Source organism: Trichosurus vulpecula, chromosome 2 (assembly GCF_011100635.1).
Source record: "Trichosurus vulpecula isolate mTriVul1 chromosome 2, mTriVul1.pri, whole genome shotgun sequence".
Lineage (NCBI taxonomy): Eukaryota > Metazoa > Chordata > Mammalia > Diprotodontia > Phalangeridae > Trichosurus > Trichosurus vulpecula.
Window position 1 is genome coordinate 81,603,816 of NC_050574.1, and position 67,835 is coordinate 81,671,650.

At 39.6% G+C, this 67,835-nt stretch overlaps 2 protein-coding genes across 2 annotated transcripts; one reads left to right on the forward strand and one right to left on the reverse strand.

Annotated features, from left to right (window-relative positions):
- The first annotated feature begins 10,194 nt into the window (after positions 1 to 10,194).
- Positions 10,195 to 10,548, forward strand: LOC118839406 (60S ribosomal protein L34-like). Its single transcript, XM_036746862.1, has one exon. It carries the CDS (start codon positions 10,195 to 10,197, stop codon positions 10,546 to 10,548), a length of 354 nt encoding a protein of 117 aa, XP_036602757.1.
- A 28,728-nt stretch (positions 10,549 to 39,276) lies between these two features.
- LOC118840212 (interferon-induced very large GTPase 1-like) lies at positions 39,277 to 46,931 on the reverse strand. The gene has a single exon (XM_036747708.1). The coding sequence runs from the start codon at positions 46,929 to 46,931 to the stop codon at positions 39,642 to 39,644; it is 7,290 nt and encodes a 2,429-aa protein (XP_036603603.1). The 3' UTR covers positions 39,277 to 39,641.
- Between the last annotated feature and the right edge of the window lie 20,904 nt (positions 46,932 to 67,835).

Here is a 67,835-nt window from a genome sequence, read left to right on the forward strand (position 1 = left end):
GTGTGTGTGTGTGTGTGTGTGTGTGTGTGTGTGTGTGAAATGATGGCCTTCTCCAGTACAGAGTGAGGAGGAAGGGAAAGAGACAGTTCAGAATTTTAAATACAACCAAAAAAATTTAATTTAATTAAAAAAAAATAATGTGCACTCCTTGAGAACAGGGATTGGCTTACTTTTCACTTTGTATCTCAAGCTCTATGAGCTGTGCCCATAGTAAGTGATTATTACATGCATTATTTGTTCACTCATTTGATGGTGTTTGCACCTTGCATATATGTGTATATACACATGCACATACACACACATACACACACACACACACACACACACACACACACACACACACACACACGGTGCCCAAAAAAGTCTTAATGCAGTTTTAAGTTTAATAGTTTATGTGTCTGAGAGGATTTGGGGAAGATGGCAGAATAGGTCAGAAAATTTCAAGCTGTCAGGATTTTGCTCCACAAAAGAGATAAAATAGTGCCTCTGGGTGAAAATAGAGCCATGAAAACAAATAAGAGTAGGGGAAGAACAGGGATTCTCTTGGGACAATTGGAGTAGACATGAAGAAAAATCTCATGACTAGATTTCCTCCCTGTGAAGAGTAAGCGTCTCCAGACTAGGGTCATTTAACAACAAGCCCCAAGCTCCTTAAACAACAAGCAGCAAGGCCTAGAGTTAGATGGGTTTGGAGGCTGCCTCAGTCCCCACAGGAACTTTTACCCCCCAGGACAGTGAAGGAAGTTGGGCATCTGACTTGGGGAAGATCTAGGGAACCTCTGCTGAAAAGGAACACCAGACCCAGCTGTGCTGTGGAGAGCAGCAGGGGCAAGAAAGAACCAGCACATGCCCAGTGAGTGTAGAAGCAGTGGGGCAGGGACGCTGCTGACTATGGGCACTTACAGGAGGCTGGAGGTCTTGATTTGAGTTCAAGGTCAGGAGAGAGAACTGAAGAAGATCAGAAGCCAGAGGCACCATCCCTCATACCTCAGGACTAGAAATGATTATAAAAACTAAATCATTACCCAAAAAAATGCATAGGCAAAGGAGAAAGAATCCAACCACATATATTAGGAAGGCAGAATTTATGATTTCAAAGAGAATCTCATATGTGCCTAAAAGGTCTGGAACCACAGGGTTCCAGGAATTCTCTAGGCAGAAAGCAGGAGAACTAAAGCATGTATTTACACTCCACAGTAACAAGCCCACAAACCAGCGTCCCCATTTTGATATTTTCATCAAAAGCTCCCCGGTCCAATAAGTCCGCCTCACAAGGGTAACCAGGATGCCACAGAGAAGTGAGATAGTATAAGGCAAAATCGTATACATGCTTCCCCTCTACGGTAAGAAGATTACCCACTGGCCTCCAGTCAGCTCTGCTACCGGCAGCTCAGCTTTGGCTGTAGGCATCTCTGGCTCCAACCAGAAAAGGAAAAGGAGGTCTTCAAGCTGTCCTCTCCCCTCTTATAGAGTTTTTGACATCATCAAGCACCGCCTGAATGACCAGGGCCGATTGGTTCTTGACTTAGCCCTTCCCCCTAGCGTAGACCAGGTTAACACACCTCCCCTTACCCAGCCCCATGACTCATCACACAGGAAGTTCTCTGATTCCTGGCATGGTCGCTGGGCTTCCTGCCCCGGAAGAGCAAGCCCCAGTGTCCAGGGAAGCTCAATGAGGTAAGCTGAGTCATTCAAAGAAAACAAAGTCCATTCTGGTTACACTCCACCCCTCACAATGTTTTAGGATGCACAATCCAATTATAATTTAAATTAAATTATATATCCTAGAACATTGAGATCCAATTACGCAGGAAACTAAAACATATCATTCACAATAAAGCAAAACATATCATTCAGTGACATTCCCAAATATTGGTTTATGATTCAAATGTGATCCACCCTTAGATCCCAGCCAGATAATCTCTTCAATCAATCATCCCAAAATAATTATTAATTCAAATGTCTACCCCTAGATCTTTGTATCCATTACATAGGATCAATAATATCATAACAATAAAACAATATAGCAAGGATAACACAAAATAAGTACACAGAACACTATCATCATTCCCCCCCCAAACAATTGGGGCTCAAAATCTTGGGGTAAGGGGTGAAGGTCTCATTTTCCATAGCTTCTCCTTGCTGAAATTCAATGTAGAGGTGTCCCTGCCCCAAAGAGTCCCATTCCACAGTGCAGTTCTTTAGCGAGCTGGCAGGAATTCCAAGAATGCTACGTCCTTAGGCAGTCACCAGAAACTGCAGGGTGCTTAAGCCTGCAGGAGACAGAACTAGCGACAAGGTTAACTAAAACAGAGAACAAAAAGAGTAGGCAAGTATGGGCTATTATCCTTCAAATAAAATCATCTCCAGTTTAGTTGAAATTTCAGTTATGCAGAGATCCAATATCAGAGCCAAACTCAGATGGGAGATGTTTCTTTTTAAATGGAACACAATGAGGAAACTAAGCCAAGAGGATCCCACCCTAGATGGAGACTAGGATTGTCCTCCCAGCCTTTCCCCAGATGTACAAGCTTTCATCCGTTAATCACACAAAGTCACCTTCCCTCTGAGTGGCTTGTGTCAATTACCAGCATCGGCCATACCTGTGGCGTCCGTGAATCTAATATTATAGCCCTATTCACGGTAAAATATATGGTTCAGGGGTACGATTTGGTAATTATCTTACCCTGAATAGACAACTGTTACAGTGTTGTTCTTCCCATGGGCTATGACTTCTGCAGCCTTTGGAATATCATCTGGCTTCTGTTTTACCCATACCTTAGCTCCCAACTTTATTCTATCAATGGAGCAAACCCCTTTTGCCCCTCTAGTAATTATTTTGGGAGGAGGGTCAGTTTTCACAAAGGGCATTTTTTCACAGGGGATAATAATCACTTGAACTATCCTATCATTCCTACCAAATTGTACAGGTTTTTCACCCAAATACTGGAGTGTCACAACAATTTCTTTTTGATAATTTTTTTTAATTTATTTATTTGTTTTTAGTTTCCCACACACGGTTCTACATAGTTTGAGTTCCAGATTTTCTCCCCTCCCTCCCCAAGACAGCATGGAATCTCATATAACTATCATGTATACTTCGCATTGAATTAATTTATGTACTAGTCAAGTTGTGGAGAAGAATTATGATCAATGGAATGAATCATGAGAAAGAAGAAACAGAACCAAAAAAAAAAAGAACAACCCAAAAACAAAAACAAAAGAGAAGCAAAAAAGGCAAGCATGTAGTGCACCTCGATCTGTATTCTAACTTCACAGTTCTTTCTCTGGATGAAGATAGCATTCTCCTTCATGAGTCCCCTGGAGTTGTCCTTGCACCTTAGGTTGCTGAGAAGAGCACAGTATGTCAGGGTTGGTCCTCACAGAATCCATATATCTGTGGCTGTGCACAACGTTCTCCTGGCTCTGCTCCGCTCACTCAGCATTATGTCGTGTAGATTTTTCCAGGTTGTTACGAAGTCTGCATCATCCCCGTTTCTTATGGCACAATAGTATTCCATCACCTTCATATACCACAGCTTGTTCAGCCATTCGCCAATTGATGGGCATCCCTTTGATTTCCAATTCTTGGCTACCACAAAAAGAGCTGCTATAAATATCCTTCTACATATGGGTCCTTTTCCCACTTGTGTGATCTCTTTGGGATACAACCCTAGAAGTGGTATTGCTGGGTCAAAGGGTATGAACATATCTATAGCCCTTTGGGCATAGTTCCAAACTGCTCTCCAAAATGGCTGGATCAGCTCACAACTCCACCAGCAATGCAACAATGTTCCAATTTCCCCACATCCTTTCCAGCATTTATCATTTTCCTGTTTTGTTATTTTAGCCAATCTGACAGGAGAGATGTGGTATCTAAGAGTTGTTTTGATTTGCATTTCTCTAATCAATAGTGATCCAGAGCATTTTTTCATATGCCTATATATAGCTTTAATTTCTTCCTCTGAAAACTGCCTGTTCATATCCTTTGACCATTTCTCAATTGGGGAATGGCTTGTATTCCTATATATTTGGCTCAGTTCCCTGTATACTTTAGAAATGAGGCCTTTATCAGAGATACTAGTTGCAAAGATTTTCTCCCAATTTTCTGCTTCCCTCCTAATTCTTGTTGCATTGGCTTTTTTTGTACAAAAACATTTCAATTTGACATAATCAAAATTACCTATTTTGCATTCTGTAATGCTCTCTATCTCTTGTTGGGTCATGAATTCTTTACTTTTCCATAAATCTGATAAGTAAACTATTCCTTGCTTTCCCAAATTACTTATAGTATCAGCTTTTACTCCTAAATCATGAACCCATTTTGACTTTATTTTGGTATATGGTGTAAGATATTGGTCTATGCCCAGTCTTTGCACTACCATTTTCCAATTTTCCCAACAGTTTTTGTGAAATAGTGAATTATTAGCCCAGAAGCTGGCCTCTTTGGGTTTATCAAAGAGCAGATTGCTAAACTTGTTGATTTCTCCTACTTGTGTACCTATCCTATTCCACTGATCCACACCCCTGTTTCTTAACCAGTACCAGGCAGTTTTGATGACTGCTGCTGTGTAGTACAGTTTAATATCTGGTGTGGCTAAGCTACCTTCTCTAGCATGTCTTTTCATTAATACCCTAGATACTCTAGACCTCTTGTTTTTCCAAATGAATTTTTTTTTAAAATGCAATTTATTTATTTAACATATTTGGTTTTCAGCATTGATTTTCACAACAGTTTGAATTACAAATTTTCTCCCCATTTCTACCCTCCCCCCCCCACTCCAAGATGGCTTATATTCTGGTTGCACTGTTCCCCAGTCAGCCCTCCCCTCTAACATCCCCCTCTCCTCTCATCCCCTTTTCCCTTCCTTTCTTGTAGGGCAAGATAAATTTCTACGCCCCATTGCCTGTGTATCTTATTTTTAGTTGCATGCAAAAACTTTTTTTGTTTTTGAACATCTGATTTTAAAACTTTGAGTTCCAAATTCCCTTCCTTCTTCCCTTCCCACCCACCCTCCCTAAGAAGTTGAGCAATTCAACCTAGGCCACACGTGTATTATTATGTATAACCCTTCCACAATACTCATGTTGTGAAAGGCTAACTACATTTTGGTCCTTCCCAACCCATCCCGCTTTATTGAATTTTCTCCCTTGACCCTGTCCCCATTCCAAAGTGTTTGTTTTGATTACCTCCACCCCCATCTGCCCTCCACACCATCATCCCCCCGCCTATTATTTTTTTTTTTTATCTTCCTCCCTCTTCTTTCCTGTGGGGTAAGATACCCAACTGAGTATGTATGGTATTCCCCCTCAGGCCAAATCTGATGAGAGCAAGGTTCACTCATTCCCCCCTCACCTGCCCTCTCCCCTCCTCCCATAGAACTGCTTCCTCTTGCCACCTTTATTCGAGATAATCCACACCATTCTATCTCTCCCTATCTCCCTCTCTCAGTATGTTACTCTCTCATCCCTTAATTTCATTTTATTTCTTTTAGCTATCTTCCCTTCATCCTCAACTCACCCTGTGTCTGCTCTCTCTCTTTTACATATATATATATATATATATATATATATATATAAACACATATATATACACATACATACACATACATACATATACACATAGATATATACATACATACACATTCACTTATATATATACATAAACATATATATATATATACATATATATATATATACATATATCCATGCATATTCCCTTCAACTACCCTAATACTGAGGTCTCATGAATCATACTCATCATCTTTCCATGTAGGAATGTAAACAAAACAGTTCAACTTTAGTAAGTCCCTTGCAATTTCCGTTTCTTGATTACCTTTTCATGCTTCTCTTGATTCTTTTGTTTGAAAGTCAAATTTTCTATTCAGTTCTGGTCTTTTCACTGAGAAAGCTTGAAAGTCCTCTATTTTATTGAAAATTCATATTTTGCCTTGGAACATGATACTCAGTTTTGCTGGGTAGGTGATTCGAGGTTTTAATCCTAGCTCCATTGACCTCCGGAATATCGCATTCCAAGCCCTTCGATCTCTTAATGTAGAAGCTGTCAGATCTTGGATTATTCTGATTCGGTTTCCACAATACTCAAATTGTTTCTTTCTGGCTGCTTGCAGTATTTTCTCCTTGATCTGAGAGCTCTGGAATTTGGCAACAATATTCCTAGGAGATTTCTTTTTGGGATCTATTTGAGGAGGCGATTGATGGATTCTTTCAATTTCTATTTTGCCCTGTGGCTCTAGAATATCAGGGCAGTTCTCCTTGATAATTTCCTGAAAGATGGTATCTAGGCTCTTTTTTTGATCATGGCTTTCAGGTAGTCCAATAATTTTTAAATTATCTCTCCTGGATCTATTTTCCAGGTCAGTGGTTTTTCCAAGGAGATATTTCACATTGTCTTCCATTTTTTCATTCCTCTGGTTCTGTTTTATAATATCCTGATTTCTCATAAAGTCACTAGCTTCCACTTGCTCCAATCTCATTTTTAAAGTAGTATTTTCTTCAGTGGTCTTTTGGACCTCCTTTTCCATTTGGGTAATTCTGCCTTTCAAGGCATTCTTCTCCTCATTGGCTTTTTGGAGCTCTTTTGCCATTTGAGTTAGTCTATTTTTTAAGGTGTTGTTTTCTTCAGTGTATTTTTCAGTATTTTTTTTGGTCTCCTTTAGCAAGTCATTGACTTGTTTTTCATGGTTTTCTCACATCCTTCTCATTTCTCTTCCCAATTTTTCCTCTACTTCTCTAACTTGCTTTTCCAAATCCTTTTTGAGCTCTTCTATGGCCTGGGGCCAGTTCATGTTTTTCTTGGAGGCTTTTGTTGTAGGCTCTATGACTTTGTTGTCTTCTTTAGGCTGTATGTTTTGGTCTTCTTTGTCACCAAAGAAAGAATCCAAAGTCTGAGACTGAATCTGGGCGCGTTTTCGCTGCCTGGCCATATTCCCAACAAACTAACTTGACCCTTGAGTTTTTCAGTGGGGTATGACTGCTTGTAGACTAACGAGTTCTATGTTCTACGTTTGGGGGGGAGGTGCCAGCTCTGTCAGAGCCGCACTCCTCCTTCCCCAAGGACCCCCAGTCCAGACTGGGCTTAGATCTTCAGCAGGCTGTTGCACTCCTGCTCTGATCCGCCACTTAATTCCTCCCACCAGGTGGGCCTGGAGCCGGAAGTAACAACAGCTGTAGCTGCCCCACCTCCGCTGCCCCGGGGGCTGGAAGCGGAACCACAAACTCCTTCCACTCCCGCAGCTTTTCCCACTAACCTTCTCCGCAGTCTTTGGTGTTTGTGGGTCGAGGGGTCTGGTAACTGCCGCAGCTCACATATTCAGGGCGCTAGGGCCCCCTCCGCCTGGCTTCTGGTCTGGATCCTCCACGCCGCTCAGGCTGGGCTCTGCTCCACTCCGTTCCCAGCTCCCAGCTCCCAGCTCCCAGCTCCCAGCTCCCAGCTCCGTGTGGAATAGACCTCACCCAGAGACCATCCAGGCTGTCCTGGGCTGGAGCCCTGCTTCCCTCTGCTGTTCTATGGGTTCTGCCGTTCTAGAATTGGTTCAGAGCCATTTTTATAGGTTTTTGGAGGGACTCGGGTACGGAGCTCACTCTAGTCCGTGCTTACCAGCCGCCATCTTGGCTCCGCCCTCTTTCCAAATGAATTTTGTTATTATTTTGTCCAGCTCAGTAAAATAATTTTTTGGTAGTTCAATTGGTATGGCACTGAATAGATAGATTAATTTAGGTAGAATTGTCATTTTTATTATATTAGCTCGGCCTAACCATGAGCAACTGATATTTCTCCATTTATTTAGATCTGATTTTATTCACGTGAAAGTGTTTCATAGTTATGTTCACATAGGCCCTGGGTTTGTCTTGGCAAATAGACTCCCAAATATTTTATAGTGCCTTCAGTAACTTTGTACGGAATTTCTCTTTCTATCTCTTGCTGTTGGGCTTTGACAGTAATGTATAGGAATGCTGAGGATTTGTGTGGGTTTATTTTATATCCTGCCACTTTGCTAAAGTTGTTTATTATTTCAAGTAGTTTTTTACTTGATTCTCTAGGATTCTCTAGATAAATCATCATATCATCTGCAAAAAGTGATAATTTAGTTTCTTCTTTTCCTATTCTAATTCCTTCAATTTATTTTTCTTCTCTTATTGCTATAGCTAATGTTTCTAGTACCAAATTGAATAATAAGGGTGATAATGGACATCCTTGTTTCACCCCTGATCTTATTGGGAACGCATCTAGTTTATCCCCATTACAAGTAATGCTTGTCGATGGTTTTAGGTAGATGCTATTTATAATTTTGAGGAAGGTTCCACTTATTCCTATGCTTTCTAGTGTTTTTAATAGGAATGGGTGTTGTACTTTGTCAAAGGCTTTTTCTGCGTCTATTGAGATGATCATATGGTTTCTGCTAGTTTTGTTGTTGATATGGTCAATTATGTGAATAGTTTTCCTAATATTGAACCAGCCTTGCATTCCTGGAATAAATCCTACATGGTCATAGTGCCCATAAATTTGACAACCTTAGAGATATGGATGAATATCTACAAAAACATAAACTGCCCAGGCTAACAGAGAAGGAAGTGAAATTTCTTAATAACCCCATATCAGAAAAAGAAATTGAGCATGCCATCAATGAACTCCCTAGGAAAAAATCTCCAGGGCCAGATGGTTTTACATGTGAATTCTATCAAACATTTAAAGAACAACTAATTCCAATACTTTGTAGACTATTTGGGAAAATAGGTGAAGAAGGAGTCCTACCAAATTCTTTTTATGACACAAATATGGTACTAATACCCAAACCAGGTAGAGTCAAAACAGGTAAAGAAAATTATAGACCAATTTCTCTAATGAATATTGATGCAAAAATTTTAAGTAAAGTATTAGCGAAAAGATTGCAGCAACTCATCACAAGAATAATACACTATGATTGTGGGATTGTGAAGAGCAGCAGGGGCAAGAAAGAACCAGCACATGCCCAGTGAGTGTAGAAGCAGTGGGGCAGGGACGCTGCTGACTATGGGCACTTACAGGAGGCTGGAGGTCTTGATTTGAGTTCAAGGTCAGGAGAGAGAACTGAAGAGGATCAGAAGCCAGAGGCACCATCCCTCATACCTCAGGACTAGAAATGATTACAAAAACTAAATCATTACCCAAAAAAATGCACAGGCAAAGGAGAAAGAATCCAACCACAGAGAGCCACTATGGGAATAGAGAACACTGGGGTTCACCTTCAGAGGAGGATACTGAAACAAAGAAACTCTCTTCTACCCCAAAGAGTAATATCAAATGGTCACCTGCCCGGAAAGGATTCATTGAAGAACCTAAAAAAGACATTAAAAATTAAATGAGAGAAATTGAGGAAAATTAAAAAGAAAAATAATAATCCAAGAAAAACAAGATTATGACACTAAATTGAACCAATTAGAAAAGGAGATCCAGAATCTCAAGGAGGAAAATGACTCCTTGAAAATCAGAATTGGGCAAGGGGAATCCAGTGAAGTTATAATAGATGAAGAAATAAAAAAAACTAAATATAAAGAATGAAAAATAGAAGAGAATGTGAAACATCTCATAAGACAAACAATGGATCTAGAGAATATTATTGATCAAGAAGAGAAAATATAATAATCAGATTACCTAAAAGTTCTGATCAAAAAAAAGAATCTTGATACAATAATACAAGAAATAATTAAAGAAAATTGTCCTGAAGCATTAGAACGAGAAAGGAAAGAAGAAATACAAAAAATCCACCAATCACCACCTAAAAGAGATCCTACAAAAAAAACTCACAGAAATATTGTTCTTAAATTCTGAAACTCCCAGATCAAGGACAAAATATTACGTGCAATAAGGGGAAAAAGTTACATATGATGGTACAATAATTAGAATCACACAAGGCTTACTGTTTGAGACACTAAAAGATCACAGGTCTTGGAACACTGTATATTGAAGAGCAAAAGAACTGGGCCTCCAGCCAAAAATATCATACCCAGCAAAGCTAAGCATAATTTTGAATGGAAAAAAATGGACATTTAATCAACTGTCAGACTTTCAGGATTCTGTTAAAAACAAAAACAACCCTGAACTCAGTAGAAGATTTGACATATGATTTGAACTCTGAACTCGGACGCATTTTCTTTTCCCTCTTCCGGTGACGGACCTGACAGAAATTAAAAATGGTTCAGCATCTGACATATCACCATAGGCTGTCCTACAATACAGCTTCCAACAAAACTCTGCTGTCACGAACCCCGCGTAACAGAATTGTTTACCTTTATACCAAGAAAGTTGGAAAAGCACCAAAATCAGCCTGTGGTGTATGCCCAGGAAGACTTCGAGGTGTTCGTGCAGTGAGACCTAAAGTTCTTATGAGGCTATCGAAGACAAAAAAGCATGTCAGCAGGGCTTATGGTGGCTCCATGTGTGCTAAGTGTGTCTGTGACAGGATCAAGTGTGCTTTCCTGATTGAGGAGCGGAAAATTGTTGTGAAGGTATTGAAGGCACAAGCACAGAGTCAAAAAAGTAAATAAAAAGGATATGTTTTTTGAATAATAAAGAAAATTAAAATTTAAAAAAAAAAGAAGATTTGACATATGAGAGCCAAGAGAAATATAAGGTACATATCAAAGACAAACTACAAGGGAGTAAATCAGGATAGAATGTTTACCTTTTATGGATGGAAAATGTAAAACCTGTGTCTAAGATTGTTACTAGTAATTAGGTAGCATATAAGAAATATTGGGGTAGACCTGAGAATGATATGACTTTAAAAAGTAAAACCATTCAAGAACAGCTTAAAGAGTAATTAGATTATACAAATGAGGTACAAGAGGAAGAACCAATACAGAGGGATTAGATGGGGGGGGGCTGTTAATTCTGGAAACCTACATTCATGGGGAATGAGCTTAAGAGGGGGAAATATATATACATCTAGAAGAGTATAAAAGTCTTCTAAATTTGGAAAGAAATAAACTAAGGAGATAGGGAGAGAGGAGAGGATAAAGGAGAGATCATTAGAGGGGAGGGTGAGGGAATAGGTTAAAAGGAGGGTATAGAAGGGTGTTTAGATTTAGGGGAATGGGAGGATAAGGGAAGGAGCATTAGAAGGGAGGTGGGAAGGGATAGATCAAAGGGGAGTACAAAAGGGAGTGTAGATATAGGAGATTGGGAGGATAAGGGAGGGATTGCTGGAGTAAGGGTAGGTTAAGTAATAGGAGGGCAAGGTAGCAGGTAGAAGTAAAGTAGAGGAGTTAGGAGAGATAGGAAAAAAGAGATAAGCATTAACATAAAAACAAGATTAGGAGTAGAATCTCTTAAGGAAAGTATATGTTTATATATGGATGTACATACATATGTGTATGTATATGCATATACATGTATGCATATATTAATACCTATATATAAATATATCCATGCTTAATTGTAGCCTTGGGGTGGCAGGTAGTGAGGAAGAAGGGGGAAAAAGAACAAAGTAAAAAGTGTACAGCAGAGAACAAAAGAAAACCTACAAGGAAGCAAAGATAGACAGCTTTCAACTTAACATACAGTATTTAATGTATAGGCTTTCTTGAAATGATAGCTTATTGCTATATATTTTGAATCCTCTCCTATGTTCTGCTATGCACATGGCATGTTTTTCTTCCTTTTCTTACTTTATATTTAATTTTAATATTTAAGTTTACAATGTTTCTTTTTCTTTTCTTATGCATTTAAGTTTTAGTATTTGGCTAAAATAAAGAAAAATTTAGAAAAATAGTTTATATGTGTACGAATATATGTGCGTACATGTACATAGATCATCAGCATTTCCACAGCACTTTGAAGTTTGCAAAGTGTTTTCCATATGTTAACTCATGGGATCCTTACAACAACCCTGTGAGGAAGCTCTTTTACTATCCATATTTTGTATCTGAGGGAGACAAAAAGGAATTAAATATGACTTGACCGGGGTCACAGACATAGGAAGAGTCTGAAGCAGGACTTGAACTCATGTCTTCCTGACTCTGTGGCCATCAGCCTCTCCCCTTGGTCACCTTTCTGCCTCCCTTTCTGCATCTCTTACTGGCTCTGTGTCTCTCTATCTTTTATTGCTCTCTGTCTCTGTTCCTCTCTCATGCTCACTAACTCTGTGTCTCTCTATTTCCCTGTGTATGTGAGTGGGGCTCTATCTTGCTCTTTGTCTCTTGTCATCTCTGTCTCTCTATAAGTCCTGGCTCCACCAACACCTCATTTTGTGAGAGAGACAAGTCACTTTCCCTCTCAGGGACCCTGGACCATCTGGAGGTTGAAGTAGATCGACTGTCTGCACCCTCTTTGCCTTTTAACATGCCAGGGAGTTATTGCCGCGGCTCCTTCTCAAATCAGATGAAAGAGTATTTACCACACTGCAGAATTTAAAGCTCTACATCACTGTCAGGCTTGTTATTCTTGTTACTCTCTCAATAAATGACTCAGTCTAACAGATAAACATACAAGTCTTCTGTAGCCCAAATAATGGTAAACAACTGTATTACTATTTGTCAAAGATATGTCAATGCTGTTCTCATCAGTAAAATTCAAGTTCATTTGGCAGTACCACTGAATTCATTGTAGCCTTTTGCCATCGTGCATTTTCTTAATCACTGGATATTCAAAACACAGCTACTATTGTGGGGCTTGATGATGTTTTCTGAAACCAAATGGGAGTCTTCATTCTTGAAAAGGATGGGAAACCACCAAAATAGAAGGAAGGGGGAGGAATGGGGAACATCTGTGATGATCTACCCCACCCTTTCCCCTCCTGTAATATGATGCACTTCCATAACAAAAAATATAAATCCTGGTTTGGAGATAAGAATATATACAGGCAATCTCCAAATATACAGAGATTTTATTCCTTTTCTCAGACTCCCTCTCTTTCCCAGAAGGGGCAGAAGAGCACATGGCATCAGAGGGAACAAATGAACCCGCTCTGAAAAGCCCAATCAAGCAAGAAAGCACCACAAATAACTTTCCTGGATGAAGGGGAGCACAGCAAAGACCTGATGAGCCACCCATAAGTGAATCTCCCATAGAAAGACTTTAAAAGTGTAGGTCTGGGTGAGGGAAAGATAGGAAAATAGAAGAGAGAATGCACTTGTGTGGGACAATAATCCCCCAAAATGAAATAACATTCAGAGTTTTCTCAAGCTAAAGACAGAGGCTTTATTTGCAAGTCTCACGCAAGGATTGGGCATCACCTACTCCAGAATGGTCTGGGTTGGGGAGAAAAGTTTCAGAAGGCAGTCAGTTTACATACCCCTTAAAGGGCCCTCCGCCCCAAAACCCTTTTACAAAAACAATTCTAAAAAGCTCCAAAAACCCCCTTACAAAAACAATTAAAAGAAGCCCCAAAAACCCCCTGGACCTCTATCCCCATCCGTTGGCGGGGAGGGGGTAGTTGGCCTCACATTCTTGAAACAAGAAAAGATTCTTAATCTAACATCTTAATCTCAAACTAACAGGCAGCCGTTATAGGCATGCTCATCCTATGTGCATGCAGGATATGGATATATGTGGCGTATGTGCAAGTTTAAGCAGGGGGAGGAGGGGGTTAATTCTTAAACTTAAAGATACAGTTCAGGTAATATGGAAGCTAAAATATTAAGTATCCTTTTCCTTAAATGAGAAACTTTCATTCATTCCACTCGCACTGATACTCTACCTGGGGGTCAGCTAGATGCCCCAGTGGCCCTTGAAGCATATGCATGCCTGAAAGTCTTAAAATCCTTGACCCAATATCCCCAAAGCACCTGATCTCCCCAAACCTTCTGATCTCCTTCATTCCCTGATTAATCTGTCTCCAACAAAACTTCACTGTCTGTCTCTGTCTTTTTTCTGCCTTTTTCTCTGCCTTTTGCTACCGGCTCATCTTCCTCTTTGCCTTCTTTCTTTGTTTCATTTCTTTCTGTTTCCGCTAATCTTCTTTCTCTCTGTCTGTCTCTCTCATTCTCTCTCCCCGCCTCATTTGCCAAACCCCCCCACACTGCCTTCTCCAAACCCCATTTTTGTCTCTTTCTGTTTACATATCCATCATGCCAGGCTCACAATCTACGTGTCTCTCCCCTCGGTTCTATCTTCTTGTCTCTTTATCTCACTTTCTCCCTCAAGCAAGGACTCTTTCACTATTGCCTGTGTCTCCCTAGCACACAGCACAGTGCCTGGCACATAGCAGGTACCTAAGAAATGCTTAATGATTGATTAACTGTGCCTCCTTTGGTCTCTTCCTCTTTCTTTGTCTCTCTTGCTCTGAATCCTGGATCCACTATTAATGCAACATAAGTCCTTTTTCTTCTCTGACACTTACTTTCCCCTTTTCCACAACGGACAAATTGGCCTAGATTGTCCCTAAGGTCTCTTTCACTCCTCCTGTGGCTCACTTAGTCTCAGCTCCATCCTCTCTCTCTGTTTCTCCCCTCCCTCGGGATGTCTACAGCCCTTCACTCCCCACCAACCTTGCTCTCCAGGCCACGTGTTGTCTGCTCTTCCTCTGAGATGCGGGGGCTTATCCAAGCCCCTCTGTCTTCAGAGATGCTGGCTGCAGCTAGCCTTGCACAGGACTGAAGCTTCCTCTTCTTGGAGTCTGAAGTCCACCACACTGAGGAGACCATCTAAAAGTGAGGCAGGGCACCTGAGAAACAGAAAGTGAAAGAATTTTCACACAAATAGAAGTGACTATTAAGAGAAATTTACAGGAGAAGAAAAACAAGGAGGAAAGTGGACTTGTCCTACCACCACTGAAATTATAGCCTAAAGTTTTAATTAGCCAGTCTTTGGGACACCATAAAAACATTTTTTAAAAGATCAAAAAGAGGTAGTCCAGATTTAGAGTCAAGGGCATACAGGTATAATAATAATAATAATAATAATATTTTTATTTTTCCCAGACCTGTGAGTCATTTATTATAGAGCTCCCTCCACCAATAAAGAGCTACCTCTAATCTGCAACTTTTATTCATGCAAAGTTGCCCTGAGAAACTGAGAGGTTAAGGGACTTGCCTAAGGTAATACAGATAGTTTGTATCTGAGGCAGGACTCGAACTCTGATCTTCTGGGTTCTTCAGCTGGCTCTCTTTCTACTATATTTCAATAGTTCCCGTATGTTTAATGATTCTGTCCAAGCTGACAACTATCAAATCTATATTTCCAGCCTTAGTCTCTCTCACTTTCAACCCCACATCATGAACTGCCAAATTGAGAATTTGATGTCCCATATACCTTTCATACTCAATATTTTAAAAACTGCCCTCATCGTCCTACCCCCAAAACCAGCTCCTCTTCTGATCTTCCATTTTTTCTGTTGAGGATACCACCATCATGCCAGTTACCCAAGTTCACCACCCCAGTGTTGAGAAAGGAATTTATAATTTTCATATTAATCGACATGATGTGTAAGTAATATATTAATAATTTAGTTTTTCAGCAGCTGCCTTTCCCAGTTTGTGAGTCAAACTCACAATGCAGGTTGAATTGATCACTCAAAACTTTACACAGCTTACAATCACTGGCATCCTTCTGCCTACCTGCCTGAAGTGAAGCAAATCAAAGATTGCAGAACCTGTTCCTGTCACAGACCTCTGGTTCTGTACTTCAGGGTACAGAAGTCCCCAAAGACCTGACTCCAGAATTGTTGTATTGTGGGACTTATGGGTTTCCCCTGGGAAACCACTAAATGATTGTTTGTAATCCACCCTCCACCCTCCTTCCCCAGTTGTGATTTAACTATATGACCTGTACTTTTGCTTCAGCTAAAAGAACATTCCTCACTCTGAAACTGATTAATGAAACTACTTGACTACTGGCACTCTGGTCTCTGGGCCCGCTGTGTGAGGTTCTGAGCATTTACAGGTTGGAGGCTGGCTCAGTAAAAATCCTCTTAACAGTGTCATCCTCAACTCCTCCCTCTTGATCCCCCCATGTGCCCACTCAGTTGCCAGGTCTAGTGGCTTCCTCCTTCCCAATATCTCTTATATGAATTCCCTTCTCCCCCCTAGAACATCTACTGCTCTAGTTCATTGCCTACTGTCTGGACTATTAGAGTATCATCCTACTTGGTCTCACAGAATCATCTCTCCCCACTCCCACCCATTAGCCAGACAACTACCAAAGTGATTATTTTGAGGTTCAAGGCTGACTGTGCCACTCTCCTACTCAATAAACTGTACTACATTCTTAATACCTAAAGGTTCAAATATACATCTATGCCAAACCATACAATACTTGTTTGTCCTGTTTCTCTGAGGATGGATAACATTTTCCTTCATAAGGACAAGTCTTTCCATATTTTTCTAAGTCCACCAACTCATTGTTTCCTATACCACAACAATATTCGAACCTTATACTGTCTAGTTGTTTTAAATAGTCTAAAATAATATTGATTAATAAGGCTGAAATATAGTGTAGTTTCCCCATTTTTCTCTTTCAATTATCTTTTTTTAAAAACTGACAAATGTAAATTGGTAAATCTTTCCACCCAGAAATAATTTCATTGTTCTAATTCTTGTAAATCATTCCAGCATATCATTTAATTAAGGCTTTAGAATTGTCAACAATGATTTTTCTGAGCAATCATTATTTTGGAGACTCAGAGCTTGGTGCTAAGCCCTAGGCCCAAACCCCTATCTATTAGGTGTTAAGACTATGTGGGTGTGAATCAGTTTACTGATAATGAGATTGCATTAAGTCTCCTTATCCTAGTCCACCCCCAACCCAAGACTGAAATGATATAATGAAAGGTACAGAAGCTCCATTGTGTTCTGCTCAAACTTGAGTGAAGACACATTCTTCTGTCTAGATAGCCCAAGGCTGGGAGTGGTCTGGTATGATTGGGGAGTCATCTGATGAAAGAGGTATTTCCTCTGTCTGGAGGTGAAACAAAAATTGGAGTATAATCAGCCCCTGTTGAAAAGGCATATAAACTGGGTACCCTGTTGACCTGAAAGTTTGGTTAAAGAAGGCGAACAAGCTAAGTGAATATATATTTATATTATATTATATTATATTTTATATTATATATTATATATATAATATATATATATATATATATATATATAATATAATATAATATATTATATTATACCTTTAAAGCTAGCAGACACATGATCATGGAGTCGAAAGGAAACTTCTGATTGACTGACAAAAGAATGAGAATGTTTAAATACACTCTAGAATACTCCCAACTCCAATTTATGGTTTCCATGTCATGACAAAGGATGTTTCTTAGTTGAATAAGTAAGACAAGACAATTTACAAAGTAGTGTCAGTTAGAAATTACGATCCCAAGATGTCTGTGTTTCCCCTGCGTAAGTAAATGCCCCTAGGGTGTCAAGATAAGAGAAGTCCCACTATTCTGGCTAATCATTTAATGGTTACAAATAGGAAGAATACTCCTTGTCAGTCTTATCTGGTCTTTGAGGTTGCTGACACAGGAAAGGTCATTTTTAGAGCGAAGTAAAGCAGTGTGGTTGATTAGTTCAGGGTTTGGCTCTTACTGGCCTTCAAATCCCAACCTCCAAATCAAGCCAGATCTGGACTGGCTCCCTTAGGGGAGCTCAGTTCTGGACTGCAACTCCCATGCAATTGTAGTAACAATCCAGCTAGCAGCTGCTGTAGGGGTGTAAAACCAACAACAACCAGCTCACAGAATGCTGCAAGCCAAGGTTCTTTTGATCTGCTTTACTAAGGAAAGCAACGTTAAGGGCTTAACAATCTTACTTTAATCCAGCACACAAATTTCATTCACATAGTTTGGGGTGTGGGGGCGGGGGGAGCCAGCACCCTGAACTTCAGAGCAAATACAAACAAATTACAGACATCAACAAACCTTGTCTGATTCAAATCTCAAGGCATAGTTACCAGAGTTTAACGAAGTCTGAACATCTGGGTATACAAGCTGGAGGGCTCTTAACTACAGCTGCCTGGAGTCTCCACATCAGCTCACCACTGAGAGCCCTAAGCAAATAGCTCTATCCTCCCTTTTTATGCACTCTTTAGCCATCATCAAACATCGTCTGATCAACCAGAACTTAAGCTCTTACTATTGGCCCTGGTCTTAGCATCTCCCTTCATTGGCCCCACCTGGAGGACACCTTAGTTACCAATTCACATCCATGTAGTCTTAGCACCTAATAGATAGGGGTTTGGGCCTAGGGCTTAGCACCTAGTAAGACTCATTCAAAGACACTGAATCAATCAAAGGAAACAAAGGCCAAACTCTTCAAGGGTACTTGGTTGAATAAGTGCTAAGAGCCCATCTTGATCCCCAATACACCAATGCATATATGTCAGCAGCTTGGTAGAAATTAAAATGAGGACACAACCTAATTTCATTTGTCTTTCTTAGAACAAACTCTGTGGAGGTTGACATTTAATGGTGCCAGGTGTGATGATGATGTGGTTGAAGATCTTTCCTCACCCATTCAATAGGCCTCAGGTAGGACCAGTTACTACAGACCTGATTAGAGGCATGCCCACAGCTTTGTGATGCCAATCAGTGATTAAAGATCCCCAAAAATCCTACCAAATTCTTTTTATGACACAAATATGGTACTAACACCCAAACCAGGTAGAGTCAAAACAGAGAAAGAAAATTATAAACCAATTTCCCTAATAAATATTGATGCAAAAACTTTAAATAAAATATTAGGAAAAAGATTGCAGCAACTTATCACGAGAATAATACACTATGACCAGGTAGGATTTATTCCAGGAATGCAAGGCTGGTTCAATATTAGGAAAACTATTAGCATAATTGACCATATCAACAACAAAACTAGCAGAAACCATACGATCATCTCAATAGACGAAGAAAAAGCCTTTGACAAAATACAACACCCATTCCTATTAAAAACACTAGAAAGCATAGGAATAAAAGGAGCCTTCCTTAAAATTATAAATAGCAACTACCTAAAACCATCAGCAAGCATTATTTGTAATAGAATGCTAGATGCATTCCCAATAAGATCAGGGGTGAAACAAGGATGTCCATTATCACCCCTACTATTCAATTTGGTACTAGAAACGTTAGCTGTAGCAATAAGAGAAGAAAAAGAAATTGAAGGAATTAGAATAGGCAAGGAAGAAGCTAAATTATCACTTTTTGCAGATGATATGATGATTTGCTTAGAGAATCCTAGAGAATCAAGTAAAAAACTACTTGAAATAATAAACAACTTTAGCAAAGTGGCAGGATATAAAATAAACCCATATAAATCCTCAGCATTCCTATACATTACTAACAAAGCCCAACAGCAAGAGATAGAAAGAGAAATTCCATTCAAAGTTACTGTAGACACTATAAAATATTTGGGAGTCCATCTGCCAAGACAAACCCAGGGCCTATATGAACATAATTATGAAACACTTTTCACGTGAATAAAGTCAGATCTAAATAAATGGAAAAATATCAGTTGCTCATGGTTAGGCCGAGCTAATATAATAAAAATGACAATTTTACCTCAATTAATCTATCTATTCAGTGCCATACCAACTGAACTACCAAAATATTATTTTACAAACCTGGATAAAATAATAATAAAATTCATCTGGAAGAGTGAGAGGTCTAGAATATCTAGGGTATTAATGAAAAGAAATGCTAGAGAAGGTGGCCTAGCCATACCAGATATTAAACTGTACTATAGAGCAGCAGTCATCAAAACTACCTGATATTGTGGATCAGTGGAATAGGATAGGTACACAAGATGGAGAAGTCAATGTCTATAGCAATCTACTCTTTGATAAACCCAAACAGGCCAGGTTCTGGACTAAGAATTCACTATTACACAAAAACTTCTGGGAAAATTGGGAAATGGTAGGGCAGAAACTGGGCATAGACCAATATCTTACACCATATACCAAAATAAAGTCAAAGTGGGTTCATGATTTAGGAGTAAAGGCTGATACTATAAGCAAGTTGGGAGAGCAAGGAATAGTTTACCTATCAGATTTATGGAAAAGAAAAGAATTCATGACCCAACAAGAGACAGAGAGCATTACAAAATGCAAAATGGATAATTTTGATTATGTTAACTTGAAATGTTTTTGTACAAAAAAGCCAATGCAACAAAAATTAGGAGGGAAGCATAAAACTGGGAGAAAATCTTTACAACTAGTGTCACTGATAAAGGCCTCATTTCTAAAATATACAGGGAACTGAGCCAAATATGTAGGAATACAAGTCATTCCCCAATTGAGAAATGGTCAAAGGACATGAACAGGCAGTTTTCAGTGGAAGAAATTAAAGATATCTATAGGTATATGAAAAAATGCTTGAAATCACTACTGATTAGAGAAATTCAAGTAAAACAACTCTTAGGTACCACATCTCTCCTGTCAGATTGGCTAAAATAACAAAACAGGAAAATGATAAATGCTGGAGAGGATGTGGGAAAATTGGAACATTGTTACATTGCTGGTGGAGTTGTGAACTGATCCAGCCATTTTGGAGAGCAGTTTGGAACTATGCCCAAAGGGCTATAAAAATGTTCATACCCTTTGGCCCAGCAATACCACTTCTAGGGTTGTATCCCAAAGAGATCACACAAGTGGGAAAAGGACCCATATTTTCAAAAATGTTTATAGCAGCACTTTTTGTAGTAGCTAAGAATTGGAAATCAAAGGGATGCCCATCAACTGGGGAATGGCTGAACAAGCTGTGGTATATGAAGGTAATGGAATACTATTGTGCCATAAGAACTGGGGATGATATGGACTTCGTAACAACCTGGAAAAATCTACATGACATAATGCTGAGGGAGCAGAGCAGAGCCAGGAGAACATTGTACACAACCACAGATGTATGGATTCTGTGAGGACCAACCCTGACAGACTTTGATCTTCTCAGTAACACAAGGTGCAAGGACAACTCCAAGGGACTCACGATGGAGAATGCTATCTACATCCGGAGAAAGAACTGTGAAGTTTGAATGCAGATTGAGGCACACTACATGCTCGCCTTTTTTCTTCCCTTTTGTTTTTGTTTTTGGGTTTTTTTTTTTGGTTCTGTTTCTTCTTTCTCATGATTCATTCCATTGGTCATAATTCTTCTCTGCAACTTGACTAGTGTATAAATTAATTCAATGTGAAGTTATATGTGGTAGTTATATGAGATTCCATGCCATCTTGGGGAGGGAGGGGGGAAGGAGGGGGGAGGGAGGGGAGAAAATCTGGAACTCAAAATTACGTAGAACCGTCTGTTGTAAACTAAAAATAAAAAAAAAATTTTTTAAAAAGAATTCACTATTTCATAAAAACTGCTGGGAAAATTGGAAAATAGTGTGGCAGAAACTTGGCATAAACCCATATCTTACACCACATACCAAAATAAAGTCAAAATGGGTACATGATTTAGGAATAAAAGTTGATACTCTAAGCAATTTGGGAGAGCAAGGAATAGTTTACCTGTCATATTTATGGGAAAAGCAAGAATTCATGACCCAACAAGAAATAGAGAGCATTATAAAATGCAAAATTGATAATTTTGATTATACTAAACTGAAAAGGTTTTGTATAAACAAAGCCAATGCAACTAAGATTAGGAGGGAAGCAGAAAATTGGCAGAAAATCTTTACAACCAATGTCTCTGATAAAGACCTCCTATCTAAAATATACAGGGAAGTGAGCCAAATTTACAGGAATACAAGTCATTTCCCAATTGAGCAATGGTCAAAGGATATGAACAGGCAGTTTTCAGAGGGAGAAATTAAAGATTTCTATAGGCATATGAAAAAATGCTCTAAATCACTATTGATTAGAGAAATGCAAATCAAAACAGCTCTTAGGTACTACATATCTCCTGCCAGATTGGCTAACATAACAAAACAGGAAAATGATAAATGCTGGGGAGAATTAGGAAAATTGGAACATTAATATATTATTGGTGGAGTTGTGAAATGATCCAGCCATTTCGGAGAGCAATTCGGAACTATGGCCAAAGGGCTATAAAAATGTGCATACCCTTTGACCCAGCAATACCATTCCTATTGGTATATCCCAAAAAGATCACACAAGTCGGAAAGGGATCCATATGTACAAAAATATTTATAGTTTCTCTTTTTGTGGTGGCAAAGATTGGGAAATCAAGGGAATGCCCATCAATTAGGGAATGGCTGAATAAGTTATGGTATATGAATGTAATGGAATACTGTTGTGCTATAAGAAATGGGGAAGATACAGAATTCATAATAACCTGGAAAGACCTACATGATCTGATGCTGAGTGAGAGGAGCAGAACCAGGAGAACATTATACAGAACCACAGACATATTGATTCTGGATGACTAACTTTGATAGACTTGACTCTCCTCAGCAATGTAAGGTTCAAAGACAACTCCAAAGGATTCATTATGAAAAAAGCTACCTACGTCCAGACAAAGGATTGTGGAATCTGAATGCAGATTGAAGGAAACTATTTCCTCTCTCTCTCTATTCATTTCTTCTTTTTTTGTTGTTTTTGTTTCTTATTTCTTACGACACAGTCCACTGGTCATAAATCTTCTTTGCAACTTGACTATTGCGTAAATAAGTTCAATGGTAAGGTTTATGTAGAATCTATATCTGACTGCATGCCATCTTGGGAAGGAGGGGGGAGGGAGGGAAGGGAAGAAAATTTGAAACTCAAGAACATGTAAAGCTAAATGTTGCAAAATAAAAGTAAAAAATCTTATTAAAAAAAGAATTTGAATGCTATACCACTTGGTGCATATATGTTTAGTAATGATATCACTTTGTTGTCTATGGTGCCTTTTAGCAGGATATAGTTTCTTTCTTCATCTCTTTTAATTAGATCTATTTTTGCTATTACTTTGTCTGAGATTGGGACTGCTGCCCCTGCTTTATTTTTTTTTTTTTACTTCAGCTGAAGCATAACATATTCTGCTCCAGTCTTTTACCTTTAATCTGTGTGTATCCCTCTTTGTGTTTCTTGTAAACAACATATTGTAGGATTATGGTTTTTAATCCATTCTGCTATTCTCTTCCTTTTTATAGGCGACTTCATCCCATTCACATTCATAGTTATGATTACTATCTGTGTCTTTCTGTCTATCCTATTTCTCCCATCCTGTTTATGCTTTTCTTTCTCCTTTCTCCCTCTCCCTCCTCACTAGAGTCTTGATTTTGACCACCTCCCTCAATCTGCCCTCTTTTCTATCAGCTCCCTCCCTTTCCTTTCCCTTTTCCCTTACTACTTCTTCCCTCCCTTCTATCTCTGTAGGGAGTTAGTGCCAATCCCAGGGCTGCTCGGACCCTAGTGCTTGGCCTGTTTCCTGGGTAAAACCAGACAGGCTTAGTAGGAGTTGGAACGGTAGGCGCCTGGAGGAAAGACTTCCGTCTCTAGCCATCCCCCTAACAGCACCCCCTCTTGCTCTGATAGCCTTCCTTTCTTATGCAGGCAGAGTCCATTCACCAAGGACTCACAAGCCCAGTAGGAGGAACCCAGCTGGCCATTACCGAATGCTCTTGAACCAGTGCCTAATACAAACATGCTTTAATTAATGGAAACTTCTTGGATACTTTACAGGGGCATCGTGCCCCGTGCCTCACATAGCTCATGCAGTTTTGATACCAGTTTGTATCCTGCCTGAGCCTTCCCATGTCTTTAGATACTGTAGAATAGCACTCCCCTCCTGTTTCCATATTCCTATGGAAACCACCTTACCGCAGCCCTAGTTTTTCCCATATGCTTGCAGGCAACATATTTTTTTTGTTTGTTTCTTTTTTTTACTTTTTTTTTAATTTAAATTTATTTATTTAACATATTTAGTTTTAAGCATTGATTTTCACAACAGTTTGAATTACAAATTTTCTCCCCATTTCTACCCGCCCCCACTCCAAGATGGCATATATTCTGGTTGCCCTGTTCCCCAGTCAACCCTCCCCTCCATTATCCCACTCCCCTCCCATCCCCTTTTCCCTTCCTTTCTTGTAGGGCAAGATAAATTTCTACACCCCATTGCCTGCATATCTTATTTTCTAGTTGCATGCAAAAAGTTTTTTTTTTTGTTTTTGAACATCTGTTTTTAAAACGTTGAGTTCCAAATTCTCTCCCCTCTTCCTTTCGCACCCACCCTCCCTAAGAAGTCAAGCAATTCAGCATAGGCCACATATGTATCATTATGTATAACCCTTCCACAATACTCATGTTGTGAAAGACTAACTACATTTTGCTCCTTCCCAACCCATCCCGCTTTATTGAATTTTCTCCCTTGACCCTGTCCCCTTTTGAAAGTGCTTGTTTTGGATTACCTCCACCCCCATCTGCCCTCCCCTCCATCATCCCCCCTCCCCTTTTTTTATCTTCCTCCCTCTTCTTTCCTGTGGGGTAAGACCCAATTGGGTATGTATGGTATTCCCTCCTCAGGCCAAATCTGATGAGAGCAAGGTTCACTCATTCCCCCCTCACCTGCCCTCTCCCCTCCTCCCACAGAACTGCTTCCTCTTGCCACCTCTATGCGAGATAATCCACCCCATTCTATCTCTCCCTATCTCCCTCTCTCAGTATGTTGCTCTCTCATCCCTTAATTTGATTTTATTTCTTTTAGATATCTTCCCTTCATCTTCGACTCACCCTGTGTCTGCTCTCTCTCTTTTATATATATATATATATGTACACACACACACACATATATATATACACACACACATATATATATACATACATATACACATACACATATAGATATATACATACACATTCACTTATATATATACATAAACATCTATATATATATGCATATTCCCTTCAGGTACCCTAATACTGAAGTCTCATGAATCATACATGTCATCTTTCCATGTAGGAATGTAAACAAAACAGTTCAACTTTAGTAAGTCCCTTGCAATTTCTGTTTCTTGATTACCTTTTCATGCTTTTCTTGATTCTTGTGTTTGAAAGTCAAATTTCCTATTCAGCTGTGGTCTTTTCACTGAGAAAGCTTGAAAGTCCTCTATTTTATTGAAAGTCCATACTTTGCCTTGGAGCATGATACTCAGTTTTGCTGCGTAGGTGATTCTAGGTTTTAATCCTAGCTCCATTGACCTCCGGAATATCTTATTCCAAGCTGTAGCCAGAATGGACTTTGTTTTCTTTGAATGACTCAGCTCGCCTCATTGAGCTTCCCTGGACGCTGGGGCTTGCTCTTCCGGGGCAGGACCAGAGCTTCCTGTGTGATGAGTCGTGGCGCTGGCTGAGAGGAGGTGTGTTAACGTGGTCTACGCTGGGGGAGGGGCCAAGTCAAGAACCAATCGGCCCTGGTCGTTCAGGCGGCACTTGATGATGTCAAAAACTCTATAAGAGGGGAGAGGACAGCTTGAAGATCCTCCTTTCCTTTTCCGGTTGGAGCCAGAGACACCTACAGCCCAAGCTGAGCTGCCGGTAGCAGAGATGACTAGAGGCTAGTGGGTAATCTTCTTACAGTAGAGGGGAAGCATGTATACAATTTTGCCTTATACCATCTCGCTTCTCTGTGGCCTTCTGATTACCCTTGTAAGGCGGACTTATTGGGCCTGGAAGCTTTTGATGAAAATATCAAAATGGGGACGCTGGTTTGTGGGCTTGTTATTGTGGAGTGTAAATACATGCTTTAGTTCTCCTGCCTTCTGCCTAGAGAATTCCTTATATCCTGCGGTTCCGGACCTTTTAGGCACATATGAGATTCTCTTAGAAATCATAAATTCTGCCTTCGTAATATATAAGCCCTTCGATCTCTTAATGTAGAAGCTGCCAGATCTTGGATTATTCTGACTATGTTTCCACAATACTCAAATTGTTTCTTTCTGGCTGCTTGCAGTATTTTCTCCTTGATCTGGGAGCTCTGGAATTTGGCGACAATATTCCTAGGAGATTTCTTTTAGGGATCTATTTGAGGAGGCAATCGATGGATTCTTTCAATTTCTATTTTGCCCTGTGGCTCTAGAATATCAGGGCAGTTCTCTTTGATAATTTCTTGAAAGATGATATCTAGGCTCTTTTTTTGATCACAGCTTTCAGGTAGTCCAATAATTTTTAAATTATTTCTGCTGGATCTATTTTCCAGGTCAGTGGTTTTTCCAAGGAGATATTTCACATTGTCTTCCATTATTTCATTCCTTTGGTTCTGTTTTATAATATCTTGATTTCTCATAAAGTCGCTAGCTTCCACTTGCTCCAATCTAATTTTTAAAGTAGTACTTTCTTCAGTGGTCTTTTGGACCTCCTTTTCCATTTGGCTAATTCTGCCTTTCAAGGCATTCTTCTCCTCATTGGCTTTTTGGAGCTCTTTTGCCATTTGAGTTAGTCTATTTTTTAAGGTGTTGTTTTCTTCAGTGTATTTTTCAGTATTTTTTTGGGTCTCCTTTAGCAAGTCATTGACTTGTTTTTCATGGTTTTCTCGCATCCTTCTCATTTCTATTCCCAATTTTTCCTCTACTTCTCTAAATTGCTTTTCCAAATCCTTTTTGAGCTCTTCCATGGCCTGGGACCAGTTCATGTTTTTCTTGGAGGTTTCTGTTGTAGGCTCTTTGACTTTGTTAACTTCTGTCTGTATGTTTTGGTCTTCTTTGTCACCAAAGAAAGAATCCAAAGTCTGAGACTGAATCTGGGCGCGTTTTCGCTGCCTGGCCATATTCCCAACCAACTAACTTGACTCTTGAGTTTTTCATTGGGGTATGACTGCTTGTAGACTAAAGAGTTCTATGTTCCACGTTTGGGGGGGAGGTGCCAGCTCTGTCACACCAGCACTACTCCTTCCCCAAGAACCCCCAACCCGGACTGGGCTTAGATCTTCGGCAGGCTGTGCACTCCTGCTCTGATCCGCCACTTAATTCCTCCCACCAGGTGGGCCTGGGGCCAGAAGCAGCAGCCGCTGTAGCTGCCCCACCTCCGCTGCCCCCGGGGCTGGAAGCCGAACTGCGAACTCCTTCCACTCCCGCAGCTTTTCCCACTCACCTTCTCCGCTGTCTTTGGTGTTTGTGGGTTGAGGAGTCTGGTAACTGCCGCAGCTCACTGATTCAGGGTGGTAGGGCACATTCCGCCCGGCTCCTGGTCTGGTTGGTCTGCACTGCTCACACTGGGCTCTGCTCCGCTCTGCTCCCAGCTCCCAGTTCCCAGCTCCGTGTGGGATAGACCTCACCCAGAGACCATCCAGGCTGTCCTGGGCTGGAGCCCTGCTTCCCTCTGCTGTTTTGTGGGTTCTGCATTTCTAGAATTGGTTCAGAGCCATTTTCTATAGGTTTTTGGAGGGACTCGGCAGGGAGCTCACGCTGGTCCCTGCTTTTCAGCTGCCATCTTGGCTTTGTCCCCTACTTTCTCAGGCAGCATAGTTTACAATAATCAAGATTCTTCTCACCAAATATCGCTACTTACATCTAATCTAAGTGCAACAATACATTACTGAAGCACATCTCTTTTTTCCCATGCTCTCATCTCCTTGAACACCTGCTTCTGCTTATGTAATGCAAAACCCTATAAAACTGAATAATGTCTGCCAATAAATCGGGGTTATATCCATCCTTGGCTCCTGCCTCATCATTGCTTACTGAGATAGGGCAACTTGCTGGTCAAAGACCCCTAACATATCTCCTCTCCCTTTTCTTTTTCCTTCCCCCTCCTACTGCCTTTAGGGCAAGTTAGAGTTCTATAACTAACTGAGTATGTTGTTCCCTCCTTGAGCCAATTCCAATAAGATTAAGGTTCAAACAATGTTCATCTCCCTCCCTTCTTTCCTTCTGCTGTAATATGTCTTTGTGCTTCTTCATGTGATATAATTTACCCTTTTCTGCTTCCTCCTTTCCTCTTCTCCCATTACAATCACTTTTCACCACTTGATTAGGTTGTTTATCATCACATCAAAGTCAACTTATACTCACACTTTCTGTCTATGTATATCCCTTCTAAATGTATATCTTATGTATGTCTATCCCTTCTTATAAAGATACAGTTCTCAAGACTTAAAACTATCATCTTTCTTTGTAGAGATATAAACTGTTTTCCCTTATTGAATAATGATTTTTTTCTTTGTTGTTTACTTTTTATGCCTCTATTGAGAAGATCAAATTTTCCATTGAGCTCTGGCCTATTCATCAGGAAAGTCTGGATGTCCCCTATTTCATTGAATATCCATTTCCTCCCCTGAAAGATCATACTTAATTTTGCTGGGTAGTTGATCTTTGGTTGTAATCCAAGCACCTTTGCCTTAACGAATATCTTATTCTAAGCCCTCTGATCTTTTAATGTAGAAGCTGCAAGGTCCTGCATGATCCTGATTGTGGTTCCATGATATTTGAACTGTTTCTTTTTGGCTGTTTGCAGTTTTTCTCCTTGTCCTGATAACTCTGGAAATGGGCTACAATGTTCCTTGGCATTTTCAATTTCGGATCTCTTTCAGGAGGTGATTAGTGGATTCCTTCAATGACTATTTAACTTTCTGGTTCTAGGACCTCAGGGCAGTTTTCCTTGTGTTTTCTTGAAAGTTGCTGTCCAGAATCTTTTTTTCATCATGGCTTTCATGTAGACCAATAATTTTTAAATTATCTCTCTTGGATCTATTTTCCAGGTCAGTTGCTTTTCTAATGAGGTATTTTCTTCTTTTTGTTTATTCTTTTGATTTTGTTTAACTGATTCTTGATGTCTCATAGAGATATTAGCTTCCACTTGCACAATTCTAATTTTTAATGAATTGTTTTCTTCAGTTAGTTTTCATACCTCCTTTTCCATTTGGCCAGTTCTACTTGTTAAGGAGTTGTTTTCTTCAGTGTATATTTTTTTCCATTTTGTCAATTGTATTTTTAAAGAAATTGTTCAATTTTTCTTCTACCTCTCTTATTTGACTTTTGAAATACTTCTTGAGTTTTTCCAGGAAGGCTTTTGGGGCTTAAGACCAGTTCATGTTACCGTTTGAGGTTTCAGATGTGAGTATATTAACAATGTTGTCCTCTCCTGAATTTGTGTTTCAATCTTCCCTGTCACTATAATATTTCTCTATGATCATTGTTTTACTTTGTTACATTTGTTTATGGTGTTTGGCTTTTTTCTGACTTTTAAAGTTGATCTCTACTTCTGGGGGACATGGGGCACTGACCCACACTTCTTGTGCTAGGGGTTAGGGGCCTGGTAACTGGCTTTGTGTGCTGGGGCCTCAGGTGCTGGCAACTGGAGGCCATAGGTGTCTGGTAGCTTACCTGGTACTGAGCTGGAGCTGGTAGTGGTAGCTGTTGTGTGTCTGCTGTTGGTGTTTGCCTATTACACCACCCTGGGGTTCAGGATCTCCCCCCTGGTTTGCTGAGATGTAGCTTGCCACTAATTTGCTGGGATGCCTCCCACCCTGTACTGGTCCCCGTCATCCACAGCAGGACGGATCTTTCCTGCTAATTCACCCAGCCTACTGAGTTAACAGACTGCTGCAACCCATCTTTCTGCTGGCTCCACTGTTCCAAAATTTTCTCTGAGGTGATATTCTCTCAGTTTTTCTTTTTCTTTTTTTTTTTAATATAATTTATTTATTTATTTATTATCTTTTTAACATTCACTTCCATGAGATTTTGAGTTTTGAATTTTCTCCCCCACTCTCTCCTCCCCCCTCCCTAAGATTGCATGCAATCTGATATAGGCTCTACTTACACATTCATATTAAACATATTTTTACATTAGTCATGATGTAAAGAAGAATTAGAATTAATGGGAAGAACCACAAGAAAGAAGAAACAAAACAACAAAAGAAGAGGAAAGCGAATAATATGCTTCCATTTGCATTCAGACTCCAAAATTCATTCTATGGATGTAGATTTCTCTGGGTTTTTCAAGGTCAATAAGGGAAGGTGAAAGGGACTTACCCTTTACTCCAGCTGACCTTCTAAGTTGTTTTTGGCATCTGTGGGTTGAGAAGTCTGGAAACTGCCACTGCTGCCAGTGATTCAGTCCCCTGAGGCCTCCTCCAAATTTGCTGGGGCTGGGTCTGCACTGGCATGGCCTGTGCTGGACTGCACTCCTCTCTCTACCTGGTACAACAGACCTTTACTGTCAACTTTCCAGGTTGTGTTTGGTTAAAAATCTGTCTCACTCTGTCTCTTTGCGAGCTCTGCCATTCTAGAATTTGTTCAGTCACTTTTTAACGATATTTGAAGTGGTTAGATGGAGAGTTCAGGCAAGTCCCAGCTTTCATTCTGTCATATCCTTATCATTATTCTTGTTGATGCCTGAAGACAGTGGAATTTATTTAAATCTTCCACAAATATTTCCACTTTTTAAAAAATAGATGTAAGATTTCATTTGGTGTGGTGTAACAACAACAATTTGGCTAGCAGCAGCTGTTGTGGTATAAGACCCAAAAAGACCAGCAACAAGAGCTGCCAGCACAGGTTCTTTTGATCTGCTTTACTAGTTAAAGTAACTTTAAGGGGTTAACAATCTCAGTTTAATCCAACATACAAATATCATTCACTTAGTTCAAAAGGAAAAGTCAACACGCTGAACTTTAGAACAAATACAAATAAATTACAAACATCAACAGACAGACCTTTTCTGATTCAAATCTCAATTCATAGTTATCAAGGTTTAACAAAGTCCCAACATCTGGGTTTATGAGCTGGGGAACTCTTAACAACTGCTGCCCAGAGTCTCTTCAAGTCACATGCCACTCTTCCAGTGAGTGAGAGCCCTGAAGGAAAAATGCAAACCTTTGAATTTATATATCCTGTTCAGGGTCAGAGGGTGTCACAACATGGAACTCAAACCCATGTGGCCTAAAAGCTTCTGGCATCACAAACATGTGACTTAAACCCTTGTAAACTAGGCAAGTAATCAAAGACTCCCAATCTAATCAAAGAAACAATGGCCAGACTCTTCAAGGGCACTTGATTAAATAAGTGCTAAAAGAGAAAATAGTAAAAGAAAGTCCCACCTTAATTACTGATACATAGCATAACAAATCCTCAGGCTCCCTAAGTGTCTAGCCTATATGGCAAATCTTTAATAACCTTTGTTTTTCTTTGGCTGAGAAGGCTTGAGTCAAATTCATTTGGTAGTACCCAACATGTCAGTATTTTGGGGTCTCAAGCACCCCTCAACCCCAATCATATGGTTCCCTGAGCCCAGGGATACTGCTAATCTCAAATTCTTCTTCAACCAAGACTGGAAGGCATATAATCCTCCCCCTCTTCCTATCCCCTTTTCACTCTCCTACTTTGGAGGTGCTTATTGGTCCTGGTAGGTCAGATAGCTAGGAAGCTGTCTCGTACTCAGCCTGAGGCTCTCAGGTGGTTCTCAGTCCAGTGGTTATGTTGGAGGCCGTGGAGCATGGAGGACATGGGCAGATGCCCCATCCACAAACATATGCCAAATTCTTTCAATTCTCTCAGAGTTAGGGAATTGGGAAAACTTCAGGTACCTTTTTGTGTGTGTGGTTTTTTTGGTCTGGTTTTGTTTTGTTTGTCTCTTGATACTTACTCTTAACTTCTCCTTTACCCAGGAAGGGACTTCCAGCCCCCACACCGATAATGGGTCAATCTTTTTCAATTCCTACAAGTTAGCCTTTGGGTTGTCTTTTACAAAAGTAAGAAAATTTTAGTTTCCCTAAAGAACTTAAAAAGAAAAAGCTGGTGTTCTTTTGCAGCACTGTTTGACCTCAGTATCACCTAGAGGGCCTTAAAGCATGGCCCATTTTGGGAACTTTAAAACATAATACTCTCTTGCAATTAGAATTGTACTGTCAGAGGGAAAGAAAATGGATAGAAGCTTCCTATGTGATGGCCTTCGTGGAGCTCTCTCGGAACCCCATCCTCAGAAAAGATTGTTTGTGCAAGAGCACAATAAAGATTTCTGAGTCCAAGCCTGAAATCAGAAAAGGCATGTATTATTTGTTCTCGTGAGAAATGACGCCACCCAAATGGTAGAGGTTGGGGGCGCTTTAATTATATTTTACATTTATTCAGTCTGAATAAATGGGTACATCCCCTGAGCAAAGGAAGAGAAATACAAAGGACTCAGATGGACGCCAATCCTTTTATAGCCCCTCCCTTCAAATCTCCCACCAGGCTCTTCATTGGCCAGATACAACCCCCTGACTGCTTATGTCATGCCCTTCTCTAAGCGTGCATACAAGCCTCTGACCTTTTATCGGACTGCCCTGAGACCTGGTCCCTGCCAGATCATAGCTCTGATCCGACCTGCACTATGGGGGGAAGGGCGAGGAAGATGGATGCTCCCAACTGTGGAAACAAAACCACTCCCTCATCTCTTACAATTGTAAGATGATCCTAGCTAGAGCCACTCCAAAAAGGAGCAATGGGGGTCCAGAGGACATTTTGGTGACCTTCTTATGGCCCCCAAGGCTTTGGCCCCCCCCCCCCCCCCCCAGTCAACCACTGCTCAGGCCCCGGCCACGGGTCTTGCTGAGGTGCCTCTCTCTGCGGCCACTTCCTCTGAGGTGGCACCCACTGGGGTCTCTGGGGTATCTTCCCCTCTGACTCCTACCCCTCTTCAGGTATCGGCTGATTTGCTCCCTTGCCAGCCTGATCCCCTGATCTTGCAGTCTAATCCAGTTCAACTGCCACTCCCCAGCCCCTTCCTCACAAGAAGTGAGACTTCCTATCTCCCTCCCTAAGCCTCAGTCCCCACAGTGCCTTCAGGGCTTTTTCCCCTGAGGGAAGTCCCTGCCTCACCTAATGGGACAATCAGAGTGCATGTTCTGTTCTCCATTTCAGATTTCACTCAGGTTAAAGAGAAAATGGGGAGATACTCAGAAGACCCCACTGGGTTTTCCTGGGATTTTAGGGATCTGTCCCTACAATTCGAGCTTTCTTGGGGTGATTTGCACATCCTCTTCTCTAGCTGTTGTACCATTGAGGAGAAGAGGAAGATCTGGGAGCAAGCTCCACAATTTGGGGATTGTTTGGGTAGCAACAACTCCATAAAATATCCCCCAGGAGCAGCTGCTATTCCCACTACTGACCCAGGATGGAATTATCAAAAGAGTGAGGATAGGGAAAAGAGAGACCACATGTTAATTTGCCTGTTATAAGGCCTAAGAATGGCATTTCAAAAGTAAATAAATTTTCAAAAAATTAGGGAAATTACTCAGGGAGAAAAGGAAAACACTGCCCCTTTCCAAGACCAACTAGTGAAAGCTATTAAAACGTATACAAATTTGGATCCTGATTCTATTGAAGGGGAAGCAATCCTTAACATGTATTTCATTCATCAGTCTGCCCCAGATACTAGGAGGAAACTGCAGAAATTGTCAATGGGACCTCAAACACCTCAGGCCCAATTACTGGAGGTGGTCTTTGGAGTCTTTAACAACAGAGACCGGGTTGCAGCAGAGGAAAGAGAACACAGGGAAAGAGCTAAAGATAGAGAACATGCTCAATTCTTGGCTGCTGCCATGGCCAGGAAAAGACCTAAGGAGCACCCCTCCAGGGAGCCCCCTTGGAGGAAGCTCGGCAGCTTGGGCAGTGGGAAAACCTGCTTTGGATGCCACAAGGAGGGTCACTGGTCCAAGGAGTATCCCTCTAGGGCCCCCAGAGGAAGCCCCCAGGAGCAAAGCCTCTAGGACCATCCCCTTGTGACCAGGAGGGACATTGGAGGAAGGATTGTCCTGGAGGTTGGAAAAGTGGTGGAGCTACAGCCCTCCCCTTCCCTGTCTTCTATTCTTCTCAAGACTCAGGTGAGCCTGAGGTTTGGCAGTGCTCCCACTTTCTCCACCTCTCTTACCAAGCCCTGGACAAAATCGAGGCAGAAGGTAAGGTTACCCACTTTATCATGGCTATGTTCTCTTGTTTTAACTAATTGCTCTGGCCCTACATGCCACTTGACCTATCGTGGGCATCAAAAGGGAAATTAAGAGATATCTTCAGACATTACCCCTCCCAGGGCTACTTGAGGATCTATTGTTTGAACACTCCTTCCTTATGCTCTCCTCTGGCCCTGCCCCCTTGTTGGGAAGGGACCTGATAGTGAATTGGGGAGCCAATTTTCCCTAGTTAAACTCACATCTCTGTTTTTCCTCCTTTTATCAGACTTCTCTATGTTCCCCCAGAGATGTGGGAGACAGTTGAGCCAATTGTTAGGGATCAGGAAATTCCTGTGTGAGCTACTTCTGCCATTCCAGCCATAGTTTCCCTCCAAGATCCTAAAGTGCTTCCCCATTACTTTCAAAATCTAATTAAGCCCAAGTCCCGGGAGGGACTGCAACCATTAATTGCTACGGAAGGCCCTGACTCATTCCCTCTAGAATGGGGCCCAGACCAGTCTCAAGCCTTTGAGACTTTGACAGATAAATTGACCACCACTCCAGCAATCGCTCTACCTAATCTAGAAAAACCTTTCTCTCTGTATGTTGATGAAAGGAGAGGACAGGCCTTGGGAATCCTCACCCAATCCTTAGGCCAGTTGCCTATTTTTCAAAACAATTAGACTCCAAGGCTGCTACAGCCACTTTAATTGACAAAGCTTCTAAACTTCTAGCAGATCAGCCCCTTGAAGTTCTGACTCCACATTGGAGCATCCTAGAAGCAGAGAGCCACCAGTGTCTGGCTAGCCACAGACTCACTAAATATCAAGGCTTGCTCTTAGATACCCCTGACCTTATTTGGGTGTGCTACACACTCCTGAACCCTGAAGCAGTGTGCTACACAGTACAGGTGGTTAGGGGAGCTAGGTACGGAATAGTCATCTGTAATAACCTCCAGGGATATTGTCTTTTACACCAGGGAAATTGTCCTTTCTCTATACTCCTATACTGCCTGTTTGGTCCGTGTTTGCTTAACCTCCTTGCTAGGTTTATTTCCTCCAGGGTTGGAGCTATCAACTTTTAGATAACTGCTCAGGTTATGTACCCCTTGAAATGGGCCTATCGAGGGAAGGACTCTTGTTGTGCCAGAAAAAAAAGCAAGAGAACCCTGGATGTAAATTTGGATATGGGCTTATTCAAGCTTGCGAATGTTTGGAGTAAAGACTCAAATAGAACAGCCCCAAGCAGGGGTAGGGACAGGGTACTTAAAGGGAAAGAACACAATTTGATTTCCGTGGAGACAGGAACACAAAAAGTGGGGTCCATGGAGATGAGAGTACAAACAGTGGGGTCCGTGGAGATGGGAATAAAAACAGTGGGGTGAGCTGGGGCAAGATGGAGAAACTGAGGAGGGGCAGGGCATAACACTCTATGCCCCTTCCCAGTAGGAAGCAGTTTCAGAAACTGAGACCTTTGCCCCTGACCCCAGAAGAATTTGAGTCCCATTTGTTTGAGGGGGGAATTATGGGGCTTAGACTATGGGAAATCCCTTGAACTCCACATTGCATCTTCCCACTTTATTTGGCTTTTCATGCCCAAATAGCCTAACCTAGCCTTCCATTGTCCAGTTGCCTCCAGTTTGCCTTCTGGCTGTTTCCCACATCTGTTACGCTAGCCCTCTGTCTGTCATCTCTGGGGAGCCTTCAGTTATTTCCAATCCTAGAGACTGACCTCACCTTAGTCCCCCCAGTCCACCCTAAACCCCTCCTCCCATCACCCCAGACTCCAGTCTTTCTGTATATAAGCCCCATCTTGCCTCCATGAAGGCACTCAGATTCAGTCTAGCTCAGCTCAGATTAATCTGGCCCACGAGCATTAGTGTCATAAATGCTCAGGCTCCTTAAGAGTCTACCCAATACGGCAAATCTTTAATAAACTTTGGTTTTTTTTGGCTGAGAAGACTTGAGTCGAATTCATTCCACAGGACCCAACATGTTGGTATTTTGGGGTCTCAAGCACTCCTCAACCCCAAACCTCATCTAAAATGATGGTTTGCTTTAACAGCATGCTATGAGTATGACAAATTAGAAGAAAAATAACAATAATGAAATAATAAAACCAATACATTGTCTACCTGCCTCTGGAAATGCCTGATGATGTGTAATGAAGTGCATTGCTTTCCACTTTGGAACATGTACAGGCCAGTAGCTGGCTCTAGTTTAACTACCCTTTGAGGAGGAAATAGACCACCGATTGGCCAGCTCATCAGATCTGGGGTCTACTCTAAAAGCACTAGTCACCCTCGGCCTTGCTTTTTGGCCACCTTCTTCCTACCTGGCTGCATGGCATTGAGAGAGACAATGCTGTAGGGTTAGAACTCTCAGGCCCACTCCATCTGAGATGAATATTTGTCCTGTGAATATGGGCCTCTGTTCTTTGATCCTTTGCACTTGTCCTTTCCTATTTTAGATGGAGATTAGAAATGTCTATGACTTTGTGAACTGAAAAAGGTCAGACATATAAAACACCAGAGTCTGGAAGTTGGAATTCACGAGGTGAGGTGTGAAGTCCTAAGCAACTTAATTGACCTAGGCCAGCAGGAGCAGAGATCTGTATCTCAACCATTAGTCATACCACATCTGGAAATGTGCTACTATGGTCAATATGTAAAAACTTAGTAAAGGCTGATCCTTCTTGCCCCACATTCCAAGGTGGTTTAGGTAGTATGTGTCGCCACTTTGAGAGAGGGGGATTGGTGAGAAGAGGAATGTTTGTACTTCTGTTTTTTTCTATTATCTACAAAGTGAACATTTCTTTGCAAAAGCAATTCTATGCTAATTGGAGCAACTGGTGTGTTTATTACTGGGTGCTAACTGCAGGAATGGGAGTATGGATAGACCAGAATGAGGACTTGAGACAACAGCATTACTGGAAGTCATCCCCAAAAGGGAGATATAGATGACCACCTCCTAGAATCATGAAGGGCAAATACATCTCATCTAATTCTGGGACAGGAAGCCCAAAGAATCATCACAATTTTATTTGTCATAATCATTGTTTGGGTTTGTTTGTTTATGGCAAAACCATTCCATTCACATACCACAATTTGTTGCCATTCCCTAACTAATGTGCATTTTCTTTTTTGAAGTTCTTTGCTACTACAAAAAAGTATTACTACAAATAATTTGATAATGTGGAGCCTATAGTTTATCTTCCTATCTTTGCTTGTCTTATGGTGTATGCTTAGTAATAAGATCTCTGGGCCACCAGATACTGTGAGAAATGGTCATTAGTTTCTCATCATAATTCCAAATTGTTTGCCAGAATGGGAGACCATTTCAAAACTCTACCCCCACTGTATTGATTTTCCTCTTTCCATAGTACACCTAGCATTAACTTTTCCCATCTTTTATAATTGTTATCAACTTGCTTAATTTGAGGTAAAATATAAGAGTTGTTGTGATTAACTTTTTGTTTATTAATAAGTATAGGATTTTTATAGATTTTTTTTCAAAATCACCTAGATTTCTGCCTTGTATATTACCTCCTCTCCCATCTCAGAGAATCATCTCTTGTAACAAAAAAATTTTTTAAGAAAAAGAAGAAAGAAAAAATTCAAAGTAAGCAATGAATACATTGAAAATATCTGAAATTATATACCTGTGGACCCCTGCCCACCCCTCCTCAAGACTGGGTGGAGACATATGATGTTTTCTTTGGACCATTGTAAATTTGCAATATTCATTTTGATGTGTTTGCAGTTGGTGTTTTTCCATTTACATTGTCATTATACATACCTATTTATATGTATACTCACATATGTACCCATATGTGTTTATGTATGTATATATCTATAAAATATAGTTTTCAACACTAAACACTAAACATCAATTCATAAACTCTTTCCATGCTTCTCTGTATTCAGCATGATTGTCATTTTTACAGCACTACAATGTCATGATTGAAATCTATGAACAAAAGAAAATGGAGGCAAAAAAATTTTCAAGAACAATCCCTTTATTAGCCATGACCAGCAGTTTGCCAATAAAATGGCCCAAGACCACCTCAGTTAGTACAAGGACCCTGAACTGAGGTTACAGACCACTTTTATACACATAAATGAGAAACATCAGAATGGGGAATAAAATCAATGAGCAACATTAATCCCAAATTGAGGGACATTGTATTCATTCTCATAGGAGTTTACATTTTCTGATTGGTTAGGGTATTTAGGTATGGTCCAGTGTCATCATAGGAGTCTATCTTGAGAAGAATAGGGAATTTACATGAGAATGAGGAACTTTGACAGGTGAGCAATACTGAGGGAGTTTTCCATCCTCATGTGACTTATATTTGATCATGGAGTAACTATGAATATAGTCCACAGCAAGACTCTTAATAGAAATAAGAAACTTAACCAGACAAAGCCATTTAATAGAAGTGAGAACTTTGGTTACACAGGAAGCTAGCTGGAGCTGACGCCTTGTCAACCTGCACAGAATCTCATATACACTTCTTAATCTACTATGATTCATAAGAACTGAATTATATGAGTAATTAAAGAATGTGATTAACAATAAATGATTGATCAGTAATTGATTAATATTTCAAAACAATCCATCATTATATTCCTGCACCAGAATTTGTTCAGCCATTCTCCTATTGATAGACTCTCCTTTGTTTCCAGTTCCTTGCTTTCATAAAAAGTGGTGTTTTGACTATTTTTATGCTCAAGAAATCTTTCTTTGTTTTTCATGACTTCCTCAGGGCTTATGCCTCTCAATACAATTACTGGCTCAAGGGGTAGGGACATTTTAGGCACTTCATTTCCATAATTTAAAATTGCATTCCAGAATGGCTGTGTGCATACATAGTCCCACTGACAACGATTTAGTGCAATGTGTCAAACTCAAATAGAAAGGCAGACCAATAAGCCATGAATATCCATCTTTATGGATACATATTGATATAGGAAACAACATATTAAGATTATCTATGTTTTACTGTATTTTCATTTATTTTGTTAAATATTTCCCAATTACATTTTAATCTGGCTATTTTACTGTATCTGCCTTTCCACAACACCAGCCGCCAAAAATAAAATTTTGATTATTCCTATATTTTGTCATCTATTCCAGCTGACTGGTTATGATGAAAACCTCTGGGTTATTTTGGTTCTAATTTCTCTCACTAGTGGTTTTGAGAGTTTTTTCTTAAAATTGCTAGGAGTTTATAGATTTTCTTTTGAACACTTTATTTATATCCTTTCAAAATTTAATCATTAGAAAATGGCCCTCTTTTGGGTATGTATTTGTTAATTGCCTCTGTATTGGAACCTTGCCAGAGAAATTTAATGCGAATGTTTTTTCCCATTTGAACCCTCCTCTTTTTATATTAGTTATGCTAATTTTTCTTGTGTAAAATGTTTTCCATTTCATATAATCTGTGTTTTATAACTGTCATTCTCTCTTGTTTATTTAAGACTTGTATTCCTGGTCAAAGATAAGGAAGGTACCATTCCAGTTTCTTTTCTAATTTTCTAATTCTATGACCTTTTATCATTGAGGTTACTGATTAATTTTTACTAACACAGGTATTTGGTGTTACCTGGTGCTCTAAACATAATTTCGATGAAACTCCTTTTGAGATTTTCCAATAATTCTTGCAAACAGAATTCTTTCAGAAATTTATTTATATCCTGGTTTATCAAAAACTGTTAGATTAAGATCAAGTGTTTCTGGGTCTCCATTGTCTACCCTGTCCCACAAAATCTCATTTTATTTATATTTTAAGCAGTGGTGTAAGTTTCTGATGATTACTTATATATGCCTCCAAAATTCATGTTTTGAAAAATCATTTCTGAAAGAACAAGTTCTTGAAATGCTCTACATTCAACTTCACTTGGAATTATTACATATTCAGGTCATTCAGCACATCTTGCTTGGTGATTTTAAACCATGCATCAGGAATCTGACCTCTGTTCTTGAATCTGAGATTGTAATGCTCTTCTAATTGTGACCTGAAGTGACAAATAAACCATTTCCAGTATGGCTGGGCAGATGTATCTGGAGTGATGTTCCAGATGGCAAATTCACCACCTGCTTGACGATAAGCCTTATTTGGGAAACGTCTCCCATCACGAAGAGTAAACCACCTATTACTTGCCACACAGCTGGAACAGAAATCAAGTACAAACTCATCAGTCATTCTCCAATTCCACCCAGAGAGAGTGCGAGAACGATGAAAAGGAGAACTGTGCTCCTCAGGATGATTTTTGACTGTATTTGTACAAATTGCTTTGCAAAAGGGACACTTCTTCCAGCAGCCACTGAGCTGATCAGAGAGCATGGCCTGAATCTCTGGGACGACTTTCTCTATACATGGAATTTCACAGGCCTTTCCTACCTTTTGGATTCTGATATCCAGGTTTTCATTCATGGCTTCCTTAAGGAATTCGATGTCAGCAATCTCCTGGTGTTCGATGCTTCTTAAGTCTCCTCTTGGAAAGGTCAGATGACGCCCAAGGTGATTACATAATGTGTCTAGCCATATAGATGCAGAATTGTTTTGGTCCTTAGCCACCAGAGTTGATTCATGAATAGCAGAGAGGATTATTTTCTTAAAAAATTCCAAGCTGTTACTTAAAAAATTCTTCAATTTCTCATTTTCTCTACTTATACAGTATGCTTGGATCTCTTTCTTAATGTAATTCTCAAAAAACTGTTTTGGTGTGCGAATGTATTCCCAATAATTCTGAAAGATTTCTTCCTTAGCCAGAGAGATGAGAATGTGTTTCTCCAGGTTGGATCGGTTCCCATTGAAGGCAGGACAGTTAGCCCTTATCTCCCCAGCAAGGTCAAGGGCTATCTTTTTCCAGATGGCTATAGGTAGGGAAGCACTGAGCTTGCTCCACAGAAAGTCAGCAAATGCTGTGATAGAGGTTGCACCCTGGCAGGAAATCTTAAAACTCATAAAGAAATCTTCTCTCTTGTTTTCTAGATACATGACAGGATCATGTGCTCTCTTGAATGCTATGTGCATCTCCCTAAATTTAGCTGCTGCTGTGTGGCATAAATATAAAAACAAATCTCTTTTATATTCATTTGTAAATGTGTACCCTACTTCATCACATATACAATCACTCTTTTGGTCAATCAGTCTCATTACTTCATGGAAGTAACTTATATCATAATCCATTCCCATTATCAATTTACAATTAATATTTTCATTGACAAGTGAGGAAATACCAGAGGTAGTATGCCTTATGGCCATCTTATGATTCTCTGTCATGGAATGTCTGAAACCCATAATTGTTCTCTTCATTTTGACATGTTTCTCAAAATTAATGGAAAACACTTTTCTTCTGGAATGATCTTGAAGTTTGGTTGCCACATTGTGTTCCTGTTTAAAATATTCCAGAAAGACATTCTCCAAATCTACATCAATATTGGGGTCTTCAGCAGGAGGGGAAGTTGAGGATACTTCACAGACCCACTTTGTCCAAAGTTGACTGAATCTCTCTCTCAGCTCCTCCTCACTTAATTCTTTACCCTCTAAGGACCGAGCCACCTCTCTGCTTCTTAACAACAGCTCTTTTTCATATTCTGATTTCTTTTGATCCAGTTTATCATGATTTTTTCTTAAGCTAAGGAAATCATTGGACTTTCTGATGCTTTCTGAAACAAGTGCCTCTTTAAGATTTCTCAGCTTGTTCTCAAAGTTTTCCTTCCACTGAATCAGGATTTCATTCTCTTGGTCTTCATCAAAATATCTTTGAAGCTCTTGCCTGATGGCTTCATATTTTTCTGCAATGTTAGCCTCAATAGCACTTCTTCTCAGATCCTGAATTTCTCCATTCTGAATCTGATTGGTCAGTTGGTTCTGCAAATCCAACACATGACTTCTTAGATTCCAGGTCCAGTTATTATACATTGTCTCAAGCTTGATCATGGCCATGATTTCCCGGGTGTTCCTAAAGCTGAAGATGAAATTTTCATTCACCAAGGCTTTCCACAAATCATGGATGCGGACTTTCACCTCAGACATTTTTAGTATGCTGCCTTTGGATTCTTTTTTGGCAACCAAGAGAATTCTTCTTTTCAGTTCCTGGATGTTGTGGCTATAAGTGGGGTTGGGAGGGGCCATTGGAGGATCCCCTTCCCAAAGATGAGCAAAGTAATGGACATGGGTGCTAACATCAAATCGAATGACATCACTGAAGCAGGTAATACCAGAGTACTCTTCCTGTTCTGCAGCTGTGGCTGCCATTTCATCCAGTCTCTGCTGCAGTCGCCTTCTTCCTTCCATGTTTTGATCTTTGGCAGTGATTTCCCCCACATTCTGATGCACAAAGAGACAGTTTGGGGAAATGTTCACTTGTTTCATTCTCAGAAAGGCCTGCACAGCAATTTGCAAGATATCTTGCATTTCTGAAGGATTCTCTCCAAATATATTGATCAAGGTCAGGTTTCCAAGTCCAATAACAAAAGTTGCCAGCTCATTGTCCCGATTCTGTGATTTACCAGTGAATTCTGGGGCCCTGAGTCCTTCTGTGTCAACCACAAGGACAAAGGCAAAGCCCAGCTCTTCCCAGAGTGTCTCCTCCACCTTCAGTAACTGCATGTAAGCTCCTCGTGTGCATCGCCCTGCACTGACATTAAACTGTAGCCCAAACATAGCATTCAGCAGAGTGGACTTCCCTGTGCTTTGGAGGCCAAGAACAGAGAGAACAAAGAGCTTTTGGTCTCCAATTTTCTCAATCAATCTGTCAAAAACAGCTGCTACCCACTTCAGAGGTACATAAGAAGCATCCCCATCCATAAGTTCAAGTGGGTACCCAGAAACCATCAGGTCAGCAGCAATTTGAGGAAGGAAGAACATGCTGTCCATCTGGGATGAAGCTTCTTCCAAAGCTTCATAGATCTGGCCAACCTCCCTCAGGAGATGATCAATACCCAAAGAGGAATCCCTGATCTCCTTGGAGACAGCTTCTAGTTGCACTTGGTGGCATTTCAAGGAGGCATTCTTTGACCCTTTTTGTTTTTCTGCCATCACCAAGGACCACAATTGGTTGTACCTCTTCTGGAGTTTTTCCAGGTGACTTCTGGTCAGGTTGTCCATCAATGTACTCAGCCACTGTAGGAAGTACAGTTCAGTGCTGTTGTATCTCTCTGAGTGAGACTGGAGGATTTCAAGAACAGATCGCATCAAGTCATTAAGAGGAAATGCTCTTGTTAGCTGTATTTGTCTTATTATTTGCTTTTCTGTCTCAATCTCACTTTTGTGCTGTTCAAGGCTACGGTTCCCTTTCTCTCGCAGGTGACAAAGTTCCTTGTCCTTCTTACACCACCGGTGCCAAAGCTCTCCTTGAAGGGGCAGTAATCTCTCCTTCATTTCAGACAATTTCATCTCTTTCATGAGGGCCAGCAAAGCCTGTGCCTTTCCCTTAGCCTCCTGACACTCCTTCCTGTCCACATCTACAAGAAAGCCATGGCGCCGAGCAACTTCAGCACAGTCTTCCAGACTGAGAAAGGGACCGGAAGTCTTCAGCAAATGATTGATGACACTTGTGAGTTCATCCATTAATTCAGCCTCATTTCTATTCCTAATCCCAATCCTCACCTTCTGGCCAGTATCATTGAATGAATTCTCATCTTTGTCATCAAACAAATAAACCAAAGGTTTGGTTGACTTCCAGAGGTCCCGGACCATTTGGACAGTCCTCTCACTTTTATCAGAATAAGAAACAAGGACCACTGTGACTGAAGCAATTTCTTGCAGAAATCTGAGCTGCGTCTCATAATCTTTGGCGTCTCCACGTAGATTGGTGAAAGCAACACACCTTTCAAATCTGTCCTCATCTCTCCCTCTGGGACAGAACCAGGAGATCTCTACCATACCTCCCATTAAGAGGCAGGATTTGCTGCTGCCTCGGCAGTGACGGTGGAAAAAAGCATCATGTTTGTGCTTACTTAGCAGAGAGTTCAAGATCTGAGATTTGGAAGAAGAAGCAGAATTCACAACTCTTATAAAAGACACAATGGGGATGGGTGCCTGGGAGATGAGTTGGTTATTAAAATCAATGACTGTGTCTTCTCCTGATGAGTTCTCCACCTGTCTCCAGCTTTTCTTAATTTGGCTGAGAGACCAGAGCGGGAATTCTATTGCAGAGGTACAGGGATTGGGCACCACAAGGGGGAGAGCAAATTGACAGATGGAAAGTTTGTTTGAAATGTATTGTCTCATGAAATCATCAGCACAGTGAAAAATCATCATCTGGGTGTCCATCGGGTGGATGTGGGGTGGACCTTTCGACAAGAGGAGAGGGGTTGTAATCCTATCACCAAGGAAATCATCATAAGGATCTGAAGTGTTATCCTCAAGATTTGTCAGAGTCAGCGTCCTACTGCCCATTGTGTCTCCATCACCTTTACAAACCAAGTATCTCAATCGATAATCCAGCATCAACAGTTTTTGTAGGAAATAAAAAGGCAATTCTTTGTCTGTCTCTGGGTGACTGTCATGCACAGTGGTCTTGTAGATCAGATGGAAATCTTCTCGTCCCATCCTCCTTGGATAATACCGCTCTAGACCAAGCTTCTTCGCTAACTCTAGAAAGTTGGAATTTTTTATCACTTCCTGGTATGTGATGGTATTTGGTTCTGGTATACATGTCTTTTTCCTTCTCTGAGAGACACTGTCTAGTTCTTTTTTCACCTGGTCCATCTGTATACAGTTCACAGTAGTTTCATATTCCCCCCTGATGAGGAAATTCAGGTCTTTCTCCAAAGTTTCCCAATCATGACCAGCCCTTGGTTTCTCGAGGACATGAAGCACTTCTTTGGACCACGACTGTCCCATGTGAGATTGCATAAGGTTCAAACGTTGCATCTTTTCTTCTGCAGACACAGCAGTAGGTCCAGGAGTTACTGTGAGCCCTGTGAACAACAGGAATGCTTGAGCCCTATAATCATATTCCTTATTTAGGTACTGGTATTTTTCATGGTCTTCTTTCATTTCACATAACAGGAAATTTAATTCTTCAAATCCTAGAAGACAGTGGAAGGTTTGGTTTTCCTCCTTGTATCCTGCACCAGCTGCAATGAAAAGTAGCAGCAGGTATGTGCCTGACTGCTTTGCCTGTTTCAAGGTCTTCAGAAAGGAGCTGAGAGACAAACTGATATGATAAGTAGCCTTTCTTTGAGCTTCTTCCATCTTTCCTAAAGACTCTGAGTTGTGAATTATTTCAAAAAGGTCATCCTTTGCCTTTTCTAAGAGCTGAATGAAATCAGCAAACTCTGTGACATGGATATCCTTTTGCTCCTTTGCTGAGTGAAAAACCCACTGCATAATTGAGTGACTCTGTGGGAAGTCTTCCATTTGATAGACATGAGGATACAGAAGGCTATGCAACTGGGATTTAATGAATTTGGTTTCATGAACTGGCAAGTCCTTGCAAAAATCGACAATGTCCACTAAGAACTGCTGCAGAGACAGGTCTTTGAGACAGATATTAACCCACATGTTCGAGTTCCTACTTTTCTCACTCAGCTTTTGCTTGAAGTCCATTAGTTTCATCAGTTTCTCCACAGGCTCAGTGATTTCCCAGGATTTTACTCCATCTAAAAAAGACCTGGCATCCTCCACTGCACTCAGTAGCCCCTCTCCATCCTCAATCCTTGCACATCGGCCGGTCAGAGCTGTGTAAATTTCAGTGAGGCAACGAGTCACTCGTAGAGGATCCTGAAAATCTTGTCTGTGGTTAGACAGAATTATGTCCCAGACAGGCACTAGCTGATAGCCTCGGTCAATGACACACCAGGTGTGGTTACTGGCCACAAGACCAGCTTTCCACTGTGGGAGAGAATCCACTTCTGGGGGGCCTCCTGTCTGGTATACAGACATTTGGAATCTTGCTTGCAAATTGGTGGAGCTTGTATTGTGAGAAGGCATTTGGGACTGAGAATTTGATGCACTGACTGTGGCTGCTGCTGTCACCCCAAAACCAGTGTAGCTGCCCCCAATGTACACATCAAGTGCCTCTGAGGCTTGTCGCTTCATGTCCTGCAACTCCTGTGCCCTGAAGCCCTCAGCTACAGCTTTCCACCAGAACACTCCTCCCAAGTGTAATGGGCCCTGGTTCACATGAGAGCCAAACCTTTGGAAAAATGCCTCACATCTATGCTTCAGATTGGTATCTGCACCTTTGCAGTGACTCAGAAGTTGCTCCAGCTGTTTTAACTCTTGAAGAGCTGACCTGGATAGGTGGAGCTGGTCTTGTGAAAAGTGGCAGGAGGCCATTGGGATATAGCAAAACTTGGTGGTGCAGCTGTAAGTGTGCTTGGGGCATGACTTAAAGACTTCTCTAGAGTCAGAAGATCTGATTTCACTGGCACTGGCCTCTAGGTTGAATCTCCAGCCTCCACCCTTAGCCAAGAAGGTAACACTGAAGCCCAGTTTCTCCATGCTTTCAGTAAACATGGACTCTTCATGAGAAGACAAAAACTCCATTGTTTCCATCCTTGTTCCCTGTGCTGGGCTGAGCAGGAAGAAGTTCTCTGGGAGGCTGAGCAGTTCTTCTCTCTTCACCAAAAGATCCTCGGGGTGATTGGTTTGGTAAATGCCCTGCAGGGCAAGGCCACCTGACACCCTTTTGAGGAGCTCCCTATCAGGAAGATTCTCCCTATGGGACAGTGTGCCTTCCATGAGACTGAGGTGTCTCTTCATGTTCTCTATGACCTCTGTTAGGGGTTTCTCAGGGGGTGGCCAGTACTTGTGTGGGATCTCCATGGCCTGCCTCAGCTCCTCTTCTTTCTCCCTCACAATTGCCTCCTGCCTGCTTTTGCCTGCTCTCTGCATCTCCCTCAGCTCCTTCAAGGCTGACTGTGCCCACTCTTGTCTCTCCTTTGCTGTCACCCAGTGTTTCTCTTGCATCTTCTCTGAGCCCTTGTCACTTGACAGCAGAAGAAGTTTCTCCAGTGCCCGTTTCTCCCAAGGATGTTTTGCCTGTTTCTTCAGTGTCAGGATTTCCCTCTGTTGTAGGTGTTGTAAAGCTTGGGCAGAGGTCACACCCAGGTATTCCTGCAGCTTAGGCACCCAATACTGGGTATCCAGCCCCAATTCTCTCAGCTTCTCCTCCAGCTCTTTTCTTCCTTTGTCTCCATGTGGTGGTTCATCACCATCATCCGCTGGTGTAGACATGGCTGCAGGAGAGCACAGAACATCAATTAGTCAGAACCTGCTTTTTCTTCAGGGAAAATAATGCACAGAAGGTGTTTGATGAGGATGTAAAATATAGAAGGCACTCCACAGGAAATATTTTACCCTCCTCTCCTGCCCCAGCACCATCACTGCATGTAGATGATTTATATGGAAGCCAGAGGCCTCCTGATTTGGGTTTGTGGCATTTGGAGTCTAGAAAGACCAAAGCTATGTGGAGGATAGAGGTGAGGACAAGCATGGTAAATGGTTTAAATAAATCACATGGCTTGATCCTCTCTCCCCATCAAGAGCAGCAAACACCCCTCATTTCAGTGAGGTGAAAATCTCTCCTTCAACTTCTGGTAGCCTCCTGTATCTTTGCCCTACAGTAAGTTCATCTTAAAGTCAATTTGGAAATTTTCTACTGAGACCTAAGTATTAAAATATAAACTCCTTAGCCTGAATTTTAAGGCCTCACAGGATCTGCACTCAGCCTACCTTTCCATAATTATTTGACATTGCTATGCTTCCATCATTCTACATTCCACCTAGATTCTATACTGGCTTCTCCCTGATCTCATGTAATTCAATGTACATAAATGGAATGATCTCCTTCTTTTTCCCTGACTGTTAAAATCCTTTCTTCAGAGCTTAGCTTACTTGCTATTTCCTTAGAGGTGGCTTCTTGATGATCCCATTTGCAAGTGTGTTTACCTCTTTAAAATTTCTTATGACATTTTTACTGGTATTCTCCTTTCCTCCAACCTACCATGCCTGATATTATCCTCAATTAAATACAAGCTCATTGAAATGAGAGATTATGTCAAATTTAATCATCATCTCCCCAGTGCTGAGCACAGAGACTTATACACAGCAGCTGCTTAATAAATATTTATTGAGTTGAATTTAATTTACTCTAAGATCCATCTCATTCCTTTCTACTTTGGCCTAATTTTAGGAAAGAATGTTTTCTTATCCAATACTCCAACCTCTCCTGATGTCTAATTTCTGTTCAATCATTGATCTCCTTATGCCCTTGCCAAAATACCACTCTCATCTACTTCTCATTATGCTACTTTTTTAAAGCTAGTCAGACTAGGATGTCCCTACTACCACCATGAACCCTAACCCCTATTCAGATAAGATAACTCCTTACCACACCTATCCCCATTAGGTATATACCTCTCTAAGCCCATTCTACTTTGCCCACTGAAGCCTTAACATCATTACTGATAAATTCCTTCCCAATCCTTGTTATTTTGTAATATATTTCCACATTAGTCACGTTGTAAAAGAAGAATCAGAACAAAGGGGAAAATCCAGGAAGAAAATAAAGGAGAGAAATAATATGCTTCAGTATGCATTCAGACACCATAGCTCTTGCTCTGGATATGGATAGCACTTTCCACCAAGAGGCTTTGGAAATTGTCTTATATCATTGCATTGCTGAGAAGATCTAAGTCTATCAAAGGTGGTTGTCATCACACAATGTTGCTGTTACTGTGTACAATGTTCTCCTTGTTCTGTTCGCTTGACTCAGCATCAGTTCATACATGTCTTTCCAGGTTTTTCTGAAATTTACCTGATGGAATCCTAATAAAGCTGCCCCCAGCCCCAATATTGTAACGTCCTTATAGGGTCCACTGGACAGCAGACATGTCCTGATTTAACCACACAATCTGGCTTTAACCACACCACAGGCTCCCAAACTCAACACAGCCACTGCTCCTAGCTAGCCAGTGCCCCCAGATTCAATTCACAAATTTTAACATGTGTATTCTTGTATTCAACCACAATTATATTGTCCATTTAGCCCAAGACAGGACCAAAATACCTAACTATTTGTCTTGAACAGACAAGACCACAATAGCTAGCCAATCAGAAATCAACACAGCTAGGATGCTTGACTACCAAACCATAGAAGGGACCCCTCGCCCATTACTTAATTTCTTAATGTATCCCTCCTGTCTTTTTAATACTCATGATTTCTGTTGGGTAATCAGCATCATTACACTATAAAATTGCCTGCCTTATATTACTAGGTTGCTGGTTCTTCTTGGAATTCAGCCTGCATCATGAGAGTTGTCGATCTCAATAAATGCCTGTACTTGGATTACAGGTGGTCTGACTTAATTCTTTGAGATGGTTCTGCCACAACACATATGAAACCACAACCCTGTTCATCATTTCTTATGGAACAATAGTATTCCATTGCATTCATTGTTCATAACTTGTTCAGCTAATCCCCAATTCATGGATATCCCCTCACTTTCCAATTCTTTGTCTCCACAAAAAGAGCTGCTATAAATATTTTCTGTACATTTGGGTCCTTTTCCTTTTTTATGATCTCTTTAGGATATAGCAAGTAGTGGTATTGCTGGATCAGAAGTATAAACAGTTTTAGAGCCCTTTGGGGATAGTTCCAAATTGCTCTCCAGAATGGTTGGATCAGTTCACAACTCCACTAACAATGTATGAGTGTTCCAATTTCCCCACATCTTCTCCAACTTTTATCATTTTCCTGTTTTGTCATGTAAACCAATCTGATAGGTGTGATATGGTACCTCAGAGTTGTTTTAATTTGCATTTCTCTAATCAGTTGTGCCAATTTTTTTAACCAAAACTCATTTCTCCTAAATATATCACTTCTTTGGCATCATTAATAACAGATTGGGCAAAAATACTGTGTCCTCTGAGAGGACCCTAGGTTCCATGTGTGCAAGGAAATGGAAGGTATGTGAGAGAAATAGGTCTCATATGAAGCAAAGTTTGTTAGCAATAAAATGTGATTCTTGATGGTACATGGCAAAGGGAGAGCCAAGCAAGATAAATACATGAAGAAGCAGGGGGGAGGTTAATGGGAATAAGTGAGGAAGGAATGATGGCATTAGAAAGGAGATTTTGCTTTGGCAGCTTTGAATTCTGGATACATTTTTACTTAATTAAGAGGTTTGCTAGCTACAGGAGAGTATATTTTCTAGTCATTCCCTCTAGCCAAAAGAAATGTACTCTGGGCCCCAATTGGATAATCAATTTTATTTTCTCCTTTGGGTGGAAGAGCTTAAAATTAAGGGATAAAACTCTGGATCTGGGCTGATCCAGTTGGTTGGTGGGAAATAAAGATGTCTAAATGTTTGAGTCATTTCTTTTATTCTTTTCTGGGAGGACAGTGGCCTAGAAGTCAGAGGTCTGATATCTGACCTACATTAGTTACAGGGTGATTAGTTTACATATACACCCTCATTAGCATGGATAACTCTGCCTGTAAGACCCAGGTGGAATATTCAATCAATTACTATTATTAAAGAGGGCAGGATCAACAGATGAAGAAGTTGGGTTTTTTGTTTGTTTTCAGAAGAGGTTTCAAAGAAAGGAAGTGCTACAAAGAGGGGAAACTAAAGGAGATACAACTGATAGGATAGATAGGATCAAGAAGTCAGTCTAAAGGGGACATATAATTTGCATGAGCATCAGTGTTGTAAAGAAGGGAGGAGAAGAAAGTGGAGATGACAAGTGTTATCCATGCCTTCCCTTCAATATACCAAGGATCCATGAAGAGACAGAAAACACACTACTTCTTTAGACAGCTCATTCCATTTTTAAACAGCCACAATGGTTAGGAAACTAATTCTTACAATTTGCTTTCCTATAATATCAGCAATGTGCTCCTAGATAGCATAGTGAATAGAATGCTGGGCCTGGATTCAGGAAGATTCCTCTTCCAGAATTCAAATCTGACCTCAGTGACTTAGTAGCTGTGTGACTCTGGGCAAGTCACTTAGCATTATCTGCCTCAATTTCCTCATCTGATCTATAGAAAGAAATGGCAAACCACTCCAGTATCTTTGCCAGGAAAAACCCAAATGGGGTCACAAAGCAACAGACAAAACTGTAAAATAATTGAACAAAATATTAATATACTGATCTTTTTTCTTCATTAAGAGAAGAATGGTTACAGAGAAACACAGAGAACCAATACTGCATAATACAAGTGCTAAGAGGATATGAAGAAGATGATCAATAATGTTACATGTCACACAGAGGTTAGAGAGTGTGAGGGTTATGAAGAGGCCTTTTAATTTATGAATTCTGTGATCACTTGTGATTTATTTGGTGGGACCAATTTCTACAATGTAAGTTTTCAGGAACCTGAATAATAAGTAGAATGTTAAAGAAGTGAAGACAGCAAGTAAAGAGACATTGCTATTTATGGAGATAGAAAGGTAGAAGAGTAAGGGACATTGAAAGTTTACTGGAGGGAGACGGAGCCAAGATGGAGTAACAGAGGGAGCTCCAGCTGAACTCTCCCAACATTCCCCTCCAAGCAACTTTAACAAAGTGCATCAAATTGAATTCTAGGGTGATATAGCTGACAATAGATCAGAAAAAGATATTTTTCCACTTCAAGACAACTTAAGAGTTCAAAAGGAAAGGCCTTTTCCACTGAGGTGGAGACTAGCACAGATCACAATATGGAATATTAGACAACCAGTCAGCAAAAGATTAGAGGGGACTCCCATGCAGAGACTGAGCACCAGACTGGGTGTGCTTGGTTGTGTTTGGCAACTCCATTGACCATTGTCCAGTTCCACGTCACAGTTCCAGGGTGGAGAGGAGTGCTTAGAGTCATGAGGGAAAAGTTCAAGGGCACAAAGGGAGCAGGGGCACTGTAGTAGCAGTTTATATTTGAAGACCTTTCCTACCCATTAATAGGCCATGTGACCTGCTTACATCACAGGAAGCCTGAGTCACATGTGGTGGGAGGAGCTTCCTGACACGAAAAGGAAGGTATGTCACAGGAAATACTGAGGGAGGGAGAGACAGAGAGAGAGAGAGAGAGAGAGAGAGAGAGAGAGAGAGAGAGAGAGCAGTTATGGCCGCTAATGGCCACCCTTGTGATTGTTAGGACTGAACAGGCTGACTTAGCTGTACTGTGAGTTTGTTTTTGACAAGACCCTAGCAGGGTGTCAGAGAGGTTTTGGAATGACAAGGCTCTAGGTTGTGGTATTTTGTATGGAATTCTCTGATAGACTGGATAAATGGCTTACGGGATGTGGATCTCTGGTGTCTGAATAAATTGTTTACTTCTTCTACCTTCTATGTGGATAGCTCATATACTTTGCAGTAAAGAACTACATAGGCATTTTGACAATTATCATCTACATTGTTATTATTGCCTTACTGACACAGGCACTAATTCCTGGTAGTAGGTTTAGCGCTAAGGAAGGAGTACTAGCGACTATAGCGGTGAGGGGTCAAGGAACTTCCCTCTGTAAGGACCAAAACACAGACTAGGAGAGCAGTGACTACACTTTTCCCTAGATCACCCACCTTGGAAGCACCAAAACTTAAAGAATCCCAGAACTATTCATGAAAACAGCATGGAAAAATAGCCTGACCACAACCTCCAGTCAGAGGTGAGGAGAACCCATCTCCAACTCAAATTTAAAAGTCAAGAAATAGGATAGAAAAATGAGCAAAAAAACAACAACAAAAACCCTATTATAAAGAGTTCCTATGTTGACAGGAACACTTAAGACACAAACTCAGAAGAAGTCAATGACATGAAAACATCTATAAACAACACCTCAAAGGAAAAATACAGATTGGACACAAACCTAATAAAAATTTCTGGAAGTAACAAAGAAAGAGATAAAAAAGATCAGAAAATTATTTTACAAATCAAATCAGTGAGACAGAAGAAAAATTGGGAAAATAAATGAAAGCAACACAAGAAAATTATGAAAAGAAAATTAATAGATTGTAAAAGAGGCACATAAAAACTCTGAAGAAAAAGAATTTTTGAAAAGGAGAATTGCCAGATGTAAAAAGAGGAATAAAAACTCACTGGGAAAAAATAATTCCTTCAAAACTAGAATTGGGCAAATGAAAGCTAACAATTCTATGAGACTTCAAGAAAAAATAAAAAATTCCAAAGAAGGAAAAAATAGAAGAAAATGGGAACTATTTCACCAGATAAACAACCAACCTAGAAAAGAGATTGAGGAGAGATAATCTAAGCATTGCTGGGCTAACCAAAATCCTTTATCAAAGAAAGAGTATAAATGACATTTTTCAAGCAACTATAAAGGAAAGCTGCCATGATATCCTTGGAGCCAGAGGGTAAAATAGAAATTGAAACAATTCCCTGATGACCACTTGACAGAGATTCCAAAATGAAAACTCCCAGTAATATTATAACCAAATTACAGATCTCTCAGAACAAGGAAAAAATATTTCAGGCATCCAGAAAAAAAAAAACACTCAACTACTATGGAGCCACAGCCAGGCTCACAAAAGATTTAGCAGTTACCATAATAAAGGAGCAGAAGGCAAAGGAGCTGGGATTATAAGCAAGAATATCATGCCCAACAAAATTGAGTATAATCCTTCAAGTGAATAAAAAGTCAATATTCAATAAAATAGAGAAATTTCAAGCATTCTAGATGAAAAGACCAGAGGTGAATAGAAATTTTGACATTCAAACACAAGACTCAAAAAAGCAAGGTAAACTTGAGTGGGGAATCACAAGGAACTTAATAAGATTAAAATGCTTACATTCCCGAATGAGATGAGACTTCAGAACTTCATGATTATTGAGGCAGTTAGAAGGACTTTACATATACAGAGGACATGGGTGTGAGCTGACTGTGTTGGGATGATTTCAAGAAAAGAATGGAATGATGAGAAACAAAGACACACTGGAAGAAAAGGGAAGGAAGAAGAGAAATGGGTAAATTTTTCCCACATAAAAGAGGCATACAAGGAAGAGTATTTACAGTAGAGAGATAAATAGGCTGAAGTGGGCAATGTTTGAACTTCACTCTCATTGGAACTGGTTCAAAGAGAGAACAATATGTATAAATATAGATATACACAAACTTACTCAGTTACATATGTATATATAGATATAGATATAGATATACACTCAGTTGGGTATAGAAACCTATCACACTGAACAGGGAAGTAAAAGGTAATGGGGTCTAAGATAGAGTGGGGGAAGGCAATAAGAACAGATTAAGGGAAGTAATGGTCAGAAGCAAAACAGAGTTTTGAGGAGAGACAGAATAAATGAGAGAGAGAGACAGAGAGAGGGAGGAGAGAGGGGGGAGGGGGGAGGAGAGAGAACATCTAAATTCTTAAAGGAAAAGTTAAATTAGTTAATAGATGAAATAGAAAGCAAAACTATAGTTCTGGGGGATCTCAATTTTCCCCTTTCAGAACTAGATAAATCTAACAGTAAAATAAAGAAGAAAGAATTTAAGGAGATGAATAGAATTTTAGAAAAGTTAGAGATGATAGGGTTCTGAAGAAAATAAAATGGGAACAGAAAGGAGTATGCCTTTTTCTCAGCTATATATGACATCTTAATAAAAAATTTACCATGTGTTAGGGCATGAAATCCTCAAAAACAAACAAAAATGAACAAAAATATAAAATGCATTCTTTTGGTACCATAATAAGATGAAACTTGCATTCAATGAAGTACCTCAGAAGCAAAGATTAAAAATGTATTCAGTCATTTATTCATTCATTCTAATTCTAATTCACCCCCAGAGAGAGAACTGATAAACTCATTAATTCACTCTAATTCTAATTCTATGAAACAATCAATAATTTCATTAAATATGAAACAAGGAGATAACATACCAAAATTTGTGAGATGCAGCCAAAACAATGCTTAGTGGTTAAATATGTGCATGTATGTATGGATATATGTATGTATGTATGGGGGGATGTTAGTATGGGTGTGGGTGGTTGTGAGTTTCGGTGTGAATGCTTACATAAATAAAAAAGAGAAAGAACAGATCAGCCAATTAGCCATACAATTTAAAAAACTAAAGAAAGAATGAAATAAAAATTCACAACTAAACATTAAAAAAGTTTAGAAATCAAAGGAAAGGTTAACAAAATTTAAAATAAAAAGACCTTCAAAGTAATAAATAAAACTAGCAAATATTTTTATGGGGAAAATAGAGGAGCACTTTGGTTAATTTGAATTTTTGCAAAAGAAAAGAAAAAATTATCAATATCAAAAGTGAAAAGGGTTAATGCACTACCAAGGGAGATGAAATTAAAGCAATAATTAGTAGTAATTTTGTCCAGTTATATACCTAAAAATCTAACAAACTAAATGAAATAGGTGAGTATTTATAAAAATATGAATTGTAAAGATTAACAGAAGAAATCAAATACAGAAATTATTCCATATTAGAAAAAGTAATAGAACAAGCTATAAATGAATTTCCTAAGAAAAAGATTCCCTAGAGCTAGATGTATTTACAAGTGATTTCTACCAAACAACTAAAGAACAATTAATTACAACACTATATAAACGATTGGGGTGGGGGGGTGTGGGCAGAATAGGTAAACTAGGAGTCCTACCAAATTCTTACAATAACATAAACATGGCTTTCATACCTAAAGCTGGGGAAGCAACATAAAAGAAAGAAGACTATAGATCAATTTCTCTAATAAAGATTGATGCAAAAAAAATTTAAATAGCAAGGAAATTACAACAATACATCACAAAGATCATAAAATATCACAAGGGGGAACTTATATTAGAAATGGAGGGCTGGTTCAGTATGAGGAAAACTCTAGGCATAACTGACCATATCAAAAACAGAAGCAAAAACTCTTACGTGATTAATAGATGGAGGAAAAGGCTTTTGACAAAATACAACACCCATTTCTGTAAAAACCCTAGAAAGTATATGAATAATTGGAGCTTTTCTTAATATGATAAGCAGCATCTATCTAAAATAAGGAGCAAGCATCAGTGGTAATGGGGATTAATAAATGCCTTCCCAATGAGATCAGAGGTGAAGAAAGGATATGCATTATAACAATTAGTATTTAATATTGTACTAGGAATGACAGCTATAGCAACAAGACAAGAAAAAAAAAGAATAAGAATTGGCAATGAGGAAACTATTACTCTTTGCAGATGATAGGATAATGTATTTAGAGAACCCTAGAGAATAAACTCAAAAAACTAATTGAAGCATTAACAACTTTAAGAAGTATCGGGATACAAAAAACCCACATAAATTATAAGATTTCTATATATTATCAAGAAAATCAAACAGAAAGAGATGAAAAATAAGTTTCATTTAAATTAACAGCAAACAAGGAGGCAGAGCCAAGATGGAGGGGTGAAAGCAGGGACTTAGAGTAGAACATATTATGCTTCAGCTAAAGCAAAAAAAGCAGGGGTAGCAATCCTAATCTCAGACAAAGCAAAAGCAAAGATAGATCTAATTAAAGGAGATAAGGAAGAAAACTATGTCCTGCTAAAAAGCACTATCAACAAAGAAGCAATGCCATTACTTAACATATTTGCACCAAGTGGTATAGCATACAAATTCTTAGAGGAGAAGTTAAGGCAGTTACAGGGAGAAATAGACAGCAAAACCATATTAGTGGGGGACATCAACCTCCCCTCTCTGAACTTGATAAATCTAACCTCAAAATGTACAAGGAAGAAGTTAAGGAGGTGAATAGAATTTTAGAAAAGGTAGGTATGATAGACCTCTGGAGAAACTGAATAGGGATAGAAAGGAATATACCTTTTTCTCAGTGGTACATGGGACATACTCAAAAATTGACCATGTACTAGGGAATAAAAACCTCTCTATCCAGTGCAGAAAGGCAGAAATAGTCAATGCATCCTTTTCAAATAATGATGCAAAAAAAATTATTTGTAATAAAGGACCACAGAAAGATAAACTAAAAATTAATTGAAAACTACATAATCTAATCCTGAAGAATGAATGGGTCAAATAACACATCATAGAAACAATTAATAACTTCATTCAAGAGAATGAAAATAATGAGACAACATACCTAAACTTATGGGATGCAGCAAAAGCAGTTCTGAAGGGAAGTTTTATATCTCTAAATGTTTACATGAATAAAATAGAAAAAAAGCAGATCAATGAATTGGGCATGCAACTGAAAAAGCTGGAAAAAGAACAAATTAAAATCCCCAATTAAATACCAAATTAGAAATACTGAAAATCAAATGAGAGATTAGTAAAACTGAAAACAAGAAAACTATTGAGCTAATAAATAAAACTAAGAGTTGGTTTTATGAAAAAAAAACTATAAAGTGGATAAACCTTTGGTCAATCTGATTTTAAAAAAAAAAGAAAGAAGAAAACCAAATTACCAGTATCAAAAATGAAAAGGGCAAATTCACCTCCAATAAAGTGAAAATTAAAACAATAATTAGGAATTACTTTGCCCAATTGTATGCCCATAAATTTGACAACCTGAGGGAAATGGACGAATATTTACAAAAATATAAATTGCACAGGTTAACAGAAGAGGAAATAAAATACTTAAATAACCCCATCTCAGAAAAAGAAATTGAGCAAATATAAATTAATTAATTAATTATGTAATAAATAAATAAATGAAAGAAATTGACCAAGCCATCAATAAACTCCCTAGGAAAAAATCTCCAGAGCCAGGTGGTTTTACATGTGAATTTTATCAAACATTTAAAGAACAATTAATTCCCATACTTATAGACTCTTTGGGAAAATAAATGAAGAAAGAATCCTTCCAATTTTTTTTGATGACACAAATATGGTACTAATACCTAAACTAGGAAGAGTAGAAACAGAGAAAGAAAATTATACACCAATTTCTCTAATGAATATTGATGCAAAAATTTTAAATAAAATATCAGCAAAAGATTACATCAACTTATCATGAGAATAATATATTTTGACCAGGTAGGATTTATTCCAGGAATGCAAGACTGTTTCAATAACAGGAAAACAATCAGCATAATTGATCATATCAATTACAAAACTAGCAGAAACCATATGATCATCTCAATAGATGCAGAAATATCTTTTGACGAAATGCAACATTTATTCCCATTAAAAACACTAGAAAGCATAGGAATAAATGGAGTCTTCCTTAAAATGTTAAGTATCATCTCCCTAACACCACCAGTGAGCATTACACATAATGGAGATAAGCCAGAAGCATTTCCAATAAGATCAGGGGTGAAACAAGCATGTCCATTATCACCACTGTTATTCAATATGGTACTAGAAAGTTTAGCTTTAGCCATAAGAGAAGAAAAAGAAATTAAAGGAATAAGAATAGGCAAAGAAGAAACAAGGCTATCAACTCTTTGCAGATGATATGATGGTACTTAGAGAATCCCAGAGAATCAAGTAAAAAACTACTTGAAATAAAAATCTTTAGCAAAGTTGCAGGATACAAAATAAACCCACATAAATTACCAGCATTTCTATATATTACTAGCAAAGCCCAATAGCAGGAGATTGAAAGAGAAGTTCCACATAAAGTTACTATAGATATTATAAAATACTTGGGAATGTTCCTGCCAAAACAAACCCGGGAACTAAATGAACACAATTAAAAAACACTTCCCACCCAAAGATAGATCTAAATAAACAGAAGAACATCCATTGCTCATGGTTAGGCCAAGCTAATTTAATAAAAATGATAATTTTATGTAAATTAATTTACTTATTCAATGCCATACCAATCAAAGTACCAAAAAATTATTTTACAGAGCTGGATAAAATAATAACAAAATTCAGCTGAAAGAACAAAAGGTCCAGAATATCAAAGGAATTAATGAAAAGAAATGCTGGGGAAGGTGGCTTAGCCATACCAGATAATAAACTGTACTATAAAGCAGCAATCATTAAAACTACTTGGTACTGGCTAAGAAACAGAGTGGCAGATCAGTGGACCAAGTTAGGTACACAAGACACAGTAGTAAACAACTATAACAATCTACTCTTTTATAAACCCAAAGAATCCAGCTTCTGGGATAAGAACTCACTATTTGACAAAAACTACTGGGAAAATTGAAAAATAGTATGGCAGAAATGGGGCACAGACCAATATCTTACACCAAATACCAAAATAAAATCAAAATGGTTCATGATTTAGGAATAAAGACTGATACTATAAGCAATTTGGGAGAGCAAGGAATAGTTTACCTGTCAGATTTGCAGGAAAGGGAAGAATTTATGACCCAACAAGAGATAGAGAGCATTGCAAAATGTAAAAATGGATAATTTTGATTATGTTAAATTGAAAAATTTTTTGTACAAAATTGCCAATGCAACAAAGATTAGGAGGGAAGCACAAAATTTGGGAAAGAATCTTTACAGCCAGTGTCTCTGATAAAGGCCTCATATCTAAAATATACAGGGGCTGAGCCAAATTTATATGAATGCAAGTCATACCCCAATTGAGAAATGGTCAAAAGATATGAACAGGCAGTTTTCAGAGGAAGAAATTAAAGATATCTATAGCCATATGAAAAAAAATGCTCTATTTAGAGCACTATTGATTAGAGAAATGCAAATCAAAACTTTAGGTACCATATCTCTCCTGTCAGACTGGCTAACATGACAAAACAGGAAAATGACAAATGATGGAGGGGGTGTGGAAAAAGTGGAACACTGTTACATTGTTGGTGGAGTTGTGAAATGATCCAGCCATTCTGAAGAGCAATTTGGAACTATGCCCAAAGGACTATGAAAACGTCCATACTCTTTGACCCAGCAATACCACTTCTAGGGCTGTTTCCCAAAGAAATCACACAGTGGGAAAGGGACCTGCATGTACAGAAATATTTATAGCAGCTCTTTTGTGGTAGCAAAGAATTGGAAATCAAGGGGATGTCCATTAGTTGTGGGAATGGCTAAACAAGTTGTGGTATATGAATATTATGGAATATTCTTATGCTATAAGAAATGGGTGAGATACAGACTTCATAATAACCTGGAAAGACTTATATGAACGATGCCAAGTGAGGGGAACAGAACCAGGAGAACATTATACACAACCATAGACATATTGCTTCTGTGATGACTAACTTTGACAGATTGACTCTGCTTAGCAATACAAGGTTCAAAGACAGCTACAAAGGACTCAGGATGGAAAGAGCTATCTACATCCACATAAAGAATTACTAAATCTGAATGCAGATGGAGGCAAACTATTTTCTCTCTTTTTTTCTCTTCTTTTTGGTTTTGTTTCTTCTTTCTCATGATTCATGCCATTGGTCATAATTCTTCTTTCCAACTTGACTATTTTGTAAATAAGTTTAATGAGAAGGTATACGTAAAACATATATCGGATTCCATGCCGTCTTGGGGGAGAAGGAGAGGAAGAAAATTTGGAACTCAAAAACTTGTGGAACTGAGTGTTGTAAATTAAAATTAAAAAATTACATATTTTTTTAAAAAGATGAAATTTGATAAGGATAAGTGTAAATTACAATATTTACTTCAAAAACTCACCTGATAAACTACAAGAAGGATTGTACCACCCTATCTATGAAAAATGCCTGGATGCTATAGCGTGTCTGAGTACCAATAAATAGTGAGATGTTGCAATAAGAAAAGTTCGTGTGCCCTTTACATTGCCTTAACAGGAGTAAGGCCAAGAAAGAACAGTTTTGTGGCCCTCTATTGTCTGCACTTTGAAATACTGAGCTGGAGTATTATGTTCAATTTGGGATAGCACATTTATAGTATAAAGAGATATTAACAAGCTATAGGATGTCCAGGGGAAGGTGAGTACAGTGGTCAATGTTAAAAGAAACAGGATGTTTATCTTCAAATATTTGAAGGTCTATTCTGTGGAAGAGGACTTTAAACTTTTTGCTTCTTGGCCCCAAGAAACAATTCTAGGAAAGAAATTATAGGGAGAAACTTTCTGATCAACACAGGGAAAATAGTCCTGACACACCTACTAAAAACTACAATAAGTTGTTTCTGAGATTGCAACTCCCTATTGGAGAAATTCTAATAGAATTGATAACTACTTGGTGAAGATATTATAATTTTGATTTATGAACTGTGTAGGGGTTGGAATAGTTGGAAGAATCCCTTACAACTCTGGAATTCTAAACCTTTAAGTTATGTTACTTATTATGTAATCTATGGTCCAGAATGGAGGTCCTGAGTTTATATAGCTGGATTCAAATTGGGGATTTCTCCCCTTTGATCCAGCTAATGTATTCCTTGGGTACATTTGTGGTTTTTTTTATTTTTTTTGTAAGGGGGAAGGCAGGGCAGTTGGGGGTTAAGTGACTTGCCCAAGGCCATACAACATACATAGTAAGTGGGTCAGTGTCTGAGCCAGATTTAAATTTCAGGTCGTCTTGACTCCGGGCTGGTGCTCCACTCACTGTTTCACCTACCTGCCCTGAACATTTGTATTTGGATCATATCTATATCTCCATCACTAAAGGGAAAAGGTCTTCAGGTTTCAATATAAGCATTAATGAAAACAATACATCAAATATAGAACAGACTTATTTTAATCCAACCAAATAGGTAAAATAACTAGTGAACATAAATAGTCAAGACCATACTCCCTTAGTCTACAATGAGCCTCAACCTCCCCAAGGATGTTAATAGTCTTTCAGAATTATAGCATTGACCTGAATAGAGCCAGCTCCAAAAGGGGAAAGAACTAATACATGATAGTCGACTTCTTCCTCAATAAGCTAACTTCCCAGAGACCTAACAGTCATCAGACATTAAACTACACTGATTTCCTGAAAGCATGTTAAAAATTGATCTCTTTTTATATATGTCATGAATGTATCTCACAGGACTAGATGAAAACAAGGTCTTGGCTCTATAGAATTGCATAACTTTGAGATTAGGAACAGATCCATTGTCACAACCAGTTGTGTTGGCAACCAAAAATGGGCTCCTTAGCACTTAGTCACAAGTGCCCTTGACTAGTTTGGCTTTTTTTCCCTGAACTGAATGCTGTTTGTATGTTGGACTGGAGTAAGCTTGTCGCCCCTTCACCTTGCTTCCCTTGCTTAAGCTGATGGAAAGAACCTGTGCTTTCCTGGTCAACCCCTTCACCTTGCTTAAGCTGATCGAAAGAACCTGTGCTTTCCTGGTCAACCCCTTCACCTTGCTTAAGCAGATTGAAAGAACCTGAGCTTTCCCCGGCGTACCTTACACCCTCGCAGAAGCCGGATGGTTAAAAACAGCTTCCGTTGGAGCCAGAGGCTGCTATAGCTACAGCCACAGCCGAAGCTGAAGCAGGAGCTCCAGTAGCAGAGGCTGACCTATGGAAGGAAGCTGAACAAGGACTTGAGGCCAGTGGGTAATCTTTTTACCATAGAGGGGGAAGCATGATTTTGTTTTACACCATCATGCTTCTCTGTAGCCTCCTGGTTACTCTTGTGAGGCGTAATTATTGGGCCTGGAAGCTTTTGATCAATATGTCAAAATGGGGACGCTGGTTCATGGGTTGGTTACTGTGGAGCCTAAATATATGCTTTGATTCTTCTGCCTCCTACTTTGAGAGTTTCTTATATCCAGCGGTTCCGAACCTTTCAGACATATATACGATCCTCTTTGAGATTATAAACTCTGCCCTCCTAATACACCAGTGCAGTACATACATGAAAGGAAATTCCATTATAATATTCCCAACAATTGACCATTCAGCCTCTGCTTAAGACTACCAAAAAATAGAACACACAGCTTTTCCAGGAAGCGCATTCTGCCTTTGAGAGCTCTAATTGTTTGGAAGTTTTCTGTGACTCAATATTAAATTGGAGAGTGGGGTGAAGCCAAGGTGGCAGAGTACAGGCAGCAATTCAGCTGAACTCTTCCAACATTCTCCTCCAAACAATTTCAAAATAACTCCTCAATTCAAATTTTGCAGTGAAAAAGCTAAAAGAAGTCAGAGAATTTTTAACCAAACTAGGACAAGTTGGGAGGGTCAGCAGGAGAAGTTTATAATCACCGAAGTGGAGTCCTGTCCAGAGCACATATGGTGGAAGCAATGTAGCAGAAGCAGCAGCGTCAGCAACTTCAGGATCTTTCAGCCAGAGAGAATAAGGGGTCAGACAACTGTGAGAGAGATTTTACAGGGGGACCTTTTGCTGGCACTGGGTACAGCTGGCACTGACTGGTTACTCTATACACAGTTCTGGGACACAGTTCCAGGGCAGAGAGGAGCACTTGTGGTCTATTACAAAGGAGCAAGGTGCCTGGTCTCAATCCAAAGGAAAGAGAGCACTAGCACTTGTGGCTGAAAGGGTATCAAGGCACGGGTCACAGTTCCGAGAGCCAAGTACTCACACTTGTGGCTACAAGGGAGCAAGGACCCTTCCTGGGTAAAGACCAGAGCACAGATCAGAAGAAGAGTGATCACATCTCTGCACAGACATACCACCTTAGAAGCACCAAAAACATGCAAACCACAACCCCTCCTGCCCCCCACCCTGTTTTAACAACCCAGCTAGCAGCTTCGGTGGGGGTGTAAGATCCCTCCCCCACAGCCGGGAACCAGGGGGCTGCCGGGAAAGCACAGGTTCTTTTTATCTGTTTAAACAAGGAAAGCATGGTGAAGGGGTTGACCAGCTTACTTTAATCCAGCATTCACTTAGCATACAGACAACATTCATTTAGTTCAGGGGAAAACGCCAGCATTCAGTTAGCACTCAGTTAGTTCAGGGGAGCATACAGACAAGCATCAAGAGACAGACCAAATACAGATTCATTGACTTACTTCAGGGGAAAAAACCAGCACCCTGAGGTTCAAAACATTCATTTAGTTTGGGGGAAAAACAAACCAGCACCCGAACCTCAAAACCAAAATACAAACAAATTACAAATATCAACAGATAGACCCAATACAATTAATAGTAACCAACATCTGGGCTCGGCCCAAGAGCAAGGGCTGGCCCAGAGTCACGCTTGCTTGCCGCTGCTTCCCACACCAACTGGAAGAGGAAAAAAAAAAGCTTCAAGCTGTCGTCTCCCCTCTTATAGAGTTTTTGACATCATCAAGCACCGCCTGAATGGCCAGGGCCGATTGGTTCTTGACTTGGCCCCGCCCCCTAGCGTAGACGTTAACACCTCCCCTCAGCCAGCCCCATGACTCATCACACAGGAAGTTTTCTGCTTCCTGGCATGCTCTCTGGGCTTCCTGCCCCAGAAGAGCAAGCCACAGCATCCAGAGGCTCAATGAGGTAAGCTGAGTCATTCAAAGAAAACAAAGGCCATTCTGGTTACACACCACCACCCCCAAGAACTTTCTCTGAAAATAACAGCATAAAAAGGCCAGAAGCTTGAGACAGTGCCTCCCCAAGTCCAGATCAGCAGAGTCAACTTAACACAAAGTTCAAAGTCAAGAAATAGGCTGGAAAAATGACTAAATAAGACAAAGAATTAACCATAAAATCCTAGTATGGGTGGCAGCAAAAGACAAAACACAAACTCAGATGAGACAGCAATGTGAAACAAGTATAAGCAAAGTCTCAACAAACATGATAACTTGACACACACCCAACAAGAATTCCTCAGAGACTTAAAGAAGAAAATGAGTGGTAGAGGAAAAAATGGGAAAAGAAATTACAATGATGTAAGAAAATTATGAAAAGAGAAACAATAACTTGGTAAGAGAGCACAAAAAATGGTAAAGAAAGTACACCTTAAAAAACAGAATTGGCCTAATGATAAGAGAGAAACAAAAATTCACTGAAAAAAAAAAAAAGTCTTAAAAGTAAAATTGGCCAAATGGAAAAAGAGATACAAAAGCTCCTGAAGAAAATAATTCATTAAAATTAGAATTGCCTCAGGGGAAGCTAATGACTCTATGGCTCATCAAAGAACAATAAAAACAAAATTAAGAAAAGGAAAAATAGAAGAAAATGTGAAATATCTCATTGGACAAGCAACTGACCTGGAAAATTGACTGAGGAGAGATAATTTAAGATTGGACTACCTGACAGTCATATCAAAAAAGAAACCTAGACATCATATTTCTAGGAATTATAGAGAAAAACTGCCATGCTATGCTAGATTCAGAAGGTAAAACAGAAATTGAAAGAATACACTGATCTGAAAGAGATCCCAAAATGAAAATTCCCAGGAATGTTATAGTCAAATTCCCAAGCTTCCAGACCAAGGAGAATATATTACAAGCAGCCAGAAAAAAAAACACATTCAAATAATGTGGAGCCACAGTCAGGATCATCAAAGTTTAGCAAGTACCACCTTAAAAAAAAAAAACCAGAAGGCTTAGAATATGATATTCCAGAAGGCAAAGGAGCTAGGATTACAACCAAAAATAATCTGTCCAGTAAAACTGAGTACAACCTTTCAGAAGAAAAAATGGACACATTAAAATAAAGGACATTCAAGCATTCCTGATAAAAAGACCAGATGTGAACAAAAAATTGGCATAATAGCACAAGACTCAAAGGAAGCATAAAAAGGTAAACATGAAAGAGTAATCATAAGAGACTCAAAAAATTAAACTGTTTATATTCCCATATGGAAAAAAGATACTTGCAACGTCAAAGAACTTTATCACTATTCAGGCATTATGAAGGAGTATACATAAATAGAGGGCATGACTGCGAGTCATTATATTAGGATGATCTCACAAAAATGAAAAAATATATAAAGGAGGAAGAAAGAGGGATGCACTGGGAGAAGGGGAAAGGCAGAAGAATAGCGAAATTTTTCTCGCATTAAGGAAATATGAAAAGAGGGGCTTTATATTGGAGTGGAAAATGGGAGCAATGACAACAATGCTTGATCTCACCCTTATTGGAATTGATCCAAAGAGAGAAGACTATAATACGCGCAACTCAGTTGGGTTATAGAACTCTGTCTTACCCAACAGAGAAATAGGAGTGAAATGGGATAGGAGACATGGGAAGGGGGCTGATAAAAGGTAGGGCAACATACATTTATAGAAGCAAATAAATATGTAAATAAAGAAGGTAACCTCATATTTGACAAGTGGAAAGACAAGATTTTGGAATAAGAATTTATTATTTGGTAAAAATTATTGGGAATACTGGAAAGTGGTGTGGCAGAAATTAGGCATAGGCCATTATCTTATTTACTTACCAAGATAAAGTAAAAATGAATACGTGACAAATATAAAGAGAGATATTACAATAAAATTTAAAGAACATGGAATATATTACTTATCAAACTTATAGATAGGTAAGCAATTTATGAATAAACAAGAGAAAGAGAGCAGACTGAGATGTAAATGGATAATTTCAATTACATTAAATTAGAAAAGGGGGTGTGCAATATAGCCAAGATCAGAAGGAAGGAAAGAAATTGAAGGGGAAAATGTATAGCCCTTCATAAACTGAAGTGAGTCAGAACCAGAACAATACAGAGTAGGCAGCAATATTGTTAGAATAATCAACTGTGAAAGACTTAGCTACTTTGATCAATACAATGGTCCACCACCACTCCAAAGGATTCATGATATAAAATGCTAATCCCTTCCAGGTAGAGAACTGATGGACTCAGAGTGAAGATTGAAGCATATTTTTTCTGTTATTTTTCAAAACATAGCTAATGGGGAGATTTGTTTTGCACAGCTATATATGTATATTGTATATTTTAAGTATTTGTTACCTTCTCAAGGTGTAAGGGGAGGGGCAAAGGGAGAGACAGAAAATGTGGAATGTGGAATAAAAATATTTTTTATAAAAGAATAAGGGAGGAAATGGCAGAATTACCTGGCTTTCCCAAAGTCCCCCACAAGTAATGTACAATAATGCCCCAAAGTGAACTTCAGAGTGAGAGAAATAAGTAAAAGTCAAAGTAAAGCAGTTGTCCAACCTAAGCACTTGGGAGGACTAGGAAAGACCTGACCCCCTGGAGCAGTGATCTGGCCTGAGTGAAGCACAGATACCTCTAGGGAGACACCAAATCAACAAATAACAACCCTGGGGTCATCTGTGGAGGAGGCAGCCTCAGCTTCAAGAACTTTCACCTCATGGACAGTATAGGGGTCAGGCTGCTGATCAGGGAAAGATTGCAGGCCTTCCACTGGCTGGCGCTGGACCAGGGGCCCATTTGCACTGACCATATACAGTCTCAGGCTGTGGCTATGGGCAAGGAGAAACAAATACACCTAGTGAGTGTAGTTGCATAGGAGTGGGTCCCTGATGGCTATTGTTAACTCACAGGACAATGGAGTCCCTGTTCTAGTTCCAGGACAAAGGGTGAAATGAAGCTTGCATCTGCTAAATGGAACCACAGGAATAAGATTATTTGTGGTGACATCATGGCTGGGGGCCTGGTTTGCACCTGAGGGCAGCAAAAGCACATGAGGTTACTATAGACGAATGGTATGAGCTGGAGGAGCAGTGAGCATAGCTGGCCTTGCATTATAAAGCATTGCAAGAAGCAAAGAGATCAAAGGAACCCAGAGAGCTCAGAAAACAATGTAAAAAACTTGAAGCCTGAGATATTATCCCCAACCTCAGGACTAGATTCTGACTCTAACATAAAGTTAACAGTGAAAAAAAATATGCCACTAAAAAAATGGGTAAGCAAAGGAGAAAGAATCAGACCATAGATATCTACTATGGTGATATAAAGGGATCAAATTCAGAAGACAATGAAGTCAAAACATCTACTTCTAAAGCTTCAATGAAAATGTAAAGTGGTCACAAGGCCCAAAAACAGTTCTTGGAAGAGTTTTAAAAGGACTTTAAAAATCAAAGAGGTTGATGAAAATTAGAGGAAAAAATAAGAAAATCAAGATAATTGTGAAAAAGAAAGGCAACTAATTGGAAAAGGAGATCCAAACCTTAAAGAAGAAAATAAATTTTAAAATTTGAATTGAGCAAGGTGAAGCTAATGACTTCATAAGTCAATGACACCAAGAAATAATAGAACAAGGGGCAAGTATGCGGCGCAGTGAGTAGAGCACCAGCCCTGGAGTCAGGAGGAGCTGAGTTCAAATTTGGCCTCAGACACTTGACACTCTTACTAGCTGCATGACCTTGGGCAAGTCACTTACCCCAATTGCCCTGCCTTCCCCACCAAAAAAACAGAAAAAGAAATAAGAACAAATGAAAAGATGAAT

Bases quoted from the DNA above. Each gene is read 5' to 3' on its own strand.
- LOC118840212 (XM_036747708.1), bottom strand. From the start codon at position 46,931: ATGTCTACACCAGCGGATGATGGTGATGAACCACCACATGGAGACAAA.
- LOC118839406 (XM_036746862.1), top strand. From the start codon at position 10,195: ATGGTTCAGCATCTGACATATCACCATAGGCTGTCCTACAATACAGCT.